Genomic DNA, 61,108 nt, shown 5'->3' with positions numbered 1-61,108 from the left:
GACGCTCTGAACGCATTCAGTCAAATGCCACACAAAGACCGCCTTCATTACTTATTTCCTTTTTCTATACATTATAGTTATACTAGGGCGACAGGTGTTCGCAAATCTGGCTTGCATGACTTCAACTAAAGGCAGACAGACAGATTGTTTATTTGACTCTAATCTTAGCTACAGTCAGGATGGTAGACATAATGTGGAAAACAGACGGGCCGCTCGAATATCACAGAGATCATCACAATTATTAATTACTCAGTGGCATTTTTTAATCAGAGTGGCATCGTCACTACTTCCCGGGTTTGTGTACATCGCTCTCCTTCATCACCCGTGAGGTGGCCCAGTCGTCTAAGGCGCCGCGATTATGTGTTGCAGAGTTGCGTCCCTTGGACACGCCAGAAACCTTTGATTGTGGGTTCGAATCCCGGTTCGCCCCCATTATGGTTCTATGTTTGTCGGCACCATGCCCGTGCTCGTGGGTTTCACCGAAGTGGTATACGTCTGAGACCTGCATCACTTCGGGCTTTCCTCCCACATTAAGCTGATACGCCGCGATATAACTGGAATACTGCTAACAGCGGCGTTAAACCCAACTCACTCACTCACTCATCACCCGTGAATACCTATAGCAGAGACGCGTGTCTATCAAGTGATTTTTTTGTTTGCTGTTTTACGCCGCACTCATCAATATTCCAGCTATATGACGGCGGCCTGAAAATAATCGAGTCTGGACCAGAAAATCCAGTGATTGATATCATGAGCATCGGTCCACGGAATTAGGATACGATCAACCAAGTCAGCAAGTCTGACCACCCGATCCCGTTAGTCGCCTCTTAAGACAAGCATATTCGTCTTTTACATGGGTTGCTGAAGACCTATTCTACCCCGGATCTACACGGGTAGTGAGGTTATTAAAGGAGGCCGTTGGAAATTATTGATGTCTGAAGAACACTGTGAGAACCTAACAATTGTCTGACAGTAGGGCTGTTGACCACGTAAGTGTAATTAAGTCTACTATTTTCCACGTTTTGACTAAACCAAATGGTTCCTCTATTGTTTAATATCAAATAGTATTGTCAATTGTACCTTTCAAAAGAGCTTTTCATTTGATAGCAAAGTTACATATAATAGTAAAATCTTAACACCATTCCTGAACTGATGAAGGGTACTGAGCTTGGTCAGTCTCATAAAAGTAAGATCTTAGTTCTCTCCACCGCTACACAAAGATCTGAGGACATCCCATTTCAGGTCACGCTAGAACGACCTTTCATCCGACCAATCAGAGCGTCGCTTACAAGATCGCAAAAAAGGAAAGTCCGAACGTGTTTTCTAATCATGCAACCTCGACAAGGTTAACACGGGGCATTCCGAACGACACGTACGATTGATTCCGAATGCTAGACATGCACATGACATGCCAGACATTTGAAATGGAAGAGCCTTTCCATAGCCTGTAGGGAGTACTGCCAAACTATCTTGGCAATCATTTACACAATTCCGAATCTTCTTTTGTACAGTTTTACATTTTTAATCAGGAACTTTGTCAAAATATTTTTTCAAAGCAAAGTCTGGAATGGAAATCGACATTTTGAGTCGTAAAAATGTTTTCCGATTGGCTAATGTCGACTTCCTGTTTGTCATTTCATTGGTCAGTCAAACATCGCGAGAATTCGTTCTGACGTGCCCTGCAATGGGATGTCCTCAGATCTTCTGTTGGGATTCTAACCAACGGCTTGTCCATTGGAAGTGTCTACATTTGGACTTTGTTTGGTGCAAATTTATATTTTGTGAAAGGTGGATATGCGAGACACAGCATCAATAATGTAAACTAGTAGTAGCCTAACAGAAGGAATTGCGTAATAGTGAAATGCAAAAGCAAGTCAATTGTTCACCATATGGTACACCTCAAAATAGGGAATTGCATCGGTATTATTTTTATCACTGATACGTACAATTTGGAAATGTCCTTCACATGTCTTTAACTTTTTTAAACCTTTTCTTAGGCCTTGAATGTTGTAACCTTGATCAAACGTCTTATGAGCAAGAGTCGTATGACGTTCTTTGAAATCTTTGTAGAAAAGGCATGCTCAACTGATAGATGTAGAAACCAAAGGCTTCGTAATAATCTAGCTCTTTTTGAAGCTGATCCAGACAGGCAACCATTTATGACTATGGATGAAACCTGTGTTCATCACTTCCAGCTTGAGTCCAAACACCAATCGAAACAGTGGAAGCATTTGACATCACCACCATCAGAGAAGGCAAGAACTGTCCCATTAGCTGGAAAGGTTACGACCTGCGTGTTCTGGGATGCCAAGGGCGTTATCATGACGTTAGATCTTCCCAAAAATCTAAAAATAAGCGGGACATATTATGCTGCACGTTTGAGACGATTACGGGATGAAAGTATCAATACGTGATGTAGGAAGCTGAGAAAAGGTGTGCTCTTCCAAGAGGACATTGCACCAGTGCACAAATCAGTGATTGTCATCTCTACAAGCCACGAATGTGTCATTGAACTCCTTTAGAACCCGTCTTATTCTACTGTTCTGGCTCCGTCAGACTTCCATCTGTTTCCGAATCTCTAGCCGGAACCCATTTCGATTTGAACGATGACGTCGTGACAGCTGTTGAGCACTTTTTGGACAGCGAAGAAGAAAGAAGAGAAGTACCTCGGTGAAACAGTGATACCTGTTACTAACCATGTAACCATGTGCATCTTATGTGTGAACAACACCAAAGCAGTGCCGCGACATAGCGACCCATGCACTGACTCACGGTTTAAAATCCAATCAAGATGTTAGTCATGTTTACAATCCCTTAAACACCTCTGTATAAAAGAAAAGCTTTGCAGAACAAGTCATACACACCCAGCAAGGACACGTTTGCTGAACCTTTGAAGATGGTTGACATCGATTACTCGAAATCTATCCTGGACATATATTCCGGTTTACCCGAAGAGGAGGAAGCACAAAACAGAAAGAGACGAAATGGCCAGGTAACCCCACCGGAATATGTAGAGTATGTCTCACATAGCCTTCCTCGCAATGCACAACTTCTGGGTCTCATGTCCACATGCCATCGGGATGTTGTGACGAGAGATCAGATGAAACCTAAAAATCTGGACCGTCAAGAATACACAGGACATTGCACTGAAGGAAAGGCTCGTGGTGTCAGGAGGAAATCGGACATCTTGAGGCATGGAAACAAGAAGACAAGGAGAAGCCTTGAAGGAAAGGTAAGGAAGAGAAGTTCGACTTCAAATATTCAAGATACTGTCCACACAAAGATGTCCGGGATGGAGACGACACAACAAAGATGAAGCGAAACAGACATTCGTGTCCACGTGAGGTGGAAGCGAATACATCCAGTGTGTACAGCAAGATGGCTACGCCCTTTATACACGAGATGACAACGGGGACAATAGCCATTTCCCCAAAATTATGACGACAGCATAGAAAACAGTAAATTCGCATTAAGATACTTGTGACTATACCACAAGACTGAATTTATGACTACAAGCATTGTTTAATGGCTACATCTGCATGTATCTTGACATTGTCCAGCTATCATGTGCATCGGCTTAAAGTTTGTGTAACTCAGCACTCAGCGATAATGTGACTGCGTGATAGGGAATGTATGTATTCTAACGAGTTTATACGTCTTTGAATCTATGTGTGTTTGTAACTATATGCTACTGCTTGGATCTTCATAGGCTTGTGTGTATCACTTCTAAATGCCTTCACATGCTTGCTCTTTGACAATGCCATTCATATTTAACTAAGCTATGTTATGTGAATAAAATCCAGAATATGAGCAGAATCGTGTTTGTTGAGTTCTAGTCAGACTTGGAAGACAAGTAGAGAATGAGTGAGATAATTTGCATGCTTTAATCTGCAATATAGATGTTATAGCGGTCTGTGCATGATTGAGTGTTGACCAGAAACAAACAGTGACTGGAAACAAGTAACGATCCACTACAGGGCAATGATGACGCCAGCTAACTCTAATTCGGACCCGAACGGGGTATATGGGAAGGCCTGAGATTTTAACCCTTAAAACATTGTCCAAGAAAATTCGGAAAAATAATAATTATGCTTCAGACTTTTGAAAAAAAAGACATTGCCTGGCACGAAAATACATTGTTGTAAGATGGGTTTTAAAAAACACATTTAAACTCATGTATTTAGGCTCATGATTTAAACATATCTAGTTTTGCAGCTGCAGCTGAAAAATTATCTAGTCTCCATGCAGAATCCAAGGCCAGAATATCAAATCGTCGGTCCCTTAACACATATTGCACCCTGAACTTGAAAACAATATTGTCGACGGGATAGCTCAATCGATAACGCGTCGGCCTTGGGCGCGACAGGTTCCAGTCGTAAAAGAGAATGTAAGTAATACATTGGTACAATGTATTATATTTCTCATTCCCAAAGGAAGGGAGTTAACAAACGAAGAAATGGCAACCGTAATTTAAGCTTCACAAACTATGGAATAGGAAGCTGAAAGTTATCAGCAAATTCACGGTGCTACACGCTGCTTCCTATGTTACATAGGTTAATCTAGTATAGCCACACATAAGGTAAACATAGTTACACATGGACTTTAGAACACTACACCCTCTGTAGTTACACATGAACTTTACAACCACTACATCCTCTGTAGTTACACATGACCTTTACAACACTACATCCTCTGTAGATACACATGAACTTTACAACACTACACCCTCTGTAGTTACACATTGACTTTACAACACTACACCCTCTGTAGTAACATATGGTCTTAATTACACTACATCCTCTGTAGTTATACATGGACTTTACAACACTACACCCTCTGTAGTTACACATGGACTTTACAACACTTCATCCTCTGTAGTTACACATGAACTTTACAACACTACATCCTCTGTAGTTACACATGGACTTTACAACACTTCATCCTCTGTAGTTACACATGAACTTTACAACACTACATCCTCTGTAGTTACACATGGACTTTACAACACTACATCCTCTGTAGTTACACATGGACTTTACAACACTACACCCTCTGTAGTTACACATTGACTTTACAACCACTACACCCTCTGTAGTTACACATGGACGTTACAACACTACACCCTCTGTAGTAACATATGGTCTTAATTACACTACATCCTCTGTAGTTACACATGGACTTTACAACACTACATCCTCTGTAGATACACATGAACTTTACAACACTACACCCTCTGTAGTTACACATGGACTTTACAAACACTACACCCTCTGTAGTTACACATGGACGTTACAACACTACACCCTCTGTAGTAACATATGGTCTTAATTACACTACATCCTCTGTAGCTACACATGGACTTTACAACACTACACCCTCTGTAGTTACACATGGACTTTACAACACTTCATCCTCTGTAGTTACACATGGACTTTACAACACTACATCCTCTGTAGTTACACATGGACTTTTCAACACTACATCCTCTGTAGTTACACATTGACTTTACAAAACTACACCCTCTGTAGTTACACATGAACTTTACAACACTACATCCTCTGTAGTAACATATGGTCTTAATTACACTACATCCTCTGTAGTTACACCTGGACTTTACAACACTACACCCTCTGTAGTTACACATGGACGTTACAACACTACATCCTCTGTAGTTACACATGAACTTTTTACAACACTACATCCTCTGTAGTTACACATGGACTTTACAACAATACATCCTCTGTAGTTACACATTAACTTTACAGGACTACACCCTCTGTAGTTACACATGAACTTAACAACACTACATCCTCTGTAGTTACACATGAACTTTACAACACTACATCCTCTGTGGTTACACATGAACTTTACAACACTACATCCTCAGAGTTACACATTGACTTTTCAACACTACATCCTCTGTAGTTACACATTGACTTTACAACACTACACCCTCTGTAGTTCCACATGAAGTTTACAACACTACATCCTCTGTAGTTACACATGGACGTTACAACACTTCATCCTCTGTAGTTACACATGAACTTTACAACACTACATCCTCTGTAGTTACACATGGACTTTACAACACTACATCCTCTGTAGTTACACATTGACTTTTCAACACTACATCCTCTGTAGTTACACATTGACTTTACAACACTACACCCTCTGTAGTTACACATGAACTTTACAAAACTACACCCTCTGTAGTTACACATGAACTTTACAACACTACACCCTCTGTTGTTACACATGAACTTTACAACACTACATCCTCTGTTGTTACACATGAACTTTACAACACTACACCCTCTGTTGTTACACATGAACTTTACAACACTACATCCTCTGTAGTTACACATGAACTTTACAACAGTACACCCTCTGTAGTAACACATGGACTTTACAACACTACATCCTCTGTAGTTACACATGAACTTTACAACACTACACCCTCTGTTGTTACACATGAACTTTACAACCACTACACCCTCTGTAGTTATACATGAACTTTACAACACTACATCCTCTGTAGTTACACATTGACTTTACAACACTACACCCTCTGTAGTTACACATGGACTTTACAACACTACACCCTCTGGAGTTATACATGAACTTTACAACACTACATCCTCTGTAGTTACACATTGACTTTTCAACACTACATCCTCTGTAGTTACACATTGACTTTACAACACTACACCCTCTGTAGTTACACATGAACTTTACAACACTACATCCTCTGTAGTTACACATGGACGTTACAACACTACATCCTCTGTAGTTACACATGAACTTTACAACACTACATCCTCTGTAGTTACACATGGACTTTACAACACTACATCCTCTGTAGTTACACATTGACTTTTCAACACTACATCCTCTGTAGTTACACATTGACTTTACAACACTACACCCTCTGTAGTTACACATGAACTTTACAACACTACACCCTCTGTAGTTACACATGAACTTTACAACACTACATCCTCTGTAGTTATACATGAACTTTACAACACTACACCCTCTGTAGTTACACATGAACTTTACAACACTACACCCTCTGTTGTTACACATGAACTTTACAACACTACATCCTCTGTTGTTACACATGAACTTTACAACACTACACCCTCTGTTGTTACACATGAACTTTACAACACTACATCCTCTGTAGTTACACATGAACTTTACAACAGTACACCCTCTGTAGTAACACATGGACTTTACAACACTACATCCTCTGTAGTTACACATGAACTTTACAACACTACACCCTCTGTTCTTACACATGAACTTTACAACCACTACACCCTCTGTAGTTAAACATGAACTTTACAACACTACATCCTCTGTAGTTACACATTGACTTTACAACACTACACCCTCTGTAGTTACACATGAACTTTACAACACTACATCCTCTGTAGTTACACATGGACTTTACAACACTACACCCTCTGGAGTTATACATGAACTTTACAACACTACATCCTCTGTAGTTACACATTGACTTTGCAACACTACATCCTCTGTAGTTACACATTGACTTTACAACACTACACCCTCTGTAGTTACACATGGACGTTACAACACTACACCCTCTGTAGTAACATATGGTCTTAATTACACTACATCCTCTGTAGCTACACATGGACTTTACAACACTACACCCTCTGTAGTTACACATGGACTTTACAACACTTCATCCTCTGTAGTTACACATGGACTTTACAACACTACATCCTCTGTAGTTACACATGGACTTTTCAACACTACATCCTCTGTAGTTACACATTGACTTTACAACACTACACCCTCTGTAGTTACACATGAACTTTACAACACTACATCCTCTGTAGTAACATATGGTCTTAATTACACTACATCCTCTGTAGTTACACCTGGACTTTACAACACTACACCCTCTGTAGTTACACATGGACGTTACAACACTACATCCTCTGTAGTTACACATGAACTTTTTACAACACTATATCCTCTGTAGTTACACATGGACTTTACAACAATACATCCTCTGTAGTTACACATGAACTTTACAGGACTACACCCTCTGTAGTTACACATGAACTTTACAACACTACATCCTCTGTAGTTACACATGAACTTTACAACACTACATCCTCTGTGGTTACACATGAACTTTACAACACTACATCCTCAGAGTTACACATTGACTTTTCAACACTACATCCTCTGTAGTTACACATTGACTTTACAACACTACACCCTCTGTAGTTACACATGAACTTTACAACACTACATCCTCTGTAGTTACACATGGACGTTACAACACTTCATCCTCTGTAGTTACACATGAACTTTACAACACTACATCCTCTGTAGTTACACATGGACTTTACAACACTACATCCTCTGTAGTTACACATTGACTTTTCAACACTACATCCTCTGTAGTTACACATTGACTTTACAACACTACACCCTCTGTAGTTACACATGAACTTTACAACACTACACCCTCTGTAGTTACACATGAACTTTACAACACTACATCCTCTGTAGTTATACATGAACTTTACAACACTACACCCTCTGTAGTTACACATGAACTTTACAACACTACACCCTCTGTTGTTACACATGAACTTTACAACACTACATCCTCTGTTGTTACACATGAACTTTACAACACTACACCCTCTGTTGTTACACATGAACTTTACAACACTACATCCTCTGTAGTTACACATGAACTTTACAACAGTACACCCTCTGTAGTAACACATGGACTTTACAACACTACATCCTCTGTAGTTACACATGAACTTTACAACACTACACCCTCTGTTGTTACACATGAACTTTACAACCACTACACCCTCTGTAGTTATACATGAACTTTACAACACTACATCCTCTGTAGTTACACATTGACTTTACAACACTACACCCTCTGTAGTTACACATGGACTTTACAACACTACACCCTCTGGAGTTATACATGAACTTTACAACACTACATCCTCTGTAGTTACACATTGACTTTTCAACACTACATCCTCTGTAGTTACACATTGACTTTACAACACTACATGCTCTGTAGTTACACATGGACGTTACAACACTACATCCTCTGTAGTTACACATGAACTTTACAACACTACATCCTCTGTAGTTACACATGGACTTTACAACAGTACATCCTCTGTAGTTACACATTGACTTTTCAACACTACATCCTCTGTAGTTACACATTGACTTTACAACCTTACACCCTCTGTAGTTACACATGAACTTTACAACACTACACCCTCTGTAGTTACACATGAGCTTTACAACACTACATCCTCTGTAGTTATACATGAACTTTACAACACTACACCCTCTGTAGTTACACATGAACTTTACAACACTACACCCTCTGTTGTTACACATGAACTTTACAACACTACATCCTCTGTTGTTACACATGAACTTTACAACACTACACCCTCTGTTGTTACACATGAACTTTACAACACTACATCCTCTGTAGTTACACATGAACTTTACAACAGTACACCCTCTGTAGTAACACATGGACTTTACAACACTACATCCTCTGTAGTTACACATGAACTTTACAACACTACACCCTCTGTTGTTACACATGAACTTTACAACCACTACACCCTCTGTAGTTACACATGAACTTTACAACACTACATCCTCTGTAGTTACACATTGACTTTACAACACTACACCCTCTGTAGTTACACATGAACTTTACAACACTACATCCTCTGTAGTTACACATGGACTTTACAACACTACACCCTCTGGAGTTATACATGAACTTTACAACACTACATCCTCTGTAGTTACACATTGACTTTGCAACACTACATCCTCTGTAGTTACACATTGACTTTACAACACTACATCCTCTGTAGTTACACATGAACTTTACAACACTACATCCTCTGTAGTTACACATGAACTTTACAACACTACACCCTCTGTAGTTACACATTGACTTTACAACACTACATCCTCTGTAGTTACACATGAACTTTACAACACTACATCCTCTGTAGTTACACATTGACTTTACAACACTACATCCTCTGTAGTTACACATGGACTTTACAACACTACACCCTCTGTAGTTATACATGAACTTTACAACACTACACCCTCTGTTGTTACACATGAACTTTACAACACTACATCCTCTGTAGTTACACATTGACTTTACAACACTACATCCTCTGTTGTTACACATGAACTTTACAACACTACACCCTCTGTTGTTACACATGAACTTTACAACACTACATCCTCTGTAGTTACACATGAACTTTACAACAGTACACCCTCTGTAGTAACACATGGACTTTACAACACTACATCCTCTGTAGTTACACATGAACTTTACAACACTACACCCTCTGTTGTTACACATGAACTTTACAACCACTACACCCTCTGTAGTTACACATGAACTTTACAACACTACATCCTCTGTAGTTACACATTGACTTTACAACACTACACCCTCTGTAGTTACACATGAACTTTACAACACTACATCCTCTGTAGTTACACATGGACTTTACAACACTACACCCTCTGGAGTTATACATGAACTTTACAACACTACATCCTCTGTAGTTACACATTGACTTTGCAACACTACATCCTCTGTAGTTACACATTGACTTTACAACACTACATCCTCTGTAGTTACACATGAACTTTACAACACTACATCCTCTGTAGTTACACATGAACTTTACAACACTACACCCTCTGTAGTTACACATTGACTTTACAACACTACATCCTCTGTAGTTACACATGAACTTTACAACACTACATCCTCTGTAGTTACACATTGACTTTACAACACTACATCCTCTGTAGTTACACATGGACTTTACAACACTACACCCTGTGTAGTTACACATGAACTTTACAACACTACACCCTCTGTAGTTACACATGAACTTTACCACACTAAATCCTCTGTAGTTATACATGGACTTTACAACACTACACCCTCTGTAGTTATACATGAACTTTACAACACTACACCCTCTGTTGTTACACATGAACTTTACAACACTACATCCTCTGTTGTTACACATGAACTTTACAACACTACATCCTCTGTAGTTACACATGGACTTTACAACACTACATCCTCTGTAGTTACACATTGACTTTTCAACACTACATCCTCTGTAGTTACACATTGACTTTACAACACTACACCCTCTGTAGTTACACATGAGCTTTACAACACTACATCCTCTGTAGTTACACATGGACGTTACAACACTACATCCTCTGTAGTTACACATGAACTTTACAACACTACATCCTCTGTAGTTACACATGGACTTTACAACACTACATCCTCTGTAGTTACACATTGACTTTTCAACACTACATCCTCTGTAGTTACACATTGACTTTACAACACTACACCCTCTGTAGTTACACATGAACTTTACAACACTACATCCTCTGTAGTTATACATGGACTTTACAACACTACACCCTCTGTAGTTACACATGAACTTTACAACACTACATCCTCTGTTGTTACACATGAACTTTACAACACTACATCCTCTGTAGTTACACATGAACTTTACAACACTACATCCTCTGTAGTTACACATGAACTTTACAACACTACATCCTCTGTAGTTACACATTGACTTTGCAACACTACATCCTCTGTAGTTACACATTGACTTTACAACACTACACCCTCTGTAGTTACACATGAACTTTACAACACTACATCCTCTGTAGTTACACATGGACTTTACAACACTACATCCTCTGTAGTTATACATGAACTTTACAACACTACATCCTCTGTAGTACACATGAACTTTACAACACTACATCCTCTGTAGTAACACATTGACTTTACAACACTACATCCTCTGTAGTTACACATGAACTTTACAACACTACATCCTCTGTAGTTACACATGAACTTTACAACACTACTCCCTCTGTAGTTACACATGGACTTTACAACACTAAATCCTCTGTAGTTATACATGAACTTTACAACACTACATCCTCTGTAGTTACACATGGACTTTACAACACTTCACCCTCTGAGGTTACACATGTACATGGGTTTTTCAACCGTGACACCCTGTGTAGTTACACATGGTCTTTACAACCGTGACACCCTCTGTAGTGACATATGGAATTTACAACCACTACATCCTCTGTAGTTACACGTGGATTTTACAACCACTACATCCTCTGTAGTTACACATGGACTTTACAATCGCAACACTCTCAGTAGTTACAATTTATGTATACAATGAGCGGAAATAAGCTGCCTCTTGATATAAAGATGTATTTCTCACTGCAGTCTTTCATATCACAGCTGAAGATATATCCATTCAGAGTAGGCAACTCTGGATAGTTCCTCCAAACTTGCACGTGCGCCACGTGCAGGATAATGCAAAGTGAATAGCATTACTATTATTTTTATGAAATTACTGTTTTTATAAGCGACGACTTGGAGACAGCCAAAACGTCGAGACACAAGTATTCATTGCTTGGAAGTTGGTGGTGTGCGTTGTATACGTGTGTGTGTCCTCCATGCTTAATAGGAATATATTTAAATTAAAAACAACGACCATTTGAAACGTTTGTTAAGGAGTACAGGTGTACAGGTGAGTCCCAGACATGACTGTAGCTCTTTGAAGTCATTATTCACCCCCTTTCGTGGATTGATGGTTGCAGTGTCTTGTGATCAAAGTTGCCAACCTTTATAATTATCTAAGATATGTGTATATATATAATGGGGGATGCTGTAATATATTATGACGAAAATGATTATCCTTATCAACTTCGATTTTATCATCCCGTATGAAATAGTGTCTTATGAATGTTTTGTCACTCTACCAATTTTATTTATGGTACTTTTACAACACTGAGACTACGGTATCACCTGGTCGTTTTCAGCCAAACAGAAATGTATTATTTAATCTCTTATCTTGTTCCAGCATATTTAGGGAAGATTATTCTAAAATTAAACATGTCCTATCTATGGCCGCACCTCGACCATTCCATACAACTGGCTGACATACTCATCTCAACACAGGATCAGCCAACATGCTTCGTCTCGTATCTTTCATTGTCATTTCCATACTAACGAGTAAGTATTAGAGAGGACAAATCGCTGTTCCTAAGGTCTCCAAAATTTAGGAATCGCATTAATATACATAGGTCTTCTATAACATTTCTACCCTAAACAAGAAATGTTCACAGTAAGATTCTCAAATATTTTGACATGCTAATAATGTGAAAAGTGTGCTTATCGTCCAAGTGGACGATTAGTCTTGACCCCGCGCGGGTTCTGGACTAGAAGGGGTCCCTAGTAACTTTCTTTGTTTGTTTGTTTGTTGTTTAACGCCGCACTCAGCAATATTCCATCTGTATGACGGCGGTCTGTAAATAATCGAGCCTGGACCAGACAATCCAGTACTTGACATCACAAGCATCGGCCTACGCAATTAGGATACGATGATAAGCATCAACCACGTCAACAAGCCTGACCACCCGATCCCGTTAGTTGCATCATACGACAAGCATAGTCGCCTTTTTCGGCAAGCATGCGTTGCTGAAGACCTATTCTACCCCGGATCTTCACAGGTCTTGCATCGGGTGATCCGGTCCGGTGTTAAAGTGCGTGTGTCGGAGCACGGAATGAGCAGTCATATAGCTGTAATATTGCTGACTGCAGTTTGAAGTGGTAACGTCTCCGACCTGCACCATATCGGGCTTTCTCCTCTCATTGGGCCGGCACGCCAATGTAAAACTGAAATATTGTTTCTGGTCACTGGTTCGTCAAGCTCAGGGTGACGTTATCGTAGCGATGCAAGTGACAAAACAAGTATTTTACAGTCATCACACTTTTCACTTCTTTAAAAACAATGAATTTATCTGGTAAAAAAGATATAAACCAATCTACGTCTTTCTCCCGTCTACGACAGTTCACCATAGAGATGAAGTGATACTGAAACGTGACAAAACATGTATTTCACAGTTTACATTCTCTTCGTCCAACTGGTGTCCCCCCGCCGTGATATTGCTGGAATATTGCTAAAAGCGGCGTTAAACCATACTCACTCACTCACTCTTCGTCCAACAAAATGATCGCATCTGATTTCGGCGTAAACAAGAAACAAACAAATTTACGTCTTTCTCGCATCTACGTCAGTTCACGCCAATGGGCAACGTCACTGCTACAGCTGTAACGAACGTGAACGTCCTGAGGACTGCGAGAACGTGGCCACATGCAGCGCTGGAGAGGTCAGTTCGTTAAGGTGTTAGGCCATGAGATAAAGCTGTTAGTGTTAGTCTCACGTTCATTAATTGCCTTGTGTTTTCAGAAGTTCATAATAAAATAAATATGTTCTTTTCTATCATTCAGCCTATGGTAAATGTTTATATACTTTCCTTGAACCATTTTTCAAATGGAAGAAACGTATACAATTGGTTGTGTACCAATCGTCATTAACATGCTATTTACCGCACGAAAGCCGTTATGAATAGGGTTAATATTGCACTGATAATAGCTGTGTCTGTGTCGTGAAACGTGTTGTGTTAGGTATCTGATGACATTTTATGAATCTCCTCTCTCCTTTTTTCTCGTTCCCTCGCTCGCTCTCAGCCTTTACTCTGTCTACCCTCTCTATTTCCCCCTCTCTCTATCTCTCTCTCTCTCTCTCTCTCTCTCTCTCTCTCTCTCTCTCTGTCAGCCTTTACTCTGTCTACCCTCTCTATTTCCCCCTCTCTCTATCTATCTCGCTCTCTCTCTCTCTCTCTGTCAGCCTTTACTCTGTCTACCCTCTCTACCTCCCCCTCTCTCTGTCTATCTCGCTCTCGCTCTGTCAGCCTTTACTCTGTCTACCCTCTCTACCTCCCCCCTCTCTCTATCTATCTCGCTCTCTCTCTGTCAGCCTTTACTCTGTCTACCCTCTCTATTTCCCCCCTCTCTATCTATCTCGCTCTCTCTCTGTCAGCCTTTACTCTGTCTACCCTCTCTACCTCCCCCCTCTCTCTGTCTATCTCGCTCTATCAGCCTTTACTCTGTCTACCCTCTCTATTTCCCCCTCTCTCTATCTATCTCGCTCTCTCTCTCTCTCTCTCTCTCTGTCAGCCTTTACTCTGTCTACCCTCTCTACCTCCCCCTCTCTCTATCTATCTCGCTCTCTCTCTGTCAGCCTTTACTCTGTCTACCCTCTCTATTTTCCCCCTCTCTATCTATCTCGCTCTCTCTGTGCCAGCCTTTACTCTGTCTACCCTCTCTACCTCCCCCCTCTCTCTGTCTATCTCGCTCTCTCTCTGTCAGCCTTTACTCTGTCTACCCTCTCTACCTCCCCTCTCTCTATCTATCTCGCTCTCTTTCTGTCAGCCTTTACTCTGTCTACCCTCTCTACCTCCCCCTCTCTCTATCTATCTCGCTCTCTCTCTCTCTCTCTGTCAGCCTTTACTCTGTCTACCCTCTCTACCTCCCCCTCTCTCTGTCTATCTCGCTCTCGCTCTGTCAGCCTTTACTCTGTCTACCCTCTCTACCTCCCCCCTCTCTCTATCTATCTCGCTCTCTCTCTGTCAGCCTTTACTCTGTCTACCCTCTCTATTTCCCCCTCTCTCTATCTATCTCGCTCCCTCAGTGTCATCCTTTACTCTGTCTACCCTCTCTACCTCCCCCTCTCTCTGTCTATCTCGCTCTCTCTGTGTCAGCCTTTACTCTGTCTACCCTCTCTATTTCCCCCTCTCTCTGTCTATCTCGCTCTCTCTGTGTCAGCCTTTACTCTGTCTACCCTCTCTATTTCCCCCTCTCTCTATGTATCTCGCTTTCTCTCTGTCAGCCTTTACTCCGTCTACCTCTCTCTACCTCCCCCCTCTCTATATCTATCTCGCTCTCTCTCTGTCAGCCTTTACTCTGTCTACCCTCTCTACCTCCCCCCTCTCTCTATCTATCTCACTCTCTCTTGTTCTCCCTCCTTTTTCCTCCCTCTCGCTCGCCCTCAGACTTTCTGTCTCCTTCTCTCTGTACCCCCTCTCTCTCTTTCTAGCTCTCTCTCAGCCTTTCCTCTTTCTACCCTCTCTATTTGCCCCTCTCTCTATCTACCTCTCTCTACCTCCCCATCTCTCTATCTATCTCGGTCTCTCTTGTTCTCTCTCCTTTTTTCCTCCCTCTCGCTCGCCCTATTTCCCCCTCTCTCTATCCATCTCGCTCTCTCTCTCTAGTTCTCTCTCCCGCTCACTCTCTCTCTGCTTTTTTCTCTCTGTCGCTCTGCCTCAGTCTTTCTCTGTCTCCCTCTTTCTGTATCTCCCCTCCAATCTCTCTTACTCTTTTGTTCTCTCTCTCGCTCCCTTTCTCCATCTCTCTCTCTCTCTCCCTCTCTCTCTCTCTCTCTCGCTCTCTCTCTCTCTCTCTCTCTGTTTCTCTCTCTCCTGCTGTGAGACAGACATGAGCTTACCCCGACACGTGATCATGTCACCCTATAATGTGGGGACCGTAATGACCCCATGGGTAACGCCACATGCTACTGTGACAAGTGAACCAGCATTGGTTAGCACAATGTGGAAAAACATTTCAATAAATTTCCAGTTACTTTGGAATTTGAGTATGTGTCAAAACAGCAGATGTCTATAAATACTTGAGAAGATAAGAAAATAAGTGCCACGACATGTTTTATAGAGAAATGATTCGAAATGAATACATTTGTCTAAGAGCTCGCAGGAAGAAATAAAAAGAAATATGTCTTATGATTTTCTTGTAACATTTTTTAATAACTATCATGAAGAGCGAATATTGTTTTATATTCCAGCAATGTATTAGTGACAAATACATCAGCGAGGAAGGGCATACGTTCTTTAACCTTGGGTGCCGGCCTGGAAGGGTGAGGATTACCATATGCAATATCAATTATGTAACAGTAGTCGCGTGACAGCTGCACCTTTATGTACCCAGAATTAAAGCGACAATTGTTTTAATAATAATAATAATAATAACAACAACAACAACAACAATAATATAATGATAATGATGATGATGATGATGATGATATTATTATTATTAGGGCTCTATGCCTGAAAGGCAAGAGACCTATTGTAATCGTTCGATTTATTATTATTATTATTATTATTATTATTATTATTCTTTATTATTATTATTATTATTATTATTCCGGCGTTTTTTGTTCCAATCATAACTCAATAACTACAGCTCAGAATCTCTTCAAAATTGGTACCAAGATTCCCAATGTTCTGAAGCAGATATCACAAAAATCCCAATGCCGTAGGCCCAAAGACCAAGGGCAGATAACCAAAAAACAAGATTTTTTTGAACATTTATGTTGGCCTATTGCTCCCAAACCGCTTGTCCGATTACTTTCAAAATTGGCATGTGTCTGCTGCTTTAGGTGCCTGCCATTTTTTGTTCTTTGACCTTGGCCATTGGTCACGTGGTTTGGCAGCCATATTGAATTCAAGGTTTTCCCAGTGTTTGGGGGGTACATGTCTTCAAAAGCATGGAACTCTGAATCCGCTTAATCAAATGCTTCCAAACTTTCTGAGAATTGTCTCCATACACAACAAATCAATATTTTAATAGCTGTCATTGGCCATCTTTGATAGTTGCGGCAAAATTTGATTTTGATTTTCATCACCGAAATTTTAATTTCAAGATCATATCTTGTAAGGTTCTTTAAAGAAACTATTGAAAGTTTGCATGAAGTTAGTTTCACATATGTACTTCATTTTGTGTTCTTGGTTGCATGCTAAAAGTAACACTGCTTGGTGGTAATATGTGATTATTTATTTCAAAAATACTAAGAATGAAGCCTCGTAAAATCTAGGTAGGATTATTTCCCTTTGACTGTAGACTACTCTTGAAGATGAGGGTTAGAATTGGTCTTCAGCAGCCCATGCTTGTCTTGATAGGTGATTATCAGGATTGGGTGGTCAGGCTCCCTGACTTGCTAATTTATTTCCCAATTGCAAAAGGCTTACTTTTGACGGCTGGGCCACCCGTGCCCCCCGACACCCCCAGAACAAGCCAATTTCTTGCGGCCATGTCCAACCTGCCTGCAGTTACTATGTTTTACGACGTTGGTACAAACAAACCATTTGAGGATTCGAACATGGTCTAGGTCTGAAATGGATTTAGAACACTCTGATTCACTCTGGCACGCTCAATTTCGGAGCGGTGACGTCCTGCAAACGGTGACTATCTTTTGACTGAGTTGGTACAAGCAAACCCTTTGTGGATTCGAACATGAGGATTCGAGGTCGTAGATAGGTTTAGAACAGCCTTTGACACCCGGCACATGCGAATGTCATAGCGGCAATGTTGGCAACCGCTGCCTACATTGGACGGAGTTGGTACAAGCAAACCAGTTTAGGATTTAAACATGGTCGAAGTCAGAAATGGGTTTAGAAGATAAAGGGTATACCCCAGAGCCATCAATTTCGTAGCGGCGATGTCCCGCAAGCGCTGCTTAAATTAGACGCGATGGTACAAGCAAACCATATAAGGATTCAAACATGGTCGAGGTCGGAAATGAGTTAAGTAGCCCTCTGACACTCCGGCACACGCCAATTTCGTAGCGGCAATGTTCTGCAAGTGGTGTCTGTCTTTTAACGGCGTTGGTACAAGCAAACCATTTGAGGATTCGAACATGGTCGATGTCGGAAATTGGTTAAAACACTATGGGACACCCAGGCACATGACAATTTCGTTGTGGTGATGTCTCACAAGCAGTTCCTTACATTTGACGGCATTGTTACAAGCAAACCATTTGAGGATTCGAACAAAGTCAAACGTGAGTTAAAAACTCACTGGGACACATGTGGTGATGTCTCGCAAGCGGTTCCTTGCATGTGACGGCGTTGGTACAAGCAAACCATATGCGGATTCGAACATGGACGGCGTCTGAAATGGGTGTAGAACATTCCGGGACGTTCTGGGACACGTCAATGTCGTAGAGGCTATGTCTTGCAAGTGTTTCCTTACTTTGGACGGCATCGGTACAACCAAACCAATTGGGGATTCGAACATGGACGAGGTCGGAAACAGGTTCAGCACCTTATCTAAGCAATGCGACAGAAACCCGGGGTCCTGGCGAAGTCAGAACACTAATCCGTTTGACTGTAGCTCAATGGACAAGGGAGCTATGCTCCCGGACTATTTGACCCCCTGCCACCCGGCCTGCCACCCGGCCTGACACCCTGCCTGTCACCCTGCCACAAGCTGCCGTACAACAGACCTCTGAATAGCAGACCTTTAAACACTTGTAACGTGGAAACTACTGGTCCGATTTTGACCAAATTTCGTGTGTGTATGTAGATTGGGATCGTCTAGATTATTATTGTGTTCATATTGTCCTATTTTAATCGTTCGATTTATTATTAGGGCTCTATGCCCCGGGACACCCTTGTACACGTCAATTACGTAGCGGCGTCCTTATTTGACGGCATTGGTACAAAGAATCCATTTGAGGATTCGAATATGAACAAGGACTGGAATGGGTTCAGAACACCCAAGAATGCTCTGGCTCCCGCCAATTTTGTCAAAACGGACTGATGACATATGAAGTAATAAATTACACTATAACATACTCATGTGCACTGCATTATAAAGTGGATTCAAATGACTGGAACTAAATGATTTATTGGTATGAGGGGCGGCCGGGTAGCCTTGTGGTTAAAGCGTTTGCTCGTCACACCGAAAACCCTGGTTCGATTCCTGACATGGGTACAATGTGTGAAACCAATTTCTGGTGTCCCCCGCCGTGATATTGCTGGAATATTGCTAAAAGCGGCGTAAAACCATACTCACTCACTTACTAGTGGCGTGAGATGTATTTTGTCCCGTTGCTCTGAAACCGTTACTCCGAATACTTTCACACTCTACGTGTGCCTGCTGCTTTAGATGCTTGACATCTTTTGTTCTTTAACTTTGGCCACTGGCCACGTGGTTTGGCAGCCATTTTGGATTCAGGGTTTTCACAGTGTCTTCGAACATGGACGGCGTCAGAAATTGGTGTAGAACATCCCGGGACGTTCTGGGACACATCACTGTCGCAGAGGCAATGTCTCGCAAGCGTTTCCTTACTTTTGAAGGCGTTGGTACATGCAAACCATATGCAGATTCAAACATGGACGGCGTGTAGAATGGGTTCAGGACATCCCAGGGCGTTCTGGGACACATCAATGTCGTAGAGGCGATGTCTCACAAGCGTTTCCTTACTTTAGACGGCATCGGTACAACCAAACCAATTGGGGATTCGAACATGGACGAGATCGGAAACAGTGTCAGTACTTTATCTATGCAATGCGACAGAAACCCGGGGTCCTGGCCAAGTCAGAACACTCATCCGTTTGACTGTAGCTCAATGGACAAGGGAGCTACGCTCCCGGACTAGTTGACCCCCTACCACCCGGCCTGCCACCCTGCCTGTCACCCTGCCACAAGCTGCCGTACAGCAGACCTCTGATTAGCAGACCTTCGAACACTTGTTACTCGGAAACTACTGGTCCGATTTCGACCAAATTTCGTGTGTGTATGAAGAGTGGGATCGTCAAGATTATGATGGTAATCATATTGTCCTATTGTAATTGTTTGAATTATTATTAGGGCTCTATGCCCCGGGACACCCTTGTACACGTCAATTACGTAGCGGCGTCTATATTTGACGGCATTGGTACAAAGAATCCATTTGAGGATTCAAATATGAACAAGAACTGGAATGGGTTCAGATCAACCAAGAATGCTCTGGCTCCCGCCAATTTTGTCAAAACGGACTGATGACATATGAAGTAATAAATTACACTATAACATACTCATGTGCACTGCATTTATAAAGTGGATTCAAATTGACTGGAACTAAATGATTTATTGGTATGAGGGGCGGTCGGGTAGCCTTGTGGTTAAAGCGTTCGCTCGTCACGCCGAAAACCTGTCAATTCCTGACATGGGTACAATGTGTGAAACCAATTTCAGGTTCACCGCCGTGATATTGCTGGAATATTGCTAAAAGCGGCGTAAAACCATACTCACTCACTTACTAGTGGCGTGAGATGTATTTTGTCCCGCTGCTCTGAAACCGTTACTCCGATTACTTTCACAATCTACGTGTGCCTGCTGCTTTAGATGCTTGACATCTTTTGTTCTTTAACTTTGGCCACTGGCCACGTGGTTTGGCAGCCATTTTGGATTCAGGGTTTTCACAGTGTCTTCGAACATGGACGGCGTCAGAAATTGGTGTAGAACATCCCGGGACGTTCTGGGACACATCACTGTCGTAGAGGCAATGTCTCGCAAGCGTTTCCTTACTTTTGAAGGCGTTGGTACATGCAAACCATATGCAGATTCAAACATGGACGGCGTGTAGAATGGGTTCAGGACATCCCAGGACGTTCTGGGACACATCAATGTCGTAGAGGCGATGTCTCACAAGCGTTTCCTTACTTTAGACGGCATCGGTACAACCAAACCAATTGGGGATTCGAACATGGACGAGATCGGAAACAGTGTCAGTACTTTATCTATGCAATGCGACAGAAACCCGGGGTCCTGGCCAAGTCAGAACACTCATCCGTTTGACTGTAGCTCAATGGACAAGGGAGCTACGCTCCCGGACTAGTTGACCCCCTACCACCCGGCCTGCCACCCTGCCTGTCACCCTGCCACAAGCTGCCGTACAGCAGACCTCTGATTAGCAGACCTTCGAACACTTGTTACTCGGAAACTACTGGTCCGATTTCGACCAAATTTCGTGTGTGTATGAAGAGTGGGATCGTCAAGATTATGATGGTAATCATATTGTCCTATTGTAATTGTTTGAATTATTATTAGGGCTCTATGCCCCGGGACACCCTTGTACACGTCAATTACGTAGCGGCGTCTATATTTGACGGCATTGGTACAAAGAATCCATTTGAGGATTCAAATATGAACAAGAACTGGAATGGGTTCAGATCACCCAAGAATGCTCTGGCTCCCGCCAATTTTGTCAAAACGGACTGATGACATATGTAGTAATAAATTACACTATAACATACTCATGTGCACTGCATTTATAAAGTGGATTCAAATTGACTGGAACTAAATGATTTATTGGTATGAGGGGCGGTCGGGTAGCCTTGTGGTTAAAGCGTTCGCTCGTCACGCCGAAAACCTGTCAATTCCTGACATGGGTACAATGGTTGAAACCAATTTCAGGTTCACCGCCGTGATATTGCTGGAATATTGCTGGAATATTGCTAAAAGCGGCGTAAAACCATACTCACTCACTTACTAGTGGCGTGAGATGTATTTTGTCCCGCTGCTCTGAAACCGTTACTCCGATTACTTTCACACTCTACGTGTGCCTGCTGCTTTAGATGCTTGACATCTTTTGTTCTTTAACTTTGGCCACTGGCCACGTGGTTTGGCAGCCATTTTGGATTCAGGGTTTTCACAGTGTCTTCGAACATGGACGGTGTCAGAAATTGGTGTAGAACATCCCGGGACGTTCTGGGACACATCACTGTCGTAGAGGCAATGTCTCGCAAGCGTTTCCTTACTTTTGAAGGCGTTGGTACATGCAAACCATTTGCAGATTCAAACATGGACGGCGTGTAGAATGGGTTCAGGACATCCCAGGACGTTCTGGGACACATCAATGTCGTAGAGGCGATGTCTCACAAGCGTTTCCTTACTTTAGACGGCATCGGTACAACCAAACCAATTGGGGATTCGAACATGGACGAGATCGGAAACAGTGTCAGTACTTTATCTATGCAATGCGACAGAAACCCGGGGTCCTGGCCAAGTCAGAACACTCATCCGTTTGACTGTAGCTCAATGGACAAGGGAGCTACGCTCCCGGACTAGTTGACCCCCTACCACCCGGCCTGCCACCCTGCCTGTCACCCTGCCACAAGCTGCCGTACAGCAGACCTCTGATTAGCAGACCTTCGAACACTTGTTACTCGGAAACTACTGGTCCGATTTCGACCAAATTTCGTGTGTGTATGAAGAGTGGGATCGTCAAGATTATGATGGTAATCATATTGTCCTATTGTAATTGTTTGAATTATTATTAGGGCTCTATGCCCCGGGACACCCTTGTACACGTCAATTACGTAGCGGCGTCTATATTTGACGGCATTGGTACAAAGAATCCATTTGAGGATTCAAATATGAACAAGAACTGGAATGGGTTCAGATCACCCAAGAATGCTCTGGCTCCCGCCAATTTTGTCAAAACGGACTGATGACATATGAAGTAATAAATTACACTATAACATACTCATGTGCACTGCATTTATAAAGTGGATTCAAATTGACTGGAACTAAATGATTTATTGGTATGAGGGGCGGTCGGGTAGCCTTGTGGTTAAAGCGTTCGCTCGTCACGCCGAAAACCTGTCAATTCCTGACATGGGTACAATGTGTGAAACCAATTTCAGGTTCACCGCCGTGATATTGCTGGAATATTGCTAAAAGCGGCGTAAAACCATACTCACTCACTTACTAGTGGCGTGAGATGTATTTTGTCCCGCTGCTCTGAAACCGTTACTCCGATTACTTTCACACTCTACGTGTGCCTGCTGCTTTAGATGCTTGACATCTTTTGTTCTTTAACTTTGGCCACTGGCCACGTGGTTTGGCAGCCATTTTGGATTCAGGGTTTTCACAGTGTCTTCGAACATGGACGGCGTCAGAAATTGGTGTAGAACATCCCGGGACGTTCTGGGACACATCACTGTCGTAGAGGCAATGTCTCGCAAGCGTTTCCTTACTTTTGAAGGCGTTGGTACATGCAAACCATATGCAGATTCAAACATGGACGGCGTGTAGAATGGGTTCAGGACATCCCAGGACGTTCTGGGACACATCAATGTCGTAGAGGCGATGTCTCACAAGCGTTTCCTTACTTTAGACGGCATCGGTACAACCAAACCAATTGGGGATTCGAACATGGACGAGATCGGAAACAGTGTCAGTACTTTATCTATGCAATGCGACAGAAACCCGGGGTCCTGGCCAAGTCAGAACACTCATCCGTTTGACTGTAGCTCAATGGACAAGGGAGCTACGCTCCCGGACTAGTTGACCCCCTACCACCCGGCCTGCCACCCTGCCTGTCACCCTGCCACAAGCTGCCGTACAGCAGACCTCTGATTAGCAGACCTTCGAACACTTGTTACTCGGAAACTACTGGTCCGATTTTGACCAAATTTCGAGTGTGTATGAAGAGTGGGATCGTCAAGATTATGATGGTAATCATATTGTCCTATTGTAATTGTTTGAATTATTATTAGGGCTCTATGCCCCGGGACACCCTTGTACACGTCAATTACGTAGCGGCGTCTATATTTGACGGCATTGGTACAAAGAATCCATTTGAGGATTCAAATATGAACAAGAACTGGAATGGGTTCAGATCAACCAAGAATGCTCTGGCTCCCGCCAATTTTGTCAAAACGGACTGATGACATATGTAGTAATAAATTACACTATAACATACTCATGTGCACTGCATTTATAAAGTGGATTCAAATTGACTGGAACTAAATGATTTATTGGTATGAGGGGCGGTCGGGTAGCCTTGTGGTTAAAGCGTTCGCTCGTCACGCCGAAAACCTGTCAATTCCTGACATGGGTACAATGGTTGAAACCAATTTCAGGTTCACCGCCGTGATATTGCTGGAATATTGCTGGAATATTGCTAAAAGCGGCGTAAAACCATACTCACTCACTTACTAGTGGCGTGAGATGTATTTTGTCCCGCTGCTCTGAAACCGTTACTCCGATTACTTTCACACTCTACGTGTGCCTGCTGCTTTAGATGCTTGACATCTTTTGTTCTTTAACTTTGGCCACTGGCCACGTGGTTTGGCAGCCATTTTGGATTCAGGGTTTTCACAGTGTCTTCGAACATGGACGGTGTCAGAAATTGGTGTAGAACATCCCGGGACGTTCTGGGACACATCACTGTCGTAGAGGCAATGTCTCGCAAGCGTTTCCTTACTTTTGAAGGCGTTGGTACATGCAAACCATTTGCAGATTCAAACATGGACGGCGTGTAGAATGGGTTCAGGACATCCCAGGACGTTCTGGGACACATCAATGTCGTAGAGGCGATGTCTCACAAGCGTTTCCTTACTTTAGACGGCATCGGTACAACCAAACCAATTGGGGATTCGAACATGGACGAGATCGGAAACAGTGTCAGTACTTTATCTATGCAATGCGACAGAAACCCGGGGTCCTGGCCAAGTCAGAACACTCATCCGTTTGACTGTAGCTCAATGGACAAGGGAGCTACGCTCCCGGACTAGTTGACCCCCTACCACCCGGCCTGCCACCCTGCCTGTCACCCTGCCACAAGCTGCCGTACAGCAGACCTCTGATTAGCAGACCTTCGAACACTTGTTACTCGGAAACTACTGGTCCGATTTCGACCAAATTTCGTGTGTGTATGAAGAGTGGGATCGTCAAGATTATGATGGTAATCATATTGTCCTATTGTAATTGTTTGAATTATTATTAGGGCTCTATGCCCCGGGACACCCTTGTACACGTCAATTACGTAGCGGCGTCTATATTTGACGGCATTGGTACAAAGAATCCATTTGAGGATTCAAATATGAACAAGAACTGGAATGGGTTCAGATCACCCAAGAATGCTCTGGCTCCCGCCAATTTTGTCAAAACGGACTGATGACATATGAAGTAATAAATTACACTATAACATACTCATGTGCACTGCATTTATAAAGTGGATTCAAATTGACTGGAACTAAATGATTTATTGGTATGAGGGGCGGTCGGGTAGCCTTGTGGTTAAAGCGTTCGCTCGTCACGCCGAAAACCTGTCAATTCCTGACATGGGTACAATGTGTGAAACCAATTTCAGGTTCACCGCCGTGATATTGCTGGAATATTGCTAAAAGCGGCGTAAAACCATACTCACTCACTTACTAGTGGCGTGAGATGTATTTTGTCCCGCTGCTCTGAAACCGTTACTCCGATTACTTTCACACTCTACGTGTGCCTGCTGCTTTAGATGCTTGACATCTTTTGTTCTTTAACTTTGGCCACTGGCCACGTGGTTTGGCAGCCATTTTGGATTCAGGGTTTTCACAGTGTCTTCGAACATGGACGGCGTCAGAAATTGGTGTAGAACATCCCGGGACGTTCTGGGACACATCACTGTCGTAGAGGCAATGTCTCGCAAGCGTTTCCTTACTTTTGAAGGCGTTGGTACATGCAAACCATATGCAGATTCAAACATGGACGGCGTGTAGAATGGGTTCAGGACATCCCAGGACGTTCTGGGACACATCAATGTCGTAGAGGCGATGTCTCACAAGCGTTTCCTTACTTTAGACGGCATCGGTACAACCAAACCAATTGGGGATTCGAACATGGACGAGATCGGAAACAGTGTCAGTACTTTATCTATGCAATGCGACAGAAACCCGGGGTCCTGGCCAAGTCAGAACACTCATCCGTTTGACTGTAGCTCAATGGACAAGGGAGCTACGCTCCCGGACTAGTTGACCCCCTACCACCCGGCCTGCCACCCTGCCTGTCACCCTGCCACAAGCTGCCGTACAGCAGACCTCTGATTAGCAGACCTTCGAACACTTGTTACTCGGAAACTACTGGTCCGATTTTGACCAAATTTCGAGTGTGTATGAAGAGTGGGATCGTCAAGATTATGATGGTAATCATATTGTCCTATTGTAATTGTTTGAATTATTATTAGGGCTCTATGCCCCGGGACACCCTTGTACACGTCAATTACGTAGCGGCGTCTATATTTGACGGCATTGGTACAAAGAATCCATTTGAGGATTCAAATATGAACAAGAACTGGAATGGGTTCAGATCAACCAAGAATGCTCTGGCTCCCGCCAATTTTGTCAAAACGGACTGATGACATATGAAGTAATAAATTACACTATAACATACTCATGTGCACTGCATTTATAAAGTGGATTCAAATTGACTGGAACTAAATGATTTATTGGTATGAGGGGCGGTCGGGTAGCCTTGTGGTTAAAGCGTTCGCTCGTCACGCCGAAAACCTGTCAATTCCTGACATGGGTACAATGTGTGAAACCAATTTCAGGTTCACCGCCGTGATATTGCTGGAATATTGCTAAAAGCGGCGTAAAACCATACTCACTCACTTACTAGTGGCGTGAGATGTATTTTGTCCCGCTGCTCTGAAACCGTTACTCCGAATACTTTCACACTCTACGTGTGCCTGCTGCTTTAGATACTTGACATCTTTTGTTCTTTAACTTTGGCCACTGGCCACGTGGTTTGGCAGCCATTTTGGATTCAGGGTTTTCACAGTGTCTTCGAACATGGACGGTGTCAGAAATTGGTGTAGAACATCCCGGGACGTTCTGGGACACATCACTGTCGTAGAGGCAATGTCTCGCAAGCGTTTCCTTACTTTTGAAGGCGTTGGTACATGCAAACCATATGCAGATTCAAACATGGACGGCGTGTAGAATGGTTTCAGGACATCCCAGGACGTTCTGGGACACATCAATGTCGTAGAGGCGATGTCTCACAAGCGTTTCCTTACTTTAGACGGCATCGGTACAACCAAACCAATTGGGGATTCGAACATGGACGAGATCGGAAACAGTGTCAGTACTTTATCTATGCTATGCGACAGAAACCCGGGGTCCTGGCCAAGTCAGAACACTCATCCGTTTGACTGTAGCTCAATGGACAAGGGAGCTACGCTCCCGGACTAGTTGACCCCCTACCACCCGGCCTGCCACCCTGCCTGTCACCCTGCCACAAGCTGCCGTACAGCAGACCTCTGATTAGCAGACCTTCGAACACTTGTTACTCGGAAACTACTGGTCCGATTTCGACCAAATTTCGTGTGTGTATGAAGAGTGGGATCGTCAAGATTATGATGGTAATCATATTGTCCTATTATAATTGTTTGAATTATTATAAGGGCTCTATGCCCCGGGACACCCTTGTACACGTCAATTACGTAGCGGCGTCTATATTTGATGGCATTGGTACAAAGAATCCATTTGAGGATTCAAATATGAACAAGAACTGGAATGGGTTCAGATCAACCAAGAATGCTCTGGCTCCCGCCAATTTTGTCAAAACGGACTGATGACATATGAAGTAATAAATTACACTATAACATACTCATGTGCACTGCATTTATAAAGTGGATTCAAATTGACTGGAACTAAATGATTTATTGGTATGAGGGGCGGTCGGGTAGCCTTGTGGTTAAAGCGTTCGCTCGTCACGCCGAAAACCTGTCAATTCCTGACATGGGTACAATGTGTGAAACCAATTTCAGGTTCACCGCCGTGATATTGCTGGAATATTGCTAAAAGCGGCGTACAACCCATACTCACTCACTTACTAGTGGCGTGAGATGTATTTTGTCCCGCTGCTCTGAAACCGTTACTCCGATTACTTTCACACTCTACGTGTGCCTGCTGCTTTAGATGCTTGACATCTTTTGTTCTTTAACTTTGGCCACTGGCCACGTGGTTTGGCAGCCATTTTGGATTCAGGGTTTTCACAGTGTCTTCGAACATGGACGGCGTCAGAAATTGGTGTAGAACATCCCGGAACGTTCTGGGACACATCACTGTCGTAGAGGCAGTGTCTCGCAAGCGTTTCCTTACTTTTGAAGGCGTTGGTACATGCAAACCATATGCAGATTCAAACATGGACGGCGTGTAGAATGGGTTCAGGACATCCCAGGACGTTCTGGGACACATCAATGTCGTAGAGGCTATGTCTTGCAAGCGTTTCCTTACTTTGGACGGCATCGGTACAACCAAACCAATTGGGGATTCGAACATGGACGAGGTCTGAAACAGGTTCAGCACTTTATCTAAGCAATGCGACAGAAACCCGGGGTCCTGGCCAAGTCAGAACACTAATTCGTTTGACTGTAGCTCAATGGACAAGGGAGCTATGCTCCCGGACTATTTGACCCCCTGCCACCCGGTCTGCCACCCTGCCTGTCACCCTGCCACAAGCTGCGGTACAGCAGACCTCTGAATAGCAGACCTTCAAACACTTGTAACTCGGAAACTACTGGTCCGATTTCGACCAAATTTCGCGTGTGTGTATGTAGAGTGGGATCACAATCATATTGTCCTATTAGAATCGTTCGATTTATTATTAGGGCTCTATGACCTGGGACACCCTTGTACACGTCAATTACGTAGCGGCGTCTTTATTTGACGGCATTGGTACAAAGAATCCATTTTAGGATTCGAATATGAACAAGGACTGGAATGGGTAGAGAACAACCAAGAAAGCTCTGGCTCCCGCCAATTTTGGCAAAACGGACTAATGACATATGAGGTGAGGTGAAATAGGGTTTAACGTCGCGTCCAAGATTATTGCACTTATATAGCGACGTGCATGTACGTGTGTGGGGCTGCTTGTACTAGTCCGGACTGATGCCGATTTATAGTGCTAGCTCACTGAGATACCTTGCCGCAGTTTAACATGAATACCCCACTCAGACACAGTATACTGACTCCGAGCCGACCAGTCCTTGTTTTAGCCCCTTAATGCCGAGCGCCAGACAGGGTAACAACAAGTACCATCTTTTAACGTCTTTTTGTCGAGGATCGAACTCCGGACCTTCCGCTCTCCGGGCGGAAGCTCTACCACTAGACCATGGAGGTGGTCTAATGACATATGAAGTAATAAATTACACTATAGCATACTCATGTGCAATGCATTTATAAAGTGGATTCAAATTGACTGGAACTAAATGATTTATTTGTATGAGGGGCGGTCGGGTAGCCTAGTGGTTAAAGCGTTCGCTCTTCACGCCGAAAACCCGGGTTCGATTCCTGACATGGGTACAATGTGTGAAGCCCATTTCTAGTGTCCCCCGTCGTGATATTGCTGGAATATTGCTGAAAGTGGCGTAAAACCATACTCACTCGCTCACTCACTATTGGCATGAGATGTATTTTGCCACGTTGCTCTGAAACCGCTACTCCGATTATTTTCACACTCTACATGTGCCTGCTGCTTTAGATGCTTGACATCTTTTCTTCTTTAACTTTGGCCATTGGCCACGTGGTTTGGCAGCCATTTTGGATTTAGGGTTTTCACAGTGTGTTTTGGGTACACAGGTCTTCAAAAGCATACGACTCTGAATCCACCACATGAAATGCTACCAAACTTTTTGAGATTTGTCTCCGTACATACAATATCAAACATTGATATATTTGATGGGATAGTTATTAGTTGCGGCCATATTTGATTTTGATTTTCATACCCCCGGCGTACCATCAACTCATCAAAGACCCCAATCAGCCATAATCCCGTTGTTTATATTACTGGCTTCATCCTTTCTTTCTGCCACTGACTTCATCGACGATTGTCATCACTACCCTTGTGTGTACATAACAGGCTTCTCTACTGCAGTATAACAACATTTACTCTACTGCATAAACATTACCTCCTACTTGCATAGATACTTGTCAACCACACTCTGTATATCACTTGCTTGATAACGGTGATAGAACCTACACCGAAACGTCACTCTTAATTGTAATAAAGAAGTTGTTCATCCATAAATTCTTATCAGTACTTAGTACTCCAACTTCTAAATGCTTATCAAAGAAGAAGTCCGTGAAATATCAAATTATTAATTACATTATACAATACTGTTATGCACTGTATTATAAAGTGGATTCCAGTAGGCTGAAACTGAATGACTCAGTGCTTCTAGAAATCATAGAGCCCGCATCGCTGCCCGCAGCTATATTTATTATTATTATTATTATTATTATGATGTCCATCTGTATGGGGCATATATCCAGGTATAGTTCATGCTCAAAGCGCGAACAATAAGAAGCAATTTGGTGACGGTAAGTCTAAAATAGGTTTTGAGTTGTTAGCGGAAAGTAGACAGTTCACCCTTTCTCTAATCATAGTGAGTGAGTGAGTATGGTTTTACGCCGCTTTTAGCAATATTCCAGCAATATCACGGCGGGGGACACCAGAAATGGGCTTCACACATTGTGCCCATGTCGGGAATCGAACCCGGGTCTTCGGCGTGACGAGCGAACGCTTTAACCACTAGGCTACCCGACCGCCCCTTCTCTAATCATAAGAAATATCGAAGGAGTCCATTGTGCGACCCCGATGTGTGTTTAAGAACCACGACCCCTGTCACGGGACCTGTGTCGGTCTAACACAGAACAGTACTTGAGGCCCATGACACCATATTCGTGTACAAAGTGAACTTTTCATTTTCCATTCGGCTCGGTACTGCTGTTTAACATGTATTTGTAGCTGTGCATATAATTGCACCACGCCTGTACATAGATTTGTCTTACCAAATAACGAACAAGTATTAGTCCATGGCCTACGTTTATGCTTTACCAACAGTTCTGCCACTGGGCCCGTCTTTGTTTGTTTGCTTGTTGTTTAACGCCGCACTCAGCAATGTTCCACCTATATGACGGCAATCTGTAAATAATGGAGTCTGGACCAGACAATCCAGTGACTGGCATCATGCGCATTGATCCACGCAATTTGTATACGATGACATGCATCAACCAAGCCAGCGAGCCTGAACACCCGATCCAGCTAGTCGCCTCTTACGACAAGCATAGACGCCTTTCACGGCAAGAATTAGTTGCTGAAGACCTATTCTACCCCGGATCTTCACGGGTGACGGGTTACAGATAGTGAGTGAGTGAGTGAGTGAGTATGGTTTTACGCCGCTTTTAGCATTATTCCAGCAATATCACGGCGGGGGACACCAGAAATGGGCTTCACACATTGTACCCATGTCGGGAATCGAACCCAGGTCTTCGGCGTGACGAGCGAACGCTTTAACCACTTGGCTACCCGACCGCCCCTTACAGATAGTGAAATGAAGATGTTCTTGTATTCAACTGAAGTTTCCATGTGTGTGATGTAGAATACGATGGTAAAGTGAAACAGCATTAGTGAGTGAATGAATGTTGTTTACGCCGCAGCGAGCACTATTCCATCACGTCAGCCGTTACAAAGTCCCCATCTTGTCAGATATGCACATACTTCGCGCAACTTGTCTGGTGGGATCTGGGAATATTTTTTATTATTGTTTACGAGCTGTTTTTCTTTCAAAGGTGTGCCAAATTCTGAATCAATTCGGAAAACGCGCTCTCCCAAGAGAGATAACCCGAGACAAACGGCGCCTGATCCACCTCTGTACCAAGTGTTGTGATGCCGACTACTGCAACAAGGACCTCTGTGCTGATGGTGAGCCACACATTGTGCTGGGTTGCCACTGCTTCTAACCGTCCATCTAACACTTCATCGCGAGTATTACTTACATGTCATGGGGCGGTCGGGTAGCCTAGTGGTTAAAGCGTTCGCTCGTCACGCCGAAGACCCGGGTTCGATTCCCGACATGGGTACAATGTTTGAAGCCCATTTCTGGTGTCCCCCGTCGTGATATTGCTGGAATATTGCTAAAAGCGGCGTAAAACCATACTCACTCACTCACTCACACTTACATGTCATAATCTTCATTGAGTGAGTGAGTTTAAATTTACGCCGCGTTCAGCAATATTCCAATATATCACGGCGGGGGACACCAAAAATGGGCTCCACACATTGTAACCTATATTGGGCATCGAACGCGGGCCTTCGGTGTTACGAGCGTACGCTTTAACCACGAGGCTACCCCCACCGCCCTTTATCTTCTTGAATAAGAAGAGGGTCAGAAAGGAAGGAACAAACCTGAAACGGGGGGCAACTTGAGTATTTGGTAGTACAGTAAACTGCGTTTATAACGAACACGACCGCCTCCGTGGTCTTGTGGTAGAGCGTCCGCCCGGAGAGCGGAAGGTCCAGGGTTCGATCCCGGGCCGCGTCATACAAAAAGACGTTAAAAGATTGTACTTGTTGTTACCCTGTCTGGCGCTCGGCATTAAGGGGCTAAAACAAGGACTGGTCGGCTCGGAGTCAGTATACTGTGTCTGAGCCAATTTCACCTCACCTTATAACGAACACGCTTATAACGAACAGTTTTTGGGGTCCCGGCCATTTGCTGTATATATGCTGTATATATGCTTATAATGAACTACGGTTATAACGAACTAAAACTTGTGGTCCCTTTGAGTTCGTTATAACCGCAGTTTACTGTAGGTGTTATCAAAAGATAAAGTTCTGAAAGTGGGTTAAACGTCCAAAGGAGCAGTATTTATAAATGATCATTTTCGAGGCAAAGGGAGACGTTCTTGCGTCACACGTGAATACACAAGTCTGTTTTGCGGTGAATAGTGACGTATGTTTATTTTTAGTCAGTTAATGAAGTGAGGCCGTGTGTAACTCATTCAAATGAGCCCAACTCCCTGCATGAGCTTTATGCGAACCCTACCGCTGGCTGACATTGAAACAATGCGTGCAGGAGTGAGTGAGTGAGTTTGGTTTTACGCTGCCTTTTAGCAATATTCCAGCAATATCACGGCAGGGGACACCAGAAATGGGCTCCACACATTGTACCCATGTCGGGATTCGAACCCGGGTCTTCGGCGTGACGAGCGAACGCTTTAACCACAAGGCTGCCCGACCGCCCCTCGTAAAGGAGTGAGTGCAAGGTGTTGCACGAGAAATATTGCCGATATAATCTGTACTCTCCTTGGTCCGAGCACTGGCGTGTCTCACTCTCACTCTGTCGTGTCTTAATTCGTTGCTCCTTCTTCTACGAAGATATCAAAGTGCGTCATACGACTGTTGCTTAAACTTTGATCAGGGTTACAACATTCAAAGCCAACTTTTCAAATGTTTTATGATAGATATGTGGAGGACATTTCCAAATTTGACGCATCAGTAACAAAAGTGATATCCGATGAAATTTCCTATTTTGACCTTTTTTACAGGTGCACACTTGACTTGCCTTTGCATGTGTTTGTGACAGGACACGCTCACCGTTTCGCAAACATCACGTGCTATCACTAATATTTAACAAAAGTGATTCCTAAACAGATGTTTTTTTATATAGGCGTAATCGTACAATCGACCCTGTTTTTAGCAGAGATTTCCCATGATTCCCATGAGATTTTCGCTTGTATAATTATCATGAAGGTTGCCTGCTCCGGGATGTGTCCGTATGTATTTACGGGTAATGGATGAACCTAGTGTATACAAACCAGTGACGTATCGACGATGAGGTACAACTCAGTGATTTTACAGTTTTACGCCGCTTTTAGCAATGTTCCAGCCTGAACAAGAAGGGGCTTCATACATTTTACTGCCGTGGGAAATTAAACCCTGGTCTTCGGCGTGACGAGAGAACGCTTTACCCACTTGCCCACCCCACCGAATATTAATCAGTGACTTTATAGGGGAAATAAAGGACACGGCAGAGACTTTTGCAGACTGTAGATTGCAGATATATATATGCGGCACAAAACAAGGGACCTGATGAAACAAATGTGAAGGTGTAGTGATCAATGTCCGAAAATAATTTTCGGGCGTGTAGATCAATATCTTGTGAGTGAATCATGTAAGGCGATACATGCACGACACCTTGGAGGAATATTGTATTAACTTGCGTATGGTTGCCCTTGGTATTGCCCGTCATTCCGCCTGAAGAGCTACCCCAAGCTGGGCCACGTTGGCGGGTGCTTGGTCTCTGGCGTAGACTCTCTGCCCGGGAGCATCCCATAGATGCTCTATTGGGGACAGGTCAGGGGATTTAGCGGACCAGTCCAATTTCCGCATGCAATTCACTTCGGTTTATTTCGTAAGGGTAGGCCATTTGTAAAACGAATGCCTTGTGGGAGATTGTCGGCAACGATCTGGTCACAGCGAGGTCTGGCATTGTCATCTTTGACAACGTTCAACAATTCTGCCGATCATTCTAGAGCAGGGACAAACAACAGGACGCATAATGTCAACTTACCACCAGCTGTGTCCATTCATAGTCACCAAATACGTTGGCCTGTCGTGTGTGATCGGCCCCACACCATGACACTACCGCCCCACACCATGACACTACCGCGCCCATACCATGACACTACCGCCCCACAACATGACACTACCGCCCCACACCATGACACTACCGCCCCACACCATGACACTCCCGCGCCACACCATGACTCTACCGCCAAACACCATGACACTACCGCCCAACACCATGACACTACCGCCCCACACCATGACACAACCGCCCCACACCATGACACTACCGCCCCACACCATGACACTCCCGCGCCACACCATGACACTACCGCCCCACACCATGACACTACCGCCCCACACCATGACACTACCGCCCCACACCATGACACTCCCGCGCCACACCATGACACTACCGCCAAACACCATGACACTACCGCCCCACACCATGACACTACCGCCCAACACCATGACACTACCGCCCCACACCATGACACTACCGCCCCACACCATGACACTACCGCCCCACACCATGACACTCCCGCGCCACACCATGACACTACCGCCCAACACCATGACACTACCGCCCAACACCATGACACTACCGCCCCACACCATGACACAACCGCCCCACACCATGACACTACCGCGCCCATACCATGACACTACTGCGCCACACCATGACACTACCGCCCCACACCATGACACTACCGCCCCACACCATGCCACTACCGCCCAAAACCATGATACTACCGCCCCACACCATGACACTACCGCCCAACACCATGACACTACCGCCCAACACCATGACACTACCGCCCCACACATGACACTACCGCCCCACACCATGACACAACCGCCCAACACCATGACACTACCGCGCCCTTACCATGACACTTCCACGCCACACCATGACACTACCGCCCCACACCATGACACTACCGCCCCACACCATGACACTACCGCCCTACACCATGACACTACCGCCCCACACCATGACACTACTGCGCCACACCATGACACTACCGCCCGACACCATGACACTACCGCCCAATACCATGACACTACCGCCCGACACCATGACACTACCGCCCCACACCATGACACTACCGCCCCACACCATGACACTACCGCCCAACACCATGACACTACCGCCCAACACCATGACACTACCGCGCCACACCATGACTCTACCGCCCAACACCATGACACTACCGCCCAACACCATGACACTACCGCCCAACACCATGACACTACCGCCCAACACCATGACACTACCGCGCCCATACCATGACACTACCACGCCACATCATGACACTACCGCCCCACACCATGACACTACCGCCCCACACCATGACACTACCGCCCAAAACCATGACACTACCGCCCCACACCATGACACTACCGCCCAACACCATGACACTACCGCCCCACACATGACACTACCGCCCCACACCATGACACAACCGCCCCACACCATGACACTACCGCCCTAAACCATGACACTACTGAGCCACACCATGACACTACCGCCCCATACCATGACACTACCGCCCAACACCATGACACTACCGCCCCACACCATGACACTACCGCCAAACACCATGACGCTACCGCCCCACACCATGACACTACCGCGCCATCCCATGACACTACCGACCCACACCATGACACTACCGCGCCACACCATGACACTACCGACCCACACCATGACCATACCGACCCACACCATGACACTACCGCGCCCATACCGATCATGGTCAAGATTTGTTTGCTGTCTGTGAAAAGAAGGCAAAACATTGTTTCGTCTGCAAACAGGATGTAACACCACTGGCGCACATCCTGTCCACGGTGTTAACTAACCCACTCCAATCTCGGCCGCCTGTGGTAAACAGTTCGGGTCACATCCTTCACAGGACGCCTTGCTTTTAAGTTAGCAGGGCCTCGTTCCTCAAAGCGATCTTAGCGCGGCGATGATCGTAAGCCTATGTTAAAGTATGGGACTTACGATCACCTTAGTGGTAAGATCGCTTGGAGGAACGGGGCCCTGGATATAACCGGTTTGTAGCAGTAGATGTTGACAATCGCCTTAATGTTTTTGTACGGAATTATCTGTTGGTTATAAAAGTAGTTTGATCTTTTGCCTAGTGCAATTAATGTCATGGGACGATCAGGTCTATGTGTCGAGGTGTCCAGGGTCTCGTTCCACAGAGCGATCTTAGTGCTACGTTGGTCGTAAGCCTATGATAAAGTATGGGAGTTACGACCAACTTAGCATTAAGATCGCTTTGTGGAACGGTGCCCTGGTCGGAAATTTCACTTACTGATCAGGGTGCCGTTGTACAAAGTGATCTTAGCGCTAAGTCGATCGTAACTCCCATTCTTTAACACTGACTTACTACAGTCGTAGCGCTAAGATCGCTTTGTGGAACGGGGCCCTGGTCGGAATTTACACTTACTGATCAGAGCCCCGTTCCACAAAGCGATCTTAGCGCTATGATTGTCGTAAGTCAGTGTTAAAGAATGGGAGTTACGATGGACTTAGCACTAAGATCGCTTTGTGGAACGGGGCCCTGGTCGGAATTTACACTTACTGATCAGGGCCCCGTTCCACAAAGCGATCTTAGCGCTATGATTGTCGTAAGTCAGTGATAAAGAATGGGAGTTACGATCGACTTAGCGCTAAGATCGCTTTGAGGCACGGGGCCCAGGCAAACATTCGGGCAACGTATTGACGTAAGTGGTTCCCTTACTCTTTTCAGTGAGTATTTATCATGTTTCAGCTACTCCCCCGCCTTCAACACAAAAACAGTGCTACAAGTGTAATGACTTGACGAAAACCACACAGTGTGAGTTCCTGCAAACCTGTGAACCTGACCAGGTATGGTGCAAATATGTGACCCACAGGGTGAAAAGTGACCTTATGGGTGCTAGGATACAGTTAAGCAATGGCGTCATGAAGACCTTTGACGCAAACATATTCAGTGAAGATCGCCAAAAATATCTAATTTCTGTCTCGTACATTCGTAATGTAGTAACAAAAACTTCTTTATTATGAGAAACATAACCTTTCGGAGTATGTGCTTACTACTTCATCAGGTGAATGAATGCCATGAGGCAGAGAGAATATATATGTACATGTAATGACAACAAAATAAGAAGTTACAAAAGGTGGAAAATAAATAAAGGGTAGAAAGGTACTGAATTCGAAGGTACTGAGTGAGTGAGTGAGTGTGGTTTTACGCCGCTTTTAGCAATATTCCAGCAATATCACGGCGGGGGGACACCAGAAATGGGCTTCACACATTGTACCCACGTCGGGAATCGAACCCGGGTCTTCAGCGTGACGAGCGAACGCTTTAACCACTAGGCTACCCGACCGCCACTCAAAGGTACTGAAGGTATGGAAGCCAGTATCATAGATAAGTAATAGGTAATGGACACTGGACAAACGGGAGGCCGGGGTAATTCACCTGATGAATGAGTAAGTATATACTCCGAGACGTTGTGTTCCTCATAATAAAGAAGTTGACATCCATATACTCTCTTCCTTATGTGAATTGAAGCATGCGAATCGAATTTTGTGTTCTGAAGATACTGAACGGAAAAAGACAAATGGAGGGTTACTGGCGCCGCATCCCTTAAACATTGATCCCGAGATTTAACTCGAATAGTGTGCAAAGTGGCGTTTATATCAACGCATACTCCAACATTTGGCCGTCATTATTTTTTTTAAAATGATGAATGATTTTCGGACGGAAAGCTCAGAACGCCCGTGATGTGTGTGACCATTTCGTAAAATCATTTACTCTCATTTATAACAAACAGCAATTGCTTTGAACGCCAATGAATGTAAATTACATGAAGATGTGTTCATTTTCAGGTCTGTTTTAGTGAGGAGTACTTGAACGATAATGGCGAATTCCGTATAAACCTTGGGTGTCAGCGAAAAGTGGTAAGTGTCGACGCCATAAAGGCCATGTTGAAGGACTGAGGACATTTCTTGATTTACAACTGTGTAACAACAATGATCTAGTTGTTTATATCTGATTCACAAAGGACATTTACTCCAGACTCAATTATTTACACACCGCCGCCTACAGCTGGAACGTTGCTGAGTGCGGTGCTAAGCAACAAACAACAAACAAACAAAAACATGAATGTCCCAGAGTGTATGACCTAACTCTGATTATTAAGTGTATGGATGACCCAATATTTATGTTCTGACATCTGCGTAGAAAGGTCCGATCCGAGACCACTGAACTAAGTACCGCATATATGGTGTATATAGAGAATCTCACCCTCGTGTCTTTTGATCTCAAATATATCAACACGAGTTGATAAAAGTGGGAAAACTCCGAGGCTTGCCGAGGATTTTTTCCACTTTTATCAACGAGTGTTGATATATTTGATATCAAAAGACACGATGGTGAAATTTTATTTATCATCCAACATCATTATTCAAACCTTTTCAGTTTGTAGACAGTAATTAGCAGTGTCTTAAGTGTAAAAAGTACTGCTAACAGCTTCAGTAGCAGAGCCATTAGTGATGTCATATGATTGTGACGTCATGGTAACCAATGACGTCACAATTGTTTGCAAAGCATTGTGATGCAATTTCATTGCAGCGATATCTACAGTGTAGATATCGCTTGATCTCACCCAAGCGATATCTCCTGTGGGAGCAAGTTTTGGATGATAAATCAATTTTGATACATGTACACAATACATGCTAGAAGAAGTCATTATTAACATACCCCTGAGACCTAGCAGTGTTTGCTTCATTGATAGCTGAATAAAGATCATTACTCCACCACACACAACATTATTACAGGTTTCAAATGTCCACTTAATACGTACCAAGTTTTGCTGTTCGATTGGTATAGGCAGGAATGTTGCACAAATAATATATAATAAAAAGATAATGAAATACAGGAACATTTGGGTAAATAACGTGCGCAGGACCGTAAATGAAATACACAACGGTGTATAACAATTAAACGTGCCCGTGAAATATGAGTAACATGCATAACAATCAAATGAGAAACGAGGAGGCATAAAAACTGAAATACCTATTCTATAATTATTTGGTTCAGTGACCTCTAATGAAACATTAGCTTTTACCCCTAGTATCTGACTGTCCTACTCATCCCTTTAAGCTCATGATTTTGATGTTGGCAAAACAAAATAGTCTCTTGTAATACTCTACCATTTTAAAACATATATCAGTCTACGGGTTGTGTCATTCGCACGAGCCTCTTACAATCCACGCTTTGGTGTTTTAGAGCGCCATCTTTGACTCAAGTATTGCATGACGTCCAAATATAGTACATTCATATTTCGGAGAAATGTTCCGTGTAATCTGTTTTTCGCCCCTCCTACTAGTGGTTAAACATAACCATCGAACATGGACTTCCCCATGACGTAGGCCTAGTTTGAGTTAAATAGAACTATGACATTTTCCCCTGAAGGTACGTTCGTGTCCCGATAATTAAAAGGAACAAAACCATTTCCATATTGATAAGAGTGAGGGAGTATGCTTTTGCGCCGCTTTTAGCAATATTCCAATAATATCACGGCGGGGGACACCAGAAATGGGCTTCACACATTGTACCCTTGTCGGGAATCGAACCCGGGTCTTCGGCGTGGCGAGCTTACGCTTTAACCACTAGGCTACCCGACCGCCCCCATATTGATAAGAAATTCGTCCCGGACTGCATCATGCACATGTGTTTATGAATAACTATCAATTATTGACGATACCCGAAAGATGGGTGTATTCTGCCCTCGCGGTAAGTAATGGCACAAGTGCTCTATTTTCCTCAGTGCACAGGCAAATACTCAAATTCCATTAACTATACATTGCAGATCGCACACACACAACCATTCGCATTCGAAGGAGATTGCACGTTTTTTTGTACGGTATAGCCATATGACCGAGACCTGCAAATAATCGGACCCGTGAAGACCAGGGATAAAATAGGTCTTCAGCAACCAGCGACTAACGGGATAGGGTGCATGTCATCGCATCCCAATTGCGTGGATCGATGCTCATGATATCAATCACTTGATTGTCTGGTCCAGATCCGATTATTTACAAACCGCCGTCATTTAGCTTGAATATTGCTGAGTGCGGCGTTAAACAACACCAAAACAAACAAACAATGTAAATAATCGACTTTGGACCAGACAATCCAGTGATTGTGTAGCTCGTATACAAGTTTGACGACGCACGAGAGTTCCACGCCTCTGTAAACGGTATAGTTTACAATTCTTCATCAGCAAACCCCACCTGACCAAAATAGTGACACTCACTAGAGGAGGTATCTGCCCCTGCTCCAACTTCATGGATGGTTTGAGTGTTATTTGTTGTTCAACAGGTCTGTGACGCCTTGAGCTCTGCAATGAAAAACAACCAACAGGCAGGACGAGACACCGGCGTCAACCACTTATGTAACGCCTGCTGCAACACCGACCACTGCAACCTTACCCCCTGTCAAAATATCAGTGAGTATTCTCTGTTTGACCTCGTTGCACGTGTTCATGCTTTCAACCTCTAGTTCAAATCAAGGCTCTGTTCTTGCCGTCTGTTGAGGTGTAGATGTGACAGAGCTGAATTATATGTGACTGTGGTGTGAAACAATAACATCCCGTCACTCATTCACTGGGGTAGCCTTGTGGTAAAAGCGTTGGCTCGTCACGCCGAGGACCCGGGTTCGAATCCCCATATGGGCACATTTTGTAAAGCACATTTCTGGTGTCCCCCGCCGTGATGTTACTGGAAAACGTTTGGAAAACGTTTGCATTCATTTAACCGTTCCATCCTACCGGGTACCCATTTCATTATTAAGGTGAGGTGAGGTGAAATTGGGTTTTACGTTGCGTCCAAGATTATTGCACTTATATAGCGATGTGCATGCACGTGTATGTGTGTGTGTGTAGCTGCGTGTACTAGTCCGGACTGATGCCGATTTATAGTGCTAGCTCACTGAGATACCATGCCGCAGTTTAACATAATACCCCACTCAGACACAGTATACTGACTCCGAGCCGACCAGTCCTTGTTTTAGCACCTTAATGTCGAGCGCCAGACAGGGTAACAACAAGTACCATCTTTTAACGTCTTTTTGTATGACGCGGCCGGGGATCGAACCCCGGACCTTCCGCTCTCCGGGCGGACGCTCTACCACAAGATCACGGAGGCGGTCTTCATTATTAAGACATATATCAGATATACTTCTAGATACGATTTCATTACATTTAAAGTCATCTTGACGAGTGGCTCATGAAGTTGTTTATTTTCAGCAAATGCATTTGTGGCTGGAAGACGATAGCTGGCTGTAGATAGAGGTCACTTCACCCGTAGGATGTCGTCTCTCGAAATGTGATCAATAAACATTATCCGTGGTGAACTGTTGTGAAACACTTTACGCCGGATCTCCAGCAACATATTGCTGTAGTAGAAGACGATTAAATGACCTGATGGCCAGTCTATGTGATGTCTTTAGTTGTGTAAAAGTGTCATCGGACGTTGCTCATCAGGTGTTTGCATGTGTGTTGTTTTACGCCGCAATCTGCAATATTCTCCCTATATGACGGCGGTCTGCAAACAATCAAGTCTGGATGAGACAATCCAATGATTGACATCTTGAGCATCGATCCACGCAAATGGGATACGATGACAAGCAATCAACCAAGTCACCCAACCTATTTAAATGCCTCTTACGAACAACATAGGTTGTTGGGAAACAATATTCTTACGCGGAATCCTCATGCTTATAATGTCAATCACAATACATCGACAGCAACAGTAGTTATGTCACCATACCTAGGACCACGGGGACGTATAGCAAATGTAGGTTGTTAGGACCAATCTTCAAATGAGGGTTTGGTCCTGTTCATGACCATAACTTAGAAACCAATTATGAATATTTCTTATAACACTTTGTAGAGCCATATGACCGAGACCTGTAAATAATCGGACCCGTGAAGACCCGGGGTAGAATAGGTCTTCAGCAACCCATGCTGGCCGTAAAAAGCAACTAAGAGACGACTAACGAGATGGGGTGGTCAGGATCGCTGACTTGGTTGATGCATGTCATCGTATCCCAACTGCGTGGATCGATGCTCATGATATCAATCACTGGATTGTTTAGTCCAGATTCGATTATTTAGCTGGAATATTGCTGAGTGTGGCGTTAAACAACAACAACAACAAAACAAACAAACAATGTAAGTAATCGAGTTTGGACCAGACAATCCAGTGATTGATATTATGAGCAACGACCCACGCCGTCGGGTATGATGAGAGGCAATCAACCAAGCCACCCGATGTATCGACTCTCAGTACAGTTTGCTGGGTACTAGTTGTAACCCGGAATTCCCACAGGGGTGTCATACTCATCTGCAGTATTTGAAAGAGATGCTAAATTGATACTGTTTTCTCTCGCGACACAAGTTCAATCATCAGGGAAACTATTATTGGGATAGAAACCGCACGTGAATATAGATTCATAAATCACATGAAAGACCAAACTTGATATGATCATCTCTAGGGTTCGGTCTACATCTAAAAACAACTTGGCCGACTCCCGACAAATATCCTAGCTATCATATGTCCCATGTTCCGTGTATTGTTACTCGTGTAAATGACAAGGCGAGATGTCGAGATATTAGTAGAGACATGATTGAATGCTTTCTTTGTCTCTGTGGTACAGACAATGGACGTTTCTTCTTGAACTGTCACATTGTATCGAGTGAGTGAGTTATTATTTAACATTGTATCGGGCGTATTTCAGTTATATATGTATTTCTAAGTACGATGACACTTTATCAAATAAATCAAATAAATCACATTATCACATTATGCATCGCCTCTTAGACAGTTTGTTGGGCATTTTTTCTAACCAGGAATTCCCATGTGGTATCATATTCAAATATAGTATTTTAAAGACAGGCTAAATGCGATACGTGTTAGTCCAATTAGCCGAGTAGCCAATTAATGAGACCTATGCTAACCCGGGGGCATTTTATATTGCAATTAAATATTCATGATCCAATTATCCTGCTAATATCTTGTGTGTCCAACGGGCATTAATCATCTTTACAAGGAGAGTCATTTATCAAAGAACTTCATGTATTGTCACATGGCGAAGGCGCTTGTCAATCTAAGTCTGAATAAAGACATTTAGAGGATGGGCAGATGCTACTTGAACTCAGGAGCAGAATGATCGCAACGTATGTCTGGCTTGTCGCTCTTGTGGAAGTTTCCATTTACCCATCTGATGCTGGAGAGAACAATAGAGATGTGCGACGTCCGTTTGGTCCGAAAATGTGTATTGAACTGTGTTGGCAAACCGTAAGATGTTTGTCACCGGTTTACGATGTCCATCATGTGTCTTGTAATATTGGAAATGTCAATGGTTATCTGCACAGTAATTCTACAGGCATGACCAAGCTCAACATGCCCAAGGTAAATGTGACTTTAGAGCAGAATCCCATATTGAGATACCAACTGTTTAATATGGCGGCCAGGTATTTATGTTAGAGACAAAGTATTGTTTTGGTCACTGCTTCAAAACATGCAGTTGTTACAGAATAATGACAGAAAATTTGTCTTTAAACACTGCTCAGAGAATTACAATTATTTTTGTTTCTCATTATTTTCATTTTCCAGCTCCATTTGACCTTCACTTATCTCCGTTTTTCTGGTATTACTGCATTTCTCCCTAATGTCTGGGTTTATAAAACTGAAATTTTGTACATATACCCAACAACAAAAGTTCCTCTGACACCAATATTTTAGCGTATTTTTCAAACAAGTAAAGTTTGGTTTTCAATATTGTAGTACATGTATGGAATCAAGTCACAAAAACGCAAATGCTACAGAAAAGCATGCATTCCATGCAAAAGTTGATTTTTATGCAAGCCCCATGCATTTCACTACCCAAGAATGGTTATAAAAACATGTGCGTTAAAGGGATTCCATGTGCATTGTTTAGCATCGTGCTGACACTCAGAAAAACAACAAAATTACGCAATTATTCAACATTACGAAATGCCACGCCTGTCCGAAAATGAGCGTCTGGGAGCCATTGGTATGCTTGAAGAAGGATCGAGTCAAAGTGATGTTGCAAGACAATTTCACGTACACAGAAACACCATTTGATGTTTATGGCAACGTTGGCAACAGACGAATGCAGTCAGAGACCATCCTCGGAGTGGCAGGCCACGCGTAACCAATAAACAACAAGACAACTGGATTCGAACAACACACCTACGAAATCAATTCCAGCCAGCAACAGTGACTGCAAGAAGCATCCCTGACCTTCGACGAATATCTTCACAAACCGTACGTCGCCGCCTCAGATGTGCAGGGATTGTCGCCAGAAGACCTGCCACTCGTCCCATTTTGACAGGAAACCACCGTCAAGCACGTCTACAGTGGTGCAGACAGCGTCTACGCTGGACGGCCATGCAGTGGGCACAGGTGCTATTCACTGACGTGTCTCGTTTTCACCTCAGCCACAGCGATGGTCGGATTCGAGTGTACCGACGTCGAGGTGAACGTTATTTCAATCATTGTGCCATGGAGGAGGATCGGTTAGGGGGCGGCAGCGTTATGGTATGGGGTGGGATTACAGCAAGACAGAGGACCCGTTTGACAGTGGTAGAGGGAAATCTCAATGGACAGCGCAATCCGCGACGAGATCCTTGGCCCTGTTGTTCTACCGTTTTTGCGTCGTCATGGCCCAGGCATTACCTTTCAACATGACAATGCCCGGCCTCATATTGCTCGAGTTGTTCAGGATTCTCTTCAACAAAACAACGTAAATGTCCCCTGGTCGGCTCGTTCCCCTGATCTCTCACCAATCGAACAAATGTGGGAAGAGATGGGTCGGCGCCTTCGACGTCAACCACGTGTTAGACAGACACTCCAGGAACTCCGAAACATGCTCCAGCAGATATTGACAGATATCCCACAGGACTTTGTGCAACGCCTGGTCCATTCCATGAGACGAAGATGTGTTGCTTGCATCGCAACCAGAGGTGGACACAAACGCTACTGATTTGTAAATTGACATTTTGGCATGTTCATGTTTTTTTTATGAAATCACGCATTTTCTGAAGTCAGTATGGCAAGTAAAGCCATTTGAACACCTACAGGAGTCTTTTATCTGTTGCAAACCGAAATTGTTTCAGATTTGGTAAAAAACATAACTTTGCATTAAATCATATTCAATGTCACAGGAACTTTTGTTGTTCAATATATATGATCCCAGCAATGATTCTTCTAAACTGTGCTCACAGATTTCTAACCCTGCTTTTCTGGCCGAATTACTATGAATGTGATATTGTTATGTGGCAGAATATATTGTGAGTTTATTTCTGATGATTGTTAGTGGTAGCTAATTTAAACGCTCGTAACTGAGGCGACTAAAAAGTAGTATAGACGATGGGGGCACAGTGACACCCCATCCGAGACCAGGTCCTGCTCCCGACAATGCTTCAATTGATGTCTCAAGTATTTTGTGATCACTGGATTGTCATGTATGTCATCAATATTTATCAAGATGCCATCCTTAATGGAGGAAACAATTTATTAATTAAGTAACCTTTGAACCAAATTGTTTGAATGAAAATATTCTCTATTGTTTTAACTCGGACGTAGTAATATTCAACATTTTGCTGAGTTCTTTGTTCATTTTACTAGGATACCAGACTGAATACTGTTTTTCTTTTTCACAGCTGTAAAGTCACAATTGCTAACTGTATTTGGAAGGCTTGACATCTATAACATATATTCCTTGTGGTCATTCTCCCTATTTAATAACTTTATCCAGTTCTTTATTTGGCCAGTAATTGTCAATTGATATACAATTATGTGAACATTTATCTAATTGGATTTTTTTTTGTATTAAAGGAAAATCACATACTTTTTGGTTGTTCCTGAAATAAGGTTCAGTATATTCAACACTATCATCTGTGTTATTTTTACTTGATGACATTTTAACTGTTAGCTGATATTAAACTTTTCAAATCATCTAACTCCTCATTTATTTTGTCCTTTATAATGGGTTTAACATAATTAACATCCATGTTGGAATTACTATCCATCTTCCAACTTCTTAGATATTCACCAACAGCATGATCTGTGGGAACAAATCTTAACTCTGTAGGTTGGCTATTGTTGATAACTGTTTTTCTGTCAACAACTGGTTGATTATCACTCAGTAAAACAATCAATTCAGCTTTTATCATTCGAGAATAACCTCTCAGCCTATGACTTCTTACCTGAGTTTTGTGTTTTCTGACAGTCAGGGGTTTGTTGTAGTTGAGACTAAGTAAGGTAATCAATTCAGCTTTTCCTCTTAGGAACAGAATATCCTCTTAGGCCACGCCATTTTTAACAAAGCTTTCAGATCTCTAACAGTAGCAATTGTGCTGTACAATTATGTTAAAAGCCAATCTCTAAATAGTTGTCAAAATCTAAATTCTTGACTCATATAAATCTAAATATTAATTCTACCCAATCTATTTCTCTCATTGAGGTACTCCTTCTTCCCAGCATAAAAAATAAGGTTTCGTATAATAACATCCCCATGATCCTTACTTGAACAATACTGACCTTTGACCCCAGTTCTGCATACAGAGCATGTATAGTTAACATGTCCTTTTCTTATGACCATGGCATGTATACCACAATATTCATCAATACAACTCTTGCCACAAGTCACAAGTTTTCCCATCAGCACAAACTTACATTGATTTTTTCCAATCCCCATTGTTATGCACTCATGTGAACCTTTATCTGGATGCAAGTAGTGCAGTTGCTGCCAAGCCCAGCACAATGAATGGTATCTAGCAACCTTTCTGACACTCTTACGGTGTATATAACTGGGATAACGTTCGCTTGGTGTTAGATAGTATTCATGCATGGCAGTTTCAACAAAATTAATTAAAAGTTAAAGCGCTCGGTTCAAAATTAAAATAAAGAGGTATCTATTCTACAGTGGGACTACATCAAATTTCAAAACACAGTAGGTTTATCTCCTAAATTACTAACCCACATACAGATGTTAAAATGATGGTAAATGCAAAATGATTGCCAAAGCACCAGGACCAAGTTAGATTTTAATGGAAATGATATTGGTGTGATTGTCATAGGTGTAGGTCCAGCAATGGATGCAAGAGGGGTTTACACCAGGCGACATAATGAAGTCTTTTTTCATTTAAATATTTTTGCTTTAATGATGGCATCAGTTACAATGATGGTTGGTGCAGCTGTTGCTCTAGCTTTTTCAGCGAGTAATTTTTTATTCTCTACTATGATGAAAAGAAATGCTAAGGAGGTGGAGGCGGAATTTAAACGGCACAATATTGCTGTGCTAAAGCGCTCAGTTCAAAATTAAAATAAAGAGGTATCTATTCTACAGTGGGACTACATCAAATTTCAAAACACAGTAGGTTTATCTCCATTCTACCATGACAGCAACAACACTTTGAAAACGGCACTCTCTTGCAACGCATAACAACACAGGCACACAGCTCAGCAATCTTAGAACATTCCAAAAAGTGGTCACGGGTAGTTATATATGTAACAATTATTACTAAAGTTCAAGATTAATAACACAATAGTCGTGAGTTGTTCAAAATAAGTGTTCAAAACATGTAGTTTTTCAAAAGAAGTTGACAAAAAACACTCCAAACTTAGTTCAAAGACAGATGTTTTAATTTCTACCAACTTGTTGTACACTGTTGTACACTGTGAACTGACTGTCAACTCTTGGAAGTTGTGAGAGAGGTTATTTCTTGGAAATCGAACATGCCATCATTTCTATTGTAGGGGTGACGATGGTAGAAAAAGGTTTTAAAATGATAAACGAATATATTTCAACAACAAACTTTATGAAATAACGTTCTACTATACATTTAACATGTGTAAGTGTTATTAGTTAGTTAGCAATTATTACTTTCAAATCCTCTTACCATGGTGGTTGACGGAGATAGCAACGAATATCGATCACAAAAAGGTCTGTAAACATGTTTTCATAAATAAAGTTTTTTCAAACAATTCTTATAATGTTATATTTTACTTTCATTGTCGGTTGTTTCAATGAGCAAAAAGCTTAAATTGTTCCAATTCTGGTCACCATAGAACATTTCCCAAACAGTTTCATAAACATTTCATCTGTATGCAAAAGATATGCCTTCTTTAAATCTTTTAATGTCATCATCCAAGCAGCCAGGGTTGCTTGCGGCCTAGCCAACGCTCAAAACATCCGATATCAAACTTCCATATTTCCTCTACTTGACGCTATGCTGTCTATTTATTTTGCGAGAGTCATTGACTCGGTGTGTATTGGAAACCTGGCTGGTATTAGAGACCCAGCGTGCTTTAGAGGAAATAAAGATACGTTTTACGGTTCATATGGAGGTGATCGATCGGCAGCCATTTTCTATGAATCGATATGTAGGCTATCTATGTATTCATACGCACTTTTTTTTGTGTGAAAAGGCTTAATATATTTGAAAAGGGTTTCCGTAGCAAAAACGAAACCTCTTTTTAACCAGTCAGAATCAAGCATTCATCAATGTCATGGTAGAATTTTCTATATAACATAACATGGGGATTTATCTCGAATTGGATTTTTATCTCTTATTGAACTGGTGGTGTTTTCTCTGCCTTAAGAAACCATACCGCTGCTATAACAATTAGTGCATATGGAGCCCAATGGTTTAAGCATTCGCTCATCACACCAAAGACCCAGGTTCGACTCGCGACATGGTTACAATGTGTGAAACCTATTGCTGGTGTCCCCCACCGTGATATTGCTTGAATATTGCTAAAAGCAGCGTAAAAGCATACTCACCCACCCACCCCTAAACTCATTCAGTATTTGAACTGTATTCAGTATTTACAGGTTGTCAATGGTTGTAGTAGTTTTGCCTTTCTCGCTGCAGCTCCTGTTTTACCTGCCACCACTTTCTTAGTGTTCTTAGTCACTCTCCCCCACTTGTGTTTCCACAACTTGTGTGTCTGCATCCTCGTGTGATGTTCACTTCCATTATTATTTGGTGAACAATTATGTTTAAGTTGACAGTACGCAGCTGTTATTATAGCGTCAGTAAGTGACACTAAGAACAGTCCATATCTGTGGTAAAACTCGCAGCTGACTGCACTTAAAGCATGTTTAATAAATGGATCTTCTTCCAGAAATTCACATATATACAGATAATTGTCTGGTGGAATAGGAAGAAACCTACTAGCTACAGCTGTGTGTAGATGTGCATATAGTTTAAGTCTTGACTCATATTGTGAATATAGTTTTTTAATTGCTTTGTCAGGCATCTTATCAATGTTTTCAGTGATATAATTTTCCTGTAGGTATTGGGTTCATTTTCCCCCAAATGCCAAAGCTGCAAGTCTTTCTCTATGTTGTCGTATTAGATTCATCTACTACATCAGGGAGAAGTTGCTCAAGAAGTTGATTGCATTCCATCTTGTAGTACACTAGCTAATATTTAATTCTAAAATAAAACAATATGAAATATCCAATACATGAAAAAAAATTCTGTCATAAAAGAATGGGTATTTACCACCACATTATTGTATACACAAATGGTTCCAATTGCTAAGCAGTTGCTACATTTTGCACAGCAGTTGCTAAGCAATTGTATAAGCAGCTGGTTGGTCAGTCTTCAATATGAGTTTAGGGTGCTTGGTTTTCTGCTAACAGTTTTCGAACTTGATCTCGCTCACTCTTACTAGGAAAAATATCATTTTCACGGAGACATTCCTCAATGTGGCTCGCATGTCGAACCATAGTGCTGGCTTCGAGGTTAGGGGTTCAGACAGTGATACATCTGCAAGAGCCTGATCTTTTGTGATCGTGCTAACATAGAAGGGAGGTTTTTAACCTCATCCCACTGTTGCATACCTTGACCATATAGCTGATAGGACCACCCTCGATTGTCACTTCTACTTTAGTAATCTTGGGGTTGTTGAATGCCTCAGATTCACTGGAATATGTCATTTAGTCTTCAAAAAACATAAGGATCTAGCAGGCACATTCAGATTGATGTTAAAAAGGGGATGACTTTTGTCCTTGGTGATCTTGCAATGGCGAAGCACACGATCATGCAAAAAAGCTACACTTTTAGTATACTGGTTACGAATTTGTCTAGCTGATTCGGGGTCTCTTAAAATATCTTACTCCAGATAATGTCAATGGAATAGATAGCTTATGTGTGACCAGTGGCTTTGCGGGATGCTTGGTAGAAGGGCATGTGACTCTCTTGTAATTCAAAGTCAAGTGGAATATAGAATCGGTTATCTAATGCATCAGCGATAGACTTATCCTCTGTGGTTGTATGATCACCACTAGGAGAACCTACACGCAGCCTCGTTGGATTCTGATTAGTGCTAGTGTCAATACCTTGATAATGTAAGTTTTCCCCTCCTTTCGCTGTTCTCCAGATATCAATATAACAGTAGCATGCATAACTGTCGTCAATACTTAATACCTCATTACCACTAACTTTAATCATGATTTTCTCTTTACAATTGTACAACTTATGTTCTGAACAATCTCCTTGTTATCATCAGTAGAAGTCAAACTAACAAATGGACAGTCTATTCAACTTCTCCATGCTATAGATAGCTCAATGGGACAATTTGAAGTTTCTCCCTGTGATATAACCTATTACACACAGTGGACCAATGTAAGTGGACCAATGTAATAATATGTTATTAACGGGTAAAGAACGTCATTTTACAACTGGCGGATATTATGGTACAGACTCAATGATGACATTTTTAAGCCTTATGGGGGCTGGTTTCACACTAAATGAGTCAAATGAGATTTTATTTTAAACAGTGGGAAAAAAACATATAAAACTTATATAAGGGACTAAGCAAATACACAGTGACGCCAAAAACAACAGCGAGTTGATTGACTGTGTGGTCATTTCACTCACTAAGTTAGTTATGCCCTATTATATGCATCTAAAATGATTGTTGTGTAGTCTCAAGACGTTGCCAGTGACCCATTTCAAGACTAAATATTTATATTATGGGGTTCTACTCTGCACTTGACAAAGTATCTGGAAAATTGGATACTGTTGATGGTTTTTGATTACATCAAATAAGCAAATTAAAACAACAACTAAAGAAGGAGCACAATTCTTGAATTCGATTATATGAAAGGTATTGCAGGGCAGTGAATGCTCCTGATGGAGTCGAGGCCCGTGAAGACGCTTGGGTAGAATAGGTCTTCAGCAACCCATACTTGCCGTAAAGGGCGACTAACAGGATCGGGTGGTCAGGCTCGCTGACTTGGTTGATACACGCATCGATCCCAATGGTGTGGATCGATGCTCATGATATTAATCACTAGATTGTCTGGTCCAGACTCGATTATTTACAGATCGCCGTCATATAGCTGGAATATTGCTGAGTGCGGCGTTAAACAACCAACCAACCAACCAACCTGATTGAGTCGACACTGCATTTAATGCAACTGGGATTTAGTGCTGCTGATGTTGGTTTATTATCTACTATAATCGCCGTTATCGTACATAGCATGGAAGTAGCAGCACAAGTCCTTGGACTGAGAGGAATGGCTCTTAAAGGTGTTTCGCATCAGTTGCAACAGAAAGCATTAAAACAAGATTCGTGTTCTGGGTGAAGCAAAGTTAAATCGAGCTGAGGATCATATCTCATCACCACCGGTAACATACCTTGGGAAGAGTTCACTTTTGTGTTGTCATGACACAGCGCCAAGCATTCCATCCAAAAACCAGAGAACTGATAGGAGATAAAGATTAAATTGTTTCCTCGATATAGGATGGCATCTTGATAAATATTGATGCCATACATAACGATCCCGTGAAAAGCCTTATTTATGGTTAAACAAAAGTGCTTTCATGAGCACCTGATAGCGAAACAATCATTGCGTGCAGTTCACATTCAAAATCCATGTGTGTGAATGTCATGCTCCAAAAAAACACGCAAACGTCCAAATTGTGTGCCATGCATGAACATGCACGTACAAGTTGTGAATCACAACCTTAAGGTCGAGGAGATATCTTCTTGAATATGTATTAAAAGATGCATTATTTAATCTCAGAATAAACAAACCAACTTAACGTTTTATTTGAATGCCAATTTAAAATCTGAGTCTGTTTATGGTCTAGCAACCTTCGTTAGTACCATTTTAAGCCTTTCATCCTATAACAGGAGAAAAATCGAAAAGTTAATACAGTCCACAACGCGTCATGATGTATGCTCACTGGGACATTTTGTCCTGGTGAGTTAGAACAATATGCCAAGTGTAGCGCCATCCTGAGACTTGGGTCTAGTTACCAAACAAGAACTCTTGTAAACATATTTCTAGTATTAATTCATGTATATTTTATATTCTGTTTCATAAATATCCTCATCAGAAGACACAAGAGGGCTCTTACCGTGGATCAAGAATCATATCCAGCAGAAATTCAGGATTACGCGGTGTGTCTGGTAAGAGTTTTGTAAGAGTTACGTTAAAGGTGTAGGGTCGACTTCATACACAATTAGAACAACTTAGCCATTTTTGTGGCAATGGTAAACTTCAACAGACCTAACCCCCGAAAAAACAATTCTAGCCTCTAAGATTATTGCCAAAATAGTGAGGGGGAAAAATGAGTCTCAGAGCATGGATGAAAGCACATACATGGATGAAAACGATCATTGTACTTGTGTTAGTGGATACTTACAATATCTTACATACAGTTTGAATATGTGTATAAATAACACGCTGTTATCGTAGTGTATTTATCTGTCTGGGTATGGTCTTCTACTTTTATGTCTATCAAATGTGTTTTGTATTGAATCTGTGATATTATCTTACTGTTTAACTTTAGATTCTGTTAATGCATGGGTAAAGAGATTCACTTACTCTAATTTCCCCCGTTGGAAGTTCGGGGGCAGACAAACCATCGTAACGTGACGGCGTGGGGCGTGCTTGTAATCAGTGTTCTTTTAGCCTAAGTATTGCTTAGGATTGTCATTGTTGCATTCATCCACAACGTCCGTCAGTTGAGGATGGACTATTGCAACACAACTAAACATCATCAGGACACATGGACAAGTGGATAAACTGTTCAAGCCTTATTTAGCAGAGATTTCTTATGAATATGGAAAGGGTTTTTGCAGCTGTTATTTAGCTATATAATGGGGTGTGTTGTAGGCTAGTAGTTTTTAGCATCGTCCCATGTCATCAGACAGCATTGACATACATTCAACCAGGTCACCGAACCAACACGATCAATATTTGTTGAAGGTTTTCAGACGTATAGATATGAGAATATCACAGCAAAACAAAACTATCAGAATTGAATGCATGTACTCCTTTCAGATCGGGGAAAGGCCCTACCATCCATCGTGGTGCTTTCATTCTTCAAGGTATATCTATATCACCAGCAATCAAAGGCATGGGCTAGGATAATGACTGGTACCAACTGTTTCATAAGCGACATAGCAACGGGTGGACGAACTGAGAGACTCTACTATATTCGATTGTTCCTATCATCAACCCATATTGGCTTTTACAATTTCTCCAATCTCAGTGATTCAACAGTTCTCTTTGTTGACAAAATATCTGGTAAATATAATGATGTATGTTGTCTTCAACTATAAAGGGTATTTTTTACAATATGTACAAAATTAGAACCTAACCAATTCAAGAATTCAAAAAATAAAGATGAACCATTTTCACCAATATCTATCCTTTTATATCTCTGATCCGTACTGTTGTCTGATGCAGCACTGCTCGTTGGGATACTGGGTTAGAATAGGTCCCCGTCAACTGATGCCCGTTATATGAGGCGTCATAATGGGTCGGGTATAAAGACACAGGGTCTTAGTAACACATTTTAAATGTAATCATTGCAAAACGTCATATCCACCATGTCTAGAAATCGTACGTCCGTTTTACCATTCATCCCCAGTAGGATTCCACGTTAGAAATGGTCGCCAGTAACCCATGCTTGTCTAAAGAGGCAACTTAATAGATCGTTTGATTGCGTGTCATCATACCCAAAAGGCATGATTTGGTTGGTTTGGTTGGTTTGTTGTTTTACGCCGCACTCAGCACTATTCCAGCTATATAATGGCGGTCTGTAAATAATCGAGTCTGGACCAGACAATCCAGTGATTGATATCATGAGCATAGATCCATGCAATTGGGATCGATGACCTGCATCAACCAAGTCAGCGAGCCTGACCACCCGATCCCGTTAGTCGCCTTTTATGACAAGCATAGGCACCTTTTACGGCAAGCATGGGTTGCTGAAGACCTAATCTACCCTGGAATCTTCATGAAACGTTGCTCATCATATTAATGACTGGATTGCCTGGTCCAGACTAGGTTATTTACAGGGCGCCGTAAAGTGATGGAGTATTGCCAAGTGCAGAATAAAACAAAAATAACAAACAACATCCAATCGGTCGACAATCTCACGACTGTACTAGCGCGAATTATATTCTTCTATTTTAGCTCGCGCCCATGCAATAGCTGCAGATGAAAGTGCCGAGTTCGTGTTTTATATAAAGTCTCACAATACGGATGAGAAGAAATGTCTTTTGCAAGTGATAAAAGAGGGGGAACTCATAAGCCAGAGCATCATAGGCATCACGTTATCTGGACAGATAGCAATCAACAGAAATGATTGGTACGTATCGTATACACTCAACTTGTATCATCACTAAATGACCCTTTGTGATATCTTGGCAGAATATGTCGAAGTCGCAAAAGGGATGAGGTCATCGCGATGTCTGACTGAAAAAGCGCACAGGTGACCCAGTCACAATTCACTGTACAGTGTTTGTCCCTAAGTCATGACAGAATCTAATGATCATGATGGCTTATTCCTGATTCACCAGATCCAAAACCCATGCTCTTGAGATTCAACAAAGCAGAAAACGATCAGCATTATTTGGGGCTGTCCTCCCACATTAAGCTGAGACACCAAGATGTGCCTGAAATTTTGTTCAAAGCTGTGTTAACCCTCACTCACACGCAAATTGCCTTTACCCCATAGTCTTTCAGCTGATGGGACAGTCTTTGCCTTCTTTGGTGGTGATGATATCACAGGCATCCACTCTCTTGAATGCAGTTTGTAGATTTCATCTGTAGTCATAAAACGTTGCGAAAACCTTTCTGGATCAGCTGTAAAAAGAGCTTGATGTTGTGGTTGATGCGTTTTTCATCACATTTGGAATTCAATGTGCTGATACTTTCTTCATTGCCACAGTATCTGTGATAATGGTATGTACTCTCACCTAGGAGATGCCTAGCGATATGACACTCAGACATTCGCTGGTCGGTCATCATCATCTCGTGGACTCTCTAGATCATTTCTGGTGTTGCTGACGTCACAGGCCTTCAAGGAGGGTGGTCGTCTTCAAGGCTGTCCCTGCATAACTTAAACTCTGCTGCCTACCTCTTTACAGTGGCACATGAAGGGGCATTGCTGGTGTTGCACTCATACTTGATCACTGCGCCAGTGTTAGGCATTGACTGTGTCAAGCAAACCCACCAGGACACGAGACGATCGTTAAAACGACTTGACTTTTATTCATAACAGACAGACATGGCCGATGAAGCCGAAACGAGACAAGACAACTCCATGCCCCATAGCACGTTAACAATAGAAAGTTGCCCCACAGCACATTCACAATAACAAACCATGCTGGCGCTTGACGATCCTCAAGTGTCTATTTTCCAAAGTAACACAAATGAAATGACTAGAGTGTTTGTGGATATACCTCTATGATATATTGTCCACAACAAATGATTTCGCTATTACACAATTCTTTCCATGTGAGACTTAGAACGTATCAATCAATCCACCTACAGTTTCCTACGGATTCCTAGGAGAGGACATTAACCCACTTACAAATACATGCACAAAGTGTCAACATTGAGCAAAGCATTTGCCGCCCCTCCCCTATGAATCATCATTACTCAACAAAGGGGGCGGTCGGGTAGCCTAGTGGTTAAAGCGTTCGCTCATCATGCCGAAGACCCGGGTTCGATTCCCGACATGGGTATATTGTGTGAAGCCCAAGCGCCATGATATTGCTGGACTAGATCCATGACTAGATATATGAAGGTGGAGTGGTTGTCTTAGGCTAAGACGTTGTATTTTAGCAACTGTTTAAGTGCGACGTCATACCACAACTAACTGGAGCAAAACGGAACGTCGCTGGATGGTAGCAGGAGAATTGATGTCGACTGCAGCCAGAGTATTTCACGTATGTCCTCGATCACAATTTCTAGACTTCGGGATCAATATCAAAACATGATACATCACATGACAGACCCAGGTCAAGCCGACCATGTGATATGTACAACAGCTGCCCGTGACCGCCTCATACGACTATGTCATTTTCGGCAAAGGTGTACAACATCATCTAAAGCAGATTTTCCAGGAAAGCGAAAGACTTCTGAAATGTGGTTTAACACCGTGTTCAAGATTATACAACTCGTTTTGCGACGTGTATACACGTGTGTGGTGTTTGGTTTATCGTCGTTTTGAATATTGATTTATGATTTGACAGAGGCAGCGTAATGATGTAGGCAGTGAAAACGGTAGAACAAACCAAGTGCCAGGCAATGAAACAGCCCAACGCTTTTGAGATGAAATACTACAACCTGTTACAACTTCCGTGTCATATTGGATACATGTCCACTGTTGTCTTGTTTCACTGTTGCATTACTGAATTGTCTGGTTTATTCACAGGGCGCTGTTGTAGAGATGAAGCATTACCGAGTGCTGTGTTAAACAGCCATCTAACATTTATAGCTGGAACGTGTCTGACTGCGGCAACATTCGCTGTTTCGGTCTAATTCCTTTTTTTATTTCGTGAAATAGGAAACTCTACATTCCCAGTGAATTGGATGCTACTAACTGGGTTATTGTGGAAATTGGTTACGACGGCGAAAGAGGAAATACGATTAAGACTATCCCCATAAAAAGCATGATATTTGATGAAAGAGGTATGTTGAACTTGGTAAGGACCTCAGGAGCTCAGAACGAGTTAGTTGAAAATATCCAGTTTGATAAAAAATCAGATCTTAGTGCTCACGAGCGCTGCACAAAGATCAGAGGACATACCTTTCATCCGAACAGGTCGTCGTTCTGGAGATCGTGAAAGTGAACGTCTGAATGTGTTTTCTAATCATGCAACCTCAAACAGGTTAACACTGGACATTCTGAAGTACAGCAGGGGCAGTACAACTGATTCTGTCATTATATTTATGTGTCTCACATTTCAACGGGATAAACATTTGAAACAAACCAGACTTTCCATATCACTTGGGAAGTAGAACTGCCAGACAATGGCTGCCATATATATGTGATTCAGTTTCCAATTTTGAATTGCTTACTTTGTCAAAATATTTTGGAAAGCATGGTGTGGAATAGAAGTCGTCACTTTGAAACTTGTGCCCTAAAGCTCGAGAAAACTGCTTTCTGATTGGCTAAGGTCGATTTCCTGTTTCGTTGGTCATTTCACTGGTCGATCAACCTTGACCCTGACTTGACCTGTAATGGGATGTCCTCAGATCTTAGTGCAGCGGTACCGAGAACCAAGACCTCATCTTAATGAGATTGCAACATGTCCAGACACCCTAAAGAACTCAACTACATAGAGAACTTTGCTATTTTCCATTTGCAATATATATATATATATATATATATATATATATATATATATATATATATATATATATATAATATTCCTACTTTAACAATCACTATGATTACCTGATACCAAAATATCGATGTTTACAACTTCCGTGAGCGACTGATTATGCGAATATCTACTACAGGTGAGCTACATATAGTTAAGTGGCATTTTTTTCTTTTTTACTTTCAATTATTCGCGTCTGTATCTTTCGATGAATGAACATATCTTTATGTAAATTCCAAAATTCAACGCCAGAGAATACCCGTCAAACAGATTTCTGAGGGCGAAAAAGAAAAATAGTGACGACAATAGTATGAATGGATCACTGAACATCATTGATGACACCAGGTGTTCACGGAAAGTGTTAGCGCCTCCTGCTCTACCATTAAAACGTGTTTGTTTGTTTGTTTGTTTGTTTCTTGTCTAACGTCGCACTAACGCAGGGACCCTAAGTCTATTATTTTGTGATTTTGCAGATAACGTCCTTTTCGTGCATCTGTTGGGGAACCAGATAAAACGTTTCAACATGGCATCACATGGGAATAGCGAGGACACAATCACACGGTCGTTCAAGCCTGATGCCTTTATGCTCAGCTACAATATGTTTGGTGTCTTCGGAAATCGGTATATGATTTGTTTGTTTATCTGTTTGTTGTTTATCGCCACACTCAGAAACAATCCACCTGTAAGACAGCGACCTGAACATAATTGAGTCTGGACCAGAAAATACATGGATATGAGCAGTGGTGCAAACCGTCTGGTACTTGGCCGAACGTTGACCATCCGATCCATTAAGGAGTCTCTTTACGATGAGCATATAGGTTGTTGCGGATGAATTATACCCCGGAATTCCAACATGATCATATATTAGAGATATTTAAATACAAGGGTCAATGTTTTCGCTGTTATGATACAGTGACATGTATTATTACGCGCAATCAGCAATATTCCATCTATTTGACCCAGGCCTGTATATATTCAAGCCAGTCCTGACAAACCAGTGCTTGAAATGAGAAACACTATATAATTGCTATTACCCAGTGACTTTGAGTATACAATGTACGTATTCGTGCTGTTGTAAGTGAACTATCATGTCATCTTTAGTAAGTTTGTGCTTTGTGTGAATATCATGCATGTATGCAACACTATACGCTGTGTATGTCAGAACAGGACCTTTATGTTCACAGGACCTTTATGTTTACAGGACCTTTATAGCTGAAAGAGAAAACACGGAAGGGAGTTTGACAGAAATTCGAAAGATGATCTCCATCAGCAAGGCAATCATAATTGAACATGTCTAGTACAAGCGAGTTCATTTTGTGGTTTGTTGATCTGGCGGCACCGCTCGGAACCAAGATAGCGATTTTTTCAACCTTTGAACATCTAAATATTTTATTGAATATTGATTTGTGCTGCAATCAGCAATATTCCCACTACACGAAACAACCCATTTCCTGACGTTTGGAATAGTGTTGGCATTAGTGTAAATGCATACCTTTTTAAGTATTCTAAATCCTTTGGTGATATTTACATGCATGTCTACTTTGGGAACATTTTCATTAGTATCCATATCCGTTCATGACCATGACAGGTGTATTATGTCATCTTTTCCAGAGGGTAGGGACACCAAATTAATGATATTTACATGTGCGGCCATTTTAACAGAAATAATTTGGATATTTTACTATTTCAAACCTTATATCGGACGTTAATAGGAAAGTGTACAATTTCATGCGATTTGCACGCGTCTAGCACACATCAAATGAGATTGGCTTCATTACGTTTGAAACGCTTGAAGATATACAAACCAAATGCATGAGTAGTATGTCATTTTATTGACTTTCATGATAATATACTGGAACCTTATGAAATACATTGTAAATATAAGGAGACATAATTTCATCTCAGCAGGCACTTGGTATACCTGCAGATTCAAAATCCTGGCTCGTCCTTGGATAAAGGTTGTCCGGTAGAATAGGGAGATAATTAATGACTATGAGGAAGACAGCCTTTAAGCTTGTCAGGAAATTATAACAGTTGATCATTTGACAAAGAAATATTATGAGAGAAACACAACGGTGTTATATAAAGTACCTACTTCTTTGAACAACTCATACATATTCCTATGTAACATGTGAACCTTTTTTGTACTTAAAAGTTAATAAAACTACTAACAATACGGTTTATCAATTTGTGCTCCAAAGAGGTACGTAATTTCAATGCAGTAAGTAAAGAAGACTTATGTGACATTGGTGACAATTGTGAATTTATTATCTCCTTTTGAGTGTGATTCACACTAGAAAACCAAGATGCAGTCGCGCATTACAGCTGATGATATTTTTTTCACTGTTTTAAAGTAATTCATTTAATCTCAATTAAAGTTCTCAAAAAGAAGGGTATAAAATAAG

The 61,108-nt window shown here is 42.3% G+C and overlaps 1 protein-coding gene across 1 annotated transcript; it reads left to right on the top strand.

Annotated features, from left to right (window-relative positions):
• The first annotated feature begins 13,062 nt into the window (after nucleotides 1-13,062).
• LOC124151927 lies at nucleotides 13,063-42,458 on the top strand. The gene is made up of 8 exons (XM_048389465.1): nucleotides 13,063-13,174; nucleotides 14,240-14,331; nucleotides 16,860-16,931; nucleotides 32,188-32,320; nucleotides 37,750-37,847; nucleotides 38,850-38,921; nucleotides 41,347-41,473; nucleotides 42,272-42,458. Exons 1-8 carry the CDS (start codon nucleotides 13,132-13,134, stop codon nucleotides 42,298-42,300), a joined length of 666 nt encoding a protein of 221 aa, XP_048245422.1. The 5' UTR covers nucleotides 13,063-13,131; the 3' UTR covers nucleotides 42,301-42,458.
• The last annotated feature ends 18,650 nt before the right edge of the window (nucleotides 42,459-61,108 follow it).

This window comes from Haliotis rufescens, unplaced genomic scaffold (assembly GCF_023055435.1).
Source record: "Haliotis rufescens isolate VD_foot unplaced genomic scaffold, xgHalRufe1.0.p SCAF_8, whole genome shotgun sequence".
In the NCBI taxonomy this organism is placed as follows: domain Eukaryota; kingdom Metazoa; phylum Mollusca; class Gastropoda; order Lepetellida; family Haliotidae; genus Haliotis; species Haliotis rufescens.
The sequence above is the reverse complement of the archived record's forward strand: the minus strand, read 5'-3'. Positions and strand labels throughout refer to the sequence as shown.

Bases quoted from the DNA above. Each gene is read 5' to 3' on its own strand.
- LOC124151927 (XM_048389465.1), top strand. From the start codon at position 13,132: ATGCTTCGTCTCGTATCTTTCATTGTCATTTCCATACTAACGA. The intron at 14,332-16,859 runs GTCAGTTCGTTA...TTTATATTCCAG, and splicing joins CCACATGCAGCGCTGGAGAG to CAATGTATTAGTGACAAATA. The intron at 32,321-37,749 runs GTGAGCCACACA...ATCATGTTTCAG, and splicing joins CAAGGACCTCTGTGCTGATG to CTACTCCCCCGCCTTCAACA.